The sequence below is a fragment of the Medicago sativa genome, chromosome 4 (assembly GCF_051527215.1).
Source record: "Medicago sativa cultivar Bolivia chromosome 4, Bolivia_mono, whole genome shotgun sequence".
NCBI classification, from domain to species: Eukaryota; Viridiplantae; Streptophyta; class Magnoliopsida; order Fabales; family Fabaceae; genus Medicago; species Medicago sativa.
Window position 1 is genome coordinate 51166307 of NC_140752.1, and position 72089 is coordinate 51238395.

General features: G+C 35.4%; 4 protein-coding genes and 1 long non-coding RNA gene across 5 annotated transcripts; 3 read left to right on the top strand and 2 right to left on the bottom strand.

Annotated features, from left to right (window-relative positions):
* The first annotated feature begins 16400 nt into the window (after positions 1–16400).
* Positions 16401–21436, top strand: LOC146929666 (putative fatty acyl-CoA reductase 4). Its single transcript, XM_085701463.1, has 7 exons — positions 16401–16519; positions 16612–16715; positions 17071–17273; positions 17383–17483; positions 20049–20250; positions 20356–20517; positions 21151–21436. Exons 1-7 carry the CDS (start codon positions 16453–16455, stop codon positions 21305–21307), a joined length of 996 nt encoding a protein of 331 aa, XP_085557589.1. The 5' UTR covers positions 16401–16452; the 3' UTR covers positions 21308–21436.
* A 2407-nt stretch (positions 21437–23843) lies between these two features.
* LOC146929667 (uncharacterized) lies at positions 23844–25971 on the bottom strand. Its single transcript, XM_085701468.1, has 2 exons — positions 25129–25971; positions 23844–25040 (listed from the first exon to the last, which is right to left on the bottom strand). Exons 1-2 carry the CDS (start codon positions 25871–25873, stop codon positions 24211–24213), a joined length of 1575 nt encoding a protein of 524 aa, XP_085557594.1. The 5' UTR covers positions 25874–25971; the 3' UTR covers positions 23844–24210.
* Positions 25972–27333: 1362 nt separating this feature from the next.
* Positions 27334–29427, top strand: LOC146929668 (serine/threonine-protein phosphatase 7 long form homolog). The gene is made up of 3 exons (XM_085701469.1): positions 27334–27984; positions 28071–28161; positions 28232–29427. The coding sequence occupies exons 1-3, from the start codon at positions 27488–27490 to the stop codon at positions 29348–29350; spliced, it is 1707 nt and encodes a 568-aa protein (XP_085557595.1). The 5' UTR covers positions 27334–27487; the 3' UTR covers positions 29351–29427.
* Positions 29428–43088: 13661 nt separating this feature from the next.
* LOC146929669 (uncharacterized) lies at positions 43089–44966 on the bottom strand. Its single transcript, XR_015006100.1, has 2 exons — positions 44909–44966; positions 43089–43342 (listed from the first exon to the last, which is right to left on the bottom strand). It is a non-coding gene; the product is annotated as an uncharacterized LOC146929669 (long non-coding RNA).
* An 8023-nt stretch (positions 44967–52989) lies between these two features.
* LOC146929670 (xyloglucan endotransglucosylase protein 6-like) lies at positions 52990–56089 on the top strand. The gene is made up of 4 exons (XM_085701465.1): positions 52990–53201; positions 53375–53475; positions 54077–54270; positions 55550–56089. The coding sequence occupies exons 1-4, from the start codon at positions 53036–53038 to the stop codon at positions 55971–55973; spliced, it is 885 nt and encodes a 294-aa protein (XP_085557591.1). The 5' UTR covers positions 52990–53035; the 3' UTR covers positions 55974–56089.
* Positions 56090–72089: the final 16000 nt, after the last annotated feature.

Genomic DNA, 72089 nt, shown 5'->3' on the forward strand with positions numbered 1-72089 from the left:
CTCTTCAGAATCCTGATCTTTGAAGTTTTAGAATCAAAATTTATCTTACCCTTTGGCTTAGAGTTCATTGGCTTTGAGGTAATCTTAGCCTTAGAGCTGGAAGCTTCAGGTTCTGATTGAACCACAGTTTCAAACTTAGCACCTTCAGGTACAAAGAAGGTTTTCAATCCTTCCTTGATGCATTCACAACATGTTTTGAGACTGATTTCATTAGGTTTCCCTCCTGAAAATCCAATCCCTTTGCCATTGTTTCTGTAAATGTTGTAAATCATTGAAGCAACTTTGCTTTTGTCAATACCAGATATAATGAAATCCTCAAGAGCAATTTCATGTTTACTTAAAGACTTTCAATTACACTTTTCTTGTAGCTTCTGACAAAGATACTTGAGCTTCTCTTCATAAGTTTTACAATTGAAGTCAAAGCCTCTAAGTCCTTCTTCAGAAGCTTTCAGATCCAATAGAGTTGATTCTTGTTGTTTCATTAAGACAACATACTTCTCTTTTAAATCTTTCAACTCATTGGTTCTCAGTTCAAAATGTGTAAGGAGTTATTTAAGTGACTCAATAAGTTCTTCTCTGGGAATTTTAGAATATACATCATTTTTATCTTCAGAGTCTGAGTTAGGATCTGCTTCTGAAGTCTCAATAGCCATTAACCCCATAGCTACTTCAGCATCTTCTTTAGCTTCTTCATTTTCAGACCCAGATTCACTATCCAAATCTTCCCAGGTTGCCATTAAACTCTTCTTAATCTGCTTTCTGAATTTCCTTGTGTTGAAACTTGATTTCTTTGACTTATCCTTTGATTTCTCCTGAAGATCAAGGCAATCAGCAATGAAGTGTCCAACTTCTTACAGTTGAAGCATCCCTTCTGATCTTCTTTCTTGGAGCTCTTGTATCCACCTCTCTTACTCAGAAACTTCATGTTCTTCCTTGCCAGATACTCAAGCTTGTTGGAAAGCATAGCCATTGTAACACCCTATTTCTATTAAGCGGTAAAACGCGCGAATACATCAGAAATATTCTAGAAATAGATGCTACGTCTCAAAATAAAACCAATTAATGGCATGCATATATATAATATTTCAACGGTCACAGCGGAATTCAAATCATAAACTTCAACATATACATGCCATGGTCAAAATATATCCTCATATGAAAATACTCCAAGTCCGACAAGTGGACAACAACAACAACATAGCAACATAATCCAAAACACCAAATAGACGCTAAGCCTAATCAGAGCCTAGATACTACGACACTGACACGACAACGGAGAAAGCTCCCGTCGTCCAAACATCCAACAAGCAAACTCACCAAGCGTCTAGTCCTGCACAACGTCTACCCATCCATACAGACAGGTAGGCGGTCGAAACCACTGGGGGTAAGGATTACATTAATCATAATCCACATATAAAAACATGGTATTCAAGAATTTATACATATCACATATACATAACCACCCCTCCTAGAATACTAGCATCACATGATCATTATTATCCCCCATCACTTAAATTTCAAGCTATCACATTAATATCATAGCATAGCATGCATATTCAACCTCTAATCAAGTTATCAACAAAAGCTCATCATTTATCAACATCAATCAATGAAAACATTACTCACTTCATTACTCATATAGCATGCTTATCTTAACAAGTACGATTCATCATATCAAAGTTATAAGCAATCAATCATCATCATCAAAGAAATCACCACATCTTATGTATATACATATACAATTCTCACCTCATCATTATCATCCAATCAATTATCATCAAATAGATTCACCAAGTGTATAAGCACAAACAAGTAAGACATGTATTTAGAGCATTTATTTCACAACCATCAACAAAATCCACCAATATACATATACACCAATCCACATCATCACAACATTCACCAAATTTCACCAATACACAAATTCACCAAGTCATATATTCAATTATGACACAACTCATCAATTATTCAAATGCATGCAATGTTCTAGATTCTTCTCTAGATGCATGTGGTACCAAAACACCTCAAGGTCGTCACCTTCGATGCAACAAAAGCATCGTATGTAAGAGTACACCTCCTCTTACTATGTAAAAGTACACCTCCTTTTACATTTCAACAACAACAACAACATGGTATTATGCATGGACATATAGCAATGACTCGATAATGCACAACCTCAACATAACAACTATCAAAAACAATGTAAAAGTACACCTCCTTTTACATTTCAACAACTCAACAACATTGAATTATCAAGAATCATGCCCATACATTCAACAATCACATCTCACATAAGATTCATCAACATTCATCAACATCGATTTACAATTCATTTCCATTTACATCACATAATTCAAGTAAAATGGAATAACACAACAATTTATGACAAACATCATTCTCAACCTTGCACAATCATTCAAACGCAATCATTTAGTCATATGAGACCATTCACAAAAGATTCATAAGACTTTAGTTCATCAAGGTTCATTTCTACTAAGTTCGTCTCCAAAAGTCACCATTTAAAAATAATAGAAGTTATGAACCAAAACCAACTCTACAAGCTCAATTGCCTATGCCATGTATTCTCACAAGTCACTTATAGGTGCAGTAGAGGATGCATAAGCATTTCATCGGCCAAAGACGACGAATTCAAGAAAAATTCAAAGTTCGTCTCACTTTTCCACTCTTTACAAAATTTTCCATTTTCAAAGCAAAACAAGTTAGATCCATCACCTCATAGATTAGATAGTATTAAACACCTTAATTGAACTCATAAAACCCAAGTTTGAAGTTTGGAAACAATCCATAAGGTTTGGGTCGACTTAGAAATAGTTATGCCGTAAATTTTCTCTAAGACCTCTTTGGAGTATTTTCCTCATAACTCAAAAACCAAAAATCATTTTCAAGTCAAACTAAAGCCATTGGAAATCTGACAAAATTATCTACAACTTTCATGTTTACACCGAAAACCAATTCAAAACAGAAACATGCGAAAAAGACACAAGAACGCGAAACAGGGAGTTCTGTCCTGTGCAACTCGCAACTGCTAGTGATTTACTTGCAACTGCGAGTTATGACAGTCCAGTCTCGGGAAAAACCTCATTTTCACCCCAAAACTCCAATTTTGACTTCCCAAAGCTCAAATTTGATCCCAAAGTTTGTTTAAACATTTCTAAACATGAAAAGACACTCAATTCCATATAAAATTTGCCCCAAAACATCCTCTTGACAAAAATCATCATTTGACCCATTTTCCATCAAACATTCAAAAACAACACAAAGTCATAACAAACTCCCCAATTATGATTACCCAATGTTTTAATCATCAACAACAACATCTCTCAACAACAACAGCAACTAAACATCATGAATTCATCAACAATTCATCACAACAACACTTCATATCATCAATTTTTGGGTAAAACACAAAGCATACATATGTACATGATTTAAGCTTGCAAATTCATCATCAACAACTCAATTAACATTCAATTTGCATACCCAAACATTGCATCACAACATAAGCACGAATTTCACACTTAATTTCACAAATAATCAATTATTCAAATAAGCACTTATGTAAGAAGTTAGGGTAGAAGCTACAACTAAGTGATTATGAGTAAAGACTAACCCCCTTACTTCTAACACCAAGAATCTCTAATTCAAGCTTCAATTTAGCTCCTAGATGGTGAATCTCCCTCTTGCCTCTAACCCTTGTTCTCGCTCTTCTCTCTAGCTTCTATCTCTTCTCTTCTCTAAATGAAATGAAATGAAATGTGAAATGTTGTGAAACCTAATTTTCACCAACAACTAGAGTTTATATATGTGCTCTATTCAATTGGGCTTATCTCTCAAACCTTAATGGGCCTAACCCATTTCTATTCTAACACCCAAAATGTCACTACTCACTTAATGGTAAATTATAACACTAACGGTCACTTAATGGTAAATAAAATAATTACTACACCCTCTCTAGTAACTTGGTAAAAAAAACATTCTTACTAACACTCAAAATAATAATCCTCAACCAAAATTACAAAATTACCCCTACTATCAAAATGACCAAAATACCCTTCTAAATCGAATTCTACAATTCCGGACCAAAAATACACACAAATGCAAATAATCACATAATAGCACACACAAACACACATAAATAAATAATAAAATAAATCTAGCGAAAATCGGGCTGTTACAGCCATCTTCTCAGTAGGATCTTCATCAGAGTCTCCATCAGGTGACTCATCTTCAGATTCAATAACTTTAAGAGCTTTTGGTGACTTCTCTTTAGATGGTAGAGCAATAGATTTACTCTTCTTAGCAGGCTCATGTTCATTAAAACTTATCTCATGAACTTTGAGAGAGCTGACAAGATCTTCAACACTTAAAGTGTTTAAATCTTTAACTTCCTCAATAGCAGTAACCTTTGGTCTCCATCTAGCAGGCAAGCTTTTTAGTATCTTACTAACATGATCAGAAGCAACATAACTGTTCTTCAGTATTTGTAGTCCAGAGACTAGGGATTGATACCTTGAGTACATCTCCTCAATAGTTTCAACATCTTTCATCTTGAACAACTCATACTGACGAACAAGCATAAGAGCTTTTGCTTCTTTGACCTTCTTGCTTCCTTCATAGTTAGAACAAAGAGAAGCAAACATTGCTTTAGCAATGGATTCTGTCAACAGCAGCTCCTTCTTCATACAGGACCAAGTCATTGATGACACTAGGTCATATAGCATATTTTGTTATTGATTTCTATGTAATTTTAGTAGAGTTTAGGTGATTATGCCTGAGTTTTTGAGCTACAGAAAGTGTATTTCACATGTACAAGCAAAGGAGATATTGTACTACGATTTCTGGGCATCATACTACGATTTAGGATGTTTTGGAGTCATTTTGTTACTGGAAAAATCGTAATATGATGCTTTCCATCGTACTACGATGTAAAAAGTCAATGAGCCATCGTATTACGACGCTTTCCATCGTACTGCGATGTAAAAAGTCACTGAGCCATCGTACTACGACGCTTTCCATCGTACTACGATGTAAAAAGTCACAGCATTATTTACATAAAAGCCCAGCTGCACACCAGAGAGAGGGGTCAAGATTTTGGGGAAAGAAACTGACTTTTGGAGCAGGAGATCTGGAGAGAGGGTTGGAGACCATCAAAACTCATATCCGGTTACCAATTTCATGTAATGAATCCTTATTTCATATTAGTTATTTATGCTTTAGCCATGAGTAGTTAGATCCTTTGTGATTAGGTCAAGAGATGATTCTGTTCTAGCTCATGTTTATGTAACCTGTAACTCTTAATCTTTATGAATGCCATTCTAGCTTATTCAGTATAAATTGTTCTTAATGCTTTTATGATTCTGACCCAATATAACTGATTTTAGAGTATATATGACTACTGACACTAGCGTGTAACTCTAACATATTTATACTGTTCGATCTAACGGACGATCTAGGGATGGAACGTTGTTAGGTTGTGATAATTGAATTAACGGACTTAAAACCTTTGATGATTATAGGTTCACCTAAGGGATTAGGGAATTATAATCAGAAAAGAGGGCTTAGGATCAAGGGATTGACCTAAGCTATTTTGTTAATTTGTCGTTAACTTTATTGCGTTCGTAGACTTAAGAAACAGGTTGCTAATATGAGCGATGAGCAGATGAATCGAATGACCTAGTCACCTCTCCATATCATTTCTCAAACCAATTTTACTTAAACCATTTTATTTTAACTTGCAAATCAAACCAATTGCCTCAGTGCACCCCCCCATTTTACAAACATCCTTAATAATAAGATTAATACCGAGTAGAAGTTGAAACAGTCCCTGTGGATACGAATCTTATAAATTTTATTACTTCGATATAAGTCAGTACACTTGCTAATTTACTATCAGTCACCAACACCATCTTCAAGTATGTCCCATAGTTCTTCATCTAAACCCATGACATAGTTGTAGAAGTTGGTTTTCCACCAAGAAAATTCTTCAGGATCTCCATTGAACTTAGAAATCTTTCCAAAGTTAGATTTCTTGTTGACACCATAATCAAATGTAACAACATTGTTGTACGGAGGTCCAGCATTAGAGGATTCACCAGACATGTTTTTCTTAGATCTTTTTCTATTACACTGTTAAGTGTTAAGGCAACAGACCAAACCTCTAGATACCAATTGAAGGTGAGAAAAACACAAGAAGGGGGTGGAATTGTGTTAGCTTTTCTTCGTTTTCTCCTAAGCTGAAAACACTTGGTCAGAAGGAGATAGAGTATTACTTCTGAAGTAAGTACAGAACTAACTTGCAGCGGATCAAAACAGAGAGAGCGAAAGAAGAAAGACACAAAGCAATTATACAGGTTCCTTCCACAAACCAGAAGTAGTCATGTCCCCCTTGCACTTCCAAGCAGAGTTCACTATAATGTAATATCTGATTACAACTGCTCACTGCTAAACTTAGCAAGAGACTTCAAACTGCTCAAGCACAACTGCAAGACACTTCCTATGCTCCTGAACATAATCAAGAGACTTCTAATGCTCAAGCACAACTGCAAGAGACTTCGAATCAAACAGAATTACAAAGAAAAATGTTTGAGGTTGAACACTTGATATACAATCAGTAGTGTTCACAATACAAATCAGATACAGACTCTTAAGACTCTAGAATTTCTAAGATATGAAAGTTGATAAGAAATTCTAAGTGAACTTTTGAATGCAGAACAATCTCAGCAGAGTTTTGACACTTGTAAATTGTTGTTAAGTCCTTGTCAATCTCTAAGTCTTCACTCCTTTATATAGAGGTGTGAAAGAGATGTTGTGAATTGCCAGCACATCAAAAATAGTCGTTTGAAGCTTTGATCAATCACCAATGATTTTTGCCTGATATGGTTGTTGTCCTATGATGGATCAATTTCAAATCCATTCCCATTGTGAAGGAACGTCATTGCAGGCAGAGCTGTTTTTCTTGTCTTATAGCAGAGACAAAAACAGAGTAGTGGAGGTAGTGGTTGTACACTTCGTACAATTGTACTTTGTCAACGCTTTTGAAGAATAAGCATCCAATGCCTTTAAATCCTCTCAAAATGACCGTTGCTTCACTCTTCCAGTCTTCTGCAATGCTTGGACGAGTTTAAATCCATTGAACATCCCTTGAAGCTTTAAGTTTTGCATCTCCTGATGAACTTCAGCTTATGGTGATGAACTTGCTTCTGATGAGGTGCTTCTGATGAACTTGCTTCTGATGACGTCATCAATTCCGGAGCACTTTGTCTTCAGGAGCACTTTGACTTCAGGAGCACTGCTCTTCAGACGCTTTAAGCTTCCTTTTTGTTGATTCCTTAGCTCTCTTTTGTTCTTCCAGAACCTATTTAAGATGTCAAATTTTGTCTATGGTCCTATACACTTGAACAAATATTAGCTTATCCAATTGACAATTTTTAATACCTTGTTATCATCAAAACTCTCAACGGTTTATTGTTAAACACATTTTGTTCCAACATATATAAATTCTGGTGATGTTAATGGAGAGTAAAATATATAAATTATGGTGATGTTAATGGCGAGTAAAATATATAAATTTTTGCGTTGTTAATGATGAGTCAAATATATAAATTTTGGTGATGTTAATGATGAGCAAAACATATAAATTCTGGTGACGTTATTGGTGAGTAATTATATAAATTCTGGTGACGTTGTTGGTGAGTAATTATATAAATTCCGATGACATTATTGATGAGTAAATATATGTAAATTCTATGGTGTTGTAGTTGGTGAGTTTCTTCATGCATCATATAATGATTAGGATTCTGGTAACGATTCTGGTGACGTGTATTGCTCAGAAACATAACTCTGGCATACAATTTTGGTGAGTAGAGATCGGTACCGGCATGCATATAGGTGATAGGAAGAAGTTGCATAGTTGCATATAAATGATGATGTTTGAACAGGATGCATGTTGTGAATGATGCGTAATTGTCGATACTTGAATTAGTGATTGTCGTGAATGATGTTGATTATCTGGTGAGGTTATGTTCTTGATTGTCTTGAATGTCATTTGTGGCTATTTTTACCGTTGTTTGAGTTGTGACTATTGTGTTTGAGAAGATTTTGGTTCTTATGTTGTAATTATATTTTTTTTTTTTTACTAATGTGGATTGAGTTGATGTAGCATATTCCTCAATGCTTTGAATATTATGTTTGTGATGTTATATAATTTTGACTTAATTGCTTACGTGTTTTGCTCATTTATTTTATGTTATTACATGTTCTCGAAACCCCCCCCCCCCCAACATACACACACACACACGCATGCCATGCTGGAGAAAAACATTCATTCGGAAGCAAGATATGTTTAAAACATATCATAATTAAAGGTTACATAACCAAAAATTGTTCAAAATAAATGACAAGTGCAAAAATGAAAGAGGGAATAAAAAAGTCCTATGGTTTGCTCTTTAAGAAATCTAGGGTGGTCTTGAAGACATTCTTCATATAAGTTTGACCTTCTATAACATTGTCCATCTTAACTTGCATACCTCTCTAAGTAGCATGCAGTTCCCTCTTAGTAGCCACAATGTCATCAAGTTGAGTTTCCAGAGCCTCTTGTTTTTCTTGTTGAGCATCCAACCTTTCCTTAATCTAAAGCAAGCTTCTTCTGATAAACAGAGGTTTAGGTTAGAGGTTAGATCTTGTGAGAAATGTCTGAGATAGAAGAGGAATAACTGATGTCTCTCCTAAGTCATCAACAACTAACTGTCTTGGAGCTTCTATCTGCCTTGCAGAGTTCCTTCTGAGATCCACCAAGTCCAATTAATGTAAGACTTTAGTAAACCACGCACGCAACGCAGTTCTATTAGCTTCCACAGACTTAGAGCTGAAAGCCTTAAGATTCTCCAGAGCTTGTTCCACAGTATCTCTTAGATCATCCAACGCAGAAGCACATTATTTAATCTTATATGTTGTGATTCTCTCCAAATAATTCCTTCACCCTGTTATAGATAATTGTACAAATTTCTTCAAGCTCAGGGTGGTGAGGAGGTGGGTTTTGAGTGGGGGTTTGTCTGTTTGGTGAAGTGTAATGGGTATATGCTTCAGAAAATCACAAGACTACTGTATTATAGTGAGATTCTCAAACAACATCTTGTTATCTGATTGTCTCAAAAGCAGGTTTAGTTGAGGGTATAGCCTGCTTGTTTTCAGATTTTTTTTTATGTTGTGGTTCAATAAAGTATGTTCAAAATAAAATATTTGAACCTCAATCACCACCTCTTTTTTATATATTATAACTGGTTGACTTTGAACCAAATATTCATTCCACTATTGAACTATTGTCATTCTAATGAAAAACCTAGTTGATTCATCCACCCTATTTTAAAAATCCATTGGATCACCTCTTTGAAGAAGAAAAAAATCCGATGGATAATTTGAAATAATATTAATCTTTTTTATTTAAATAACTATATATTTGATAAAATTAAAACAAAATTATAAAATTAATTTAATAAAAAACCTGTCAGGAAAAAAAAAGAAAAAAATAATTTTATAATATTTAAGTAATATTAAATTAATATATTATTAAAATATTATTTTATTATAGGTGGTGGTCAACACCGGAGCTCCTCTGTCGACCACCATGGACCGCCGCGCGAACCACCGTCACTCGCCGGAATTTTGGCCGGACCACCATTGTGCGCCGTCGTGGGGTTGCCGAATAGTCACCATGGTCAACACCGGAGGTGGCCGGTTGACCACCGGTGGCCACCACTGACCACCATATTATTTTAAATTTTTTACTTAATAATATTTAATATTTCTTTAAATTATTTGGGCTTATATCAATTTTACTGGGCTTGAAAAAAAACAGTTTTGAGCATGTTACATAAAATTTCTTATGATTGAATTCACTAAAAAAAGCACTTTAATAACTAATACACCTCTTAAAAAAAATCATACATTGATTTATGGATCAGTGGATAATCCATCCATTAAAATCTAATAATGGATGAACATAATCTTCAATGGATGGATTGGATGGTTTTTTTCAACAAAAAAATAGTGGATTTTAATGGATTAATGAATTTTTTTTTATCCATCCATTAGGATCTAAATCCATATCGATCCAATCCATCCATTTTACCACCCCTAATTATGGCCAACATAAATTGAAAATCAAGGAAGCGTAAATGAAGAGATCGACCTGAAGTTGGTCAAATGGATATGATATGGTTTATAATTTTCAAGCATTTCATTGGACACAACATTACAGATAAAACTAAGCATGACATTTGATAGTATGTATATTCAACTTCTTCCATCACATAATGTTTATAATACATGATATCCATTATACTTTTAATTTATGCAACTTCTTCCTTTAAGAATGTCTGAGAGTTTTCTGAACATTTGTATTCTTATCAATTCTCTTATACTCTATTTTTCCTTTTACTCCTTCAATTTGTTTACTTTAACGGTCATGCAACTTCAATCTCTAACCTTGACTAGTATTAATCTTTTAAGAATTTTACTTACAACTCTTTAAAAAAAAAAAAAATTACTTACAACTAAGAGTCACTTTTTATCCGCCGCTTAATGACAAAGAGATACAGAAGAGCTGTAAATAATGGGGCGAGCTAATGTGCCGGTCCATTAGGCCCTATCTTGGGTCGGGCCGGGCCTAAAAAACTAGCCCAAAAATGTACTCGGGGCCTTTTTGGTCCAAGCCCATTTGTCCCATACGAAAGTGGGACCGGGTTGGGCCGGGCCGGCCCATCGGTTTTCGGGCCGGCCCATTATTGATATTTCATTTGATTTTTGTTAAAAAACAGTATATTTTTTTTAAAAATTATCAACTAATTTAAAATTTATTAATAAAAAATTATTTAAATAAATAAACTTAATAAATATGAATGAATTTAGCTTAAAATTTTAAAGTTTACAAATTATTAATTTGATTTAATTGAAGGAATAATCTAGAGTTTAATTATTATTCAATAAATGTAAAAATCATTTACATTTTTATGTTCATCCAATCATATTTTATTAAAAAAATAGTGGTGAGTAAGTAATACATAAAAAAGATTGAATAATTTTAAAAAAATAAAGCATAAGTGGGCCGGAACGAGCTGACCTATGGCCCACATGGGGCCGGGCCGGACTCTAACTGCCCAATTATAAATAGGTTGGACCGGGATGACCTATTTATATAGTCGGATCTCTCGGGACCGGTCGGGCTAGGGCAAACCAACCCATTTGACACCTCTAGAGACACTACTAACTTAGTAAAAGTTTTTAACTTACATAACATTTTCAATTTAGATTCAATGTATTTTATTTTTATTACATTTCAATAATTTAGACATCTATTTACTTGCACTTAAATTTATTCAACTTATTTGTGGTTCACCTCATATTATTGTCTATATCATAAACGATATAAACGATACTTATTTAGACATCTATTTACATTTCAACAATATAAATTTATTCAAGTTATTTAGACATCTATTTACATTTCAACAATATAAAAATCTATATCATAAACGATACTTAAATAAGTCATCCACAACCCTGCGCACCGCACATGACTCATTCTAGTTTTACATCAATATTATCTCTTCTCTTCTATGTTGGTCGTCCTTCTGTTTCGATGAATGGATTGACCATATGAGGTTACGGTGCCTTGTAGAAGGAATAGTCTGGCCCCATTGCATTCTGATATTTTGAATGTTATACCAAATCAATCCACCGTATCTCATCATAGTTGTCTCTCATCATTTTAATGATATCACTAATCAAATCTCCTATATTGTATCGAGTAAATAGGCAATTACCTTTTCAAAATTGTAAGTTTCGTCAATTACCTCTTTGACATTAACAAAATTTCAATTACTCCCTGAAATTGCACAACATTAATCAATTTACCCCCTCCGTCAAATTCTTATGTTAGTCAACATGATGTTTTGCAAATACTCCCTGAAGTTTTGCATTTATGTGCAAAATGCCCCACAAACTTGAAAATTTATATATTTTTTTCTTATCCTTGACTCAAAAGATATTAAAGGCAAACAATTAACAGTTAACTTTAATACTTTAAACTCTACAATATTACAATCCAATATTGCAATTAACATTTGGATCATTTATTACAATCCAATATTTTAGATAACAAAATGCAAAACAATATACTAGTCCATAACCACTTTGTAATACTTTATTAGATATGCAAATCCAAACTTAATAATACTTTGTTTGTGAGTACAATGAGCACGTGACAATCAACATAAGCATTGCCCTATGGACAGTGGCGGAGCCAGGATTTTTCTAGAGCCTGGGCGAAATTTGTATCCCGAATTCATATATGACATAATATATATATATATAGTCATAAATAGAAATAAAAGAGGTTCATTATTTTTTAACAAAAGTACAATTTGAAATAAGAGAGAAGAAATATAACATGACAATAACGTGTTAAATAAAATTAGGAGGTAAATGCCCTTGTACTTCAACAAAACGGTCTTCGCGGTGTGAATTAATCAAAACGTTTCACAAAACGTATTAAAACTATATATATTATCATATAATGTATAATAACTTAGATTAATACTTTTTTTCATAATTATAACATGTTTAAAGTAAATATAATAATAAAAATAGACTACATTTAGTAAAGATAGAATGTTTGACAGATTGAAAAGAAATTAACTAATAAATAACTATTCATAGCATATCTTTAAACAAAGTTCATGATCAATTAACTACATTTAGTTCACATCATAAATTTTTACGAATAAAAAAGAGGCATTAAAGTGCCAAAAATGGTGTAAAAAATAATAAAAATGGTGAAGAAATAAATAAAATTAAAGTTGGCTCAGCTGGATTAAATATGGACCAATTGATGTATCAAGGGGTCCAAATTTAATCACTAAAGGGTTCATCACAGCCACAAGATCTAAATCAAAGAGTTAAAAAAACAAGGGTGCAGATATGAAAAAGGGGTGCAAAAGCAACAGCATATAGGACAAAACTGCAGGTGGGACCCGCGGTCAACAAGGAAGGAAGGAGGTCAACTCCTTCTTCTTCCTTTCTTCACGTTGAACAACAACATGAAAACACCATCATGCTTCAAAAATTAAAATCTCAATTCTTCACCAAATCTCACAAACTAAAATACCATTTTGCTTGGATTTTCACGCTGACCATGAATCTAAGCTTATATTTCACAGTAAATGTTTGTATAGAGAGAAAAGCAGAGCCTGGGCAAAAGCAAGTAAAGCAGAAGCAGAAGCATGGAGTCGCGACTAATGGGTTGGGCTTGTTGCAAGTAAAGCAGAAGCAGAGCCTGGGCACTAGCCCAGCCTAGCTGGGGGGTGAAACCGCCCCTGCCTATGGAGCCTAACACTATTTGGCAATATTGATGTGTTTGACACCTATGTTGGGAGTCATAAGCTAGAATTCCAAAAAGAATTTCAATTCAACATTGTTTTGATAGAAAAAGAAGCGGTTCAAAAACTCATTAGGTAGAATTGCATACATGGATACAAAATGGTATTAGCCAGCTATATTATGACTCTACTTTGTAATGTTCTTATGATGTGTTAGACATCTAAGTATTATGTTATTAGGCTGAAATTATTATGTTATTAGGCAGCAGTTACTATTAAGAAGTTATAAATTAAATAGAGAAATCAAATGAAAAATCACTAGGCATTTTATTTGAGAGAGACCAAACTCTCGAATTCTTGGAGGGAGAGACCCAAGACTCTCAATTTTTTAGGGAACCCATTGTATCCACTACAAACCTACGGTTTTTTGCTGTCACTAAATGTCAAGTTTCTTGTATTGATCCTATATTCTTATTCTATCATCAATAAAATTAAGTTATTTATGTTATATTTTTATGTTTGGTACCAGTTTCTATCATGGTAATTCAAAGAATGCGTCTTAAATAACTTAAATATTAAAGCTAACTGTTAATTGTTTGCCTTTAATATCTTTTGAGTCAAGTATAAGAAAAGAAATATATAAATTTTCAAGTTCAAGGGGCATTTTGCACATAAGTGCAAAACTTCAGGGGGGTGTTTGCAAAATGTCATGTTGACTAATAAAAGAATTTGACGGAGAGGGTAAATTGATTAACGTTGTGCAATTTCAAGGAGGGTAATTGAAGTTTTGTTAATGTCATGAGTTAATTGACGAAACTTACAATTTCAAGGAGTAATTACCTATTTACTCCTACAGTATCTCTAACAAATCCTCCAACACTTCCCATTCAACAAATTTTTTCCACAATTTACAATAATTTTCCATTCTACTCTACAGATTAGAGAACAAAAATGGACCTTTCAAAGGGTAAACGTCCTTATAAAAAAAATACACGATGCGGGTTATCTTTAAAAAGAGAAGTCCACAAATGTGACAATATATCTTAATCATGTAAGCATACGTTTAAGGTCCACAATTGGAACTGATTTTATAAAACATCAATTAAGTTGGGATCGTAACTTTAGAGAACAAAAAATTGACAATAGTCTGAATTGGGGGACCAATACAAAGGTTTAGGCTAGTAAATATAGAAAAAGAAAGATGGAACAGACCAAGGGAGCAGTTTTGTTAGGGAACCGGAAAAAATCATACACGAAAACAGACATATATATTTAAGAAAGGAGGAGGTGCAATATTAACAACATGTTAGGTTCATTAATGATCTCACCCAACATCAAAAGATTAGGAGGCCGAATTAATTTATTAATCATCATGTTAGAATTGTACTAGGGTAACGCAAGAGCATTTCCTTGAGATAGTAGGGAATCTCTTTCAACTTAACCAGAGGTTCTGAATTCTGAGTTTAAATCGAACCATAAAGATGCAACAATATTATCTTGATTGATAGCTTTATCATCCACATAGGACATATCCGGTTTGAGTGATTATTCTCTACAGTTCCGCACAGAGAATATCTGGTTCAAATAAAAAAAATTGTACGAGGTAGTTTTGTTGTGCATAGAAATGTCTCATGACAAAATGCTATCCTCCCATCCATGGCAGTCCATAACAAATTGGAGGTCCTGCTCTAATATTAAAAGTGGATCCCTAATAAAAAAATTGTGGTAATTTTTTGTTACAGCTCGTGGTAATTTGAACAATTAACAATAAATGTTATTTCAATTTCAATTTGTTTTGTTGGTGGATGTGTGTGGGATGAGCCTAATTTGTCTATTTTCTCTTTTTTTCTTATCAAATAATAAGTGTTCGGTTTATACCTACCTACCATTTTAACAAAAGAAAATTTTACCTATACCCCAACAATTATACTCATATTTGAAGCCTCCCATAAATTACAGGTCCAACTCCATAGAGCTCATTGCACTTACCTAAGGACGGACCTGCTCCATCTAAAATAAAAATTTGAAAAAGACAATCAATATGAACGAGAAATGTAACCCATTAATTGATGTGAATACATGTCTGTCCAATGATATATCAATGATATATTAATTATTGGGTGCGGCTCTGAAAGATTGTCGAATCGTAACCCATTAACTAGTAACTTTATTTTTTTAGTTACCCTATTATTGTTATGAAGTTTCCAGCGTAGTCGGAACCAATCTCCATCAAGGAATATGTGGGCATAACAAGAGGGGTTATCCTTTTTCATCCAAACTCTCTCCATACATAATAATAAAAAATCGAACATCTGATCACTTGCTTAAAGGAGTACTTCTTGTATTCATTTATTTTTATCTGATTGTACTTTTGTAGAGATTTCTCATATATATTTGTCATTAAAAAAAAACTCTATTTCTCTTCCTAATTTCTTCTCTCAACCAAACAAATGGAAAAGGCTTGAACTATTCGTTGTAGTGGACAAAAGGCTTATATATTATAAAAATACTAATAACAAAAGAATACAAATATAGACCTATTTGATTTTTAGAGAAAAAAATAAGAATACTTTAAAATCTTAAAATTTGTCAAATAAAAAAAAAATAGATTTATGTATATTTTTGTTCCCTATTAAATATTTTGACAGTTATTTGATCTTTTAGCTGATTTTTATTTTCTTAGTAGTCAAATATATATATATATATATATATATATATATATATATATATATATATATATATATATATGGTGTCTAAAACTAATTTTAAAATTATTCTAATTTTTATTTGATCTTTATATTTTTTTTATGAAAACATTTGTCTACGTTTGCCACATTGAATTTATGTTAATTTTTTTTTTTAAAATGTGAATTATTTTTTAAAATTATGGTCCATTACAATAAAGGAAACTAACTTTCTAATAAATTTTTCAATTAAAAAAAAATTATGATATATATGAACTAACTTTCTAAGAGTATAAATAAGGTGACTGGTGTGCTATTACAAAATCAAAACCCTTTGCATAATTCTGATTAGCATTTTTTTTCCTTAGTGTGTTATGATGCAAGACTTCCTAAAGGGAAAGACTATTTTAGTGACCGGCGCAACTGGTTTCTTAGCAAAAGGTTCTACATGATAAAGTTTGTAATATATTGATAAATTATTCAAAAAAATCAATGTATATATTATTTATCTTTGAATTTATCTTTATGTGCAGTTTTTATTGAAAAGATACTAAGGATCCAACCAGAGATACAAAAACTGTATCTACTCGTAAGAGCTTCAAGCACTGATTTGGCTGAACATCGCTTGCAAAAAGAGGTGCATCATCCATCTTCATCTATTTCTATTGATATCGTGAATGTTCGACTCATAAAAGAATGTTAACACTTAACAGTACACTTTATTTATATTTTTTGTCAAACAACATTATTATTATTTATTATAGACATGTTAGCAATATTAGTAGTTATATCAGTTTCCGAAGATCAAACCCTGAACCTCCTCCTTCTTATGTCATCAACCGAACTATCTACGTGGGAGGTTAAACAAAGAATATACTTTCACTTACATTTAACTCTTTCATTAGAAGAACATAAATTCTTAGTCCTTATATTCATTTTTTAAGTTTCGTTTTTTTAAATGTTTTTTTACTTAAATTTCTTGGATTGTTTAGGTTTTTGAAGTTGATTTATTTCGTGTATTACGGGACGAGTGGGCTGAAAAATTTAGTTATTTCATATCAAAGAAGGTAGTGGCAATTGCAGGAGATGTTGCTACTGAAAATTTGGGAATAAAAGATGAAAGGCTTAAAAATGAGATATTTGAAGAGATAGACGTTCTTGTTCATTTTGCTGCATCTACCAAATTCGATGAAAGGTGAAATCTAATCTAATTTTTATAAAAAGACCAAAATAAAATAAAAGCTAAATATTTTGTCAAGTATATTTAATAATATTTGACATTTAATAACTCATTTCTTTTATAGATTTGACGTATCGATGGGTGTTAATACAAAAGGTGCTTTGCATGTCTTGAACATTGCAAAGAATTGTAAAAGAATAAAGGCTTTTGTGTACATATCAACAGGTAAATATTTAACAAAATTCCAGAAAGCACAAATCTACTGTAGGAAAAATTTAATTAATTTTGTTAGACGAATCAAGAGATAGGTAAAGCATTGAGGTACAAATGGAACAATCCAATTAGGTTGACATCTTTCAGAAACCCCCTCCTATATTGCATACTCATAAATATTATTAAAAAGGAGGAAAATATATACAAGAGGGGGGTCGAATCAAACCCCAAATAAACCAATAAAGGGAAAACAAAGAAAAACTGCAGCCTAAGAAAAGCGAAAATTAGGCAAACCAAACCTATCTCTAAGGAAGTCTTCGTTAATAAACAATGACATACTATCTAACCAAACAACACGGCCATGATTAGCAAGTTTGTCTGCACAACAATTGTCTTCACATAAAATATGACAAGAAACCGTCTGCACATCCAAATGGAAGCAATTGTGCCACCGATTACGCAAACGATAAGGAATAATATCATATTTTTCGAAAGCTTGAACGACTCTAATAGAATCACTTTCCAACCATAGATTGTTCCAACCATGCTCTGCTACAATCTCCATAGCCAAAATCAAATTGTAACTCTGCCTCGAAAACCGAGTAGTTGCCTAAATTACAAACGAAACCCCGAAGGAAGGTACCATGATGATCACGGAAAATACCACCACATGAAGCATTCAAACCCAATAACGAGCCATCCGTATTTACCTTGTACCAAGGGATAGTAGGATATTTCAAGAAAACCAAAACTATTTCTCTGAAACGCCTATAAAGGTAAGGGAAACCTTAAAGTTAACCAATAAGTTGACGTCGGAAACACTAGACAAAAAACAACCGGTGGAAGTATTACTACTCAAAGAAACATAAGAAACAATATTCCGCGCCACATGCAAAGAAATTTTGTCTGAACTAAACCGTAAAATATTCTGCGCCATTCAAATGGTATGCACCGTATGAATAATAGATGAAATGAAAAATGTCACGCACCTGTGAGCTACAAGAAGATGGGACGCAAGCCAATAAGCTCACAAAGGATGAAGTATCAATCAAACATTGTAATTTGTTTCCCAACCATGACCAACAATGCATGGCAAAAGGACAAAACAAAATCAAATGAGTGGAAGTTTCCTCTGAGGACATGAAAAACACACAAATAGATACCAAAATACAACCATGGAATCTTAAATTTTCATCAGTAGGAAGTTTATTATGCATGAGGCGCCACATAACAAAAGAACAAATATGGACGAATACAAGTTCGCCAAAGAGTAGAGGCCTAAGGAATAGGCAAAAGAACATTATTCAAGTAACGAAACGCTTGTTTGGTTGTAAGCTTACCATCCGGAGAATGAATCGAAACCCTTTTATATGAAAGTGGGGGAGACTAAAAGTGTTATCTGATGGATACTAGCCTCCACAGTTGGGTGGTTCAATATAGAAAAAGGCATGTCCCAATGACCATCAGTCAACACAGACAAAAAAATGAACATCCAAGTAAACGATACAAATGTGGGGGGATGTCAAAAATCTTCACCAAAGGCATGCCAACCCAATTGTCTAGCGAAATACCAATTTTCTCGCCATTACCAATTAACCAGAGAGAATTGTCAAGCACAGTAGCAATATGATCCTTAATGCCCAGCCAAACTGAAGATTTGAAATGATAGTTTAAAGGGTAACCGTAATGAAAAAGCTTATGCTAGAATAGAATTGAGCACTGAGTGTCTTCATTAATCAAATTCCAACTCAATTGCAAAAGGAGATAGTAATTGATTGCACATGTATGCTTAAGATCTAATTCACCTTAGTCCCAAGGAAGAGACATTGTTTTCCACGCAACTGTGCAAACATTCTTGTAGAAAATATCACCACTCCAAATTAAAATTTTAATCCACCTATCCAACATATTCGACAATTTAACAGGTCAGCGGTAAATGCGGAAAGAGTAAACCAGTATACCATCGATGATGTATTTAATTAACTGAACCCGTCCCATAATCGATAGTAACACTCAATTCCGGGTGGCAAGCTTGGTTTTAATTTTATACACAATCAACTAAAAATGAATGCAACAAGGTTTCCCTTTGAAAATGGGACAGCCTAAATACTGAAAAGGAATTGCACCAATAGAAAAACCAAACAAATTTGCAATCATGCGTTCACGAGTAGAAGTCATGGCGCCCGTGTAAATTTTGCTCTTGGAATAGTTTATCAATTGTGATGAAGCCTCAGAATACAAATTAAAAATCTTCTGAAAGCAACGAACGTTGCGCTTGGAGCTTGTACAACAAATTATAATATCGTCAGCATATAAAATATGAGGGTAGAGTCGTTCCCCGACAATAGGACATAGGAATAAGCCTACCCAAATCATGTGCTAAAGCAATAGCTACTTCCCACTTCTTCATATTTAAAATGTGTAAACTCCACCCACTAGACTATTTGATAAAAAAATATATATATAAAAATTGAAATTCAGTTTCATTTTTATGTCTTTAATTAATTTTTTTTGATGATTAAACTTTTTATAATAATTAATTATAACATTAAACATTGCAACTTCTTTTGGATGTAGCATATGTGCACGGAGATGCAAAGGATGGACATGCAATTTTACGAGAGAAACCATTAGAGATGGGTCAATCCCTAAATGGGACCTCAAAATTAGACATACTCACAGAAATAAATTTGTTGGAGAGAAAATTAGTTGAACTTCAAGCAACGAATGGAGATGAAAATACAACAAAATATGCAATGAAAGATTATGGAATGGAAAGGTTCATCAAATTCTTATTGAGTTATTTCTTTTTATTCTATAGGGTTATGTATCTAATATATTATTTATTGTGGTCCGATTTAAACTAAATAAAATGCATAATCAGAGCAAAGTTGCATGGTTGGCAAAATACATATTCATTCACCAAAGCAATGGCAGAGATGCTTTTAGTGCATCATAAAGATCGTGTACCATTGATTATTATACGCCCCACAATGGTAACTAGCACAAGCAAGGATCCCTTTCCTGGTTGGATTGAAGGTTTAAGGTATCTATCTTATTCACACCACTCACAAATTAAAAAGGCAATAATATTTACTACTCAAGTGTAATTTTTTTTATACATATGTTCAATAAAATTAACCTACATGTCATTTTATTATGGTGGTTCTTAAAATATTTGTGCAAACCAACGTGGGTTTGTCTGGTAGTGTTGGCTTGGACTTTTGGAGTTTCCTCCTTCTAAAGGTGTCACGTTCCAGGTTGCAATCATAAAAATTCATAAATCTAAATATAGAATCTTATTATGGTCAAGATTTCTAGAAAAATTGTCGTCCTTAAATTGTAACAAAAAAAAATTTCCTGCTTAATTGCAATTTTTCGTACCTTTATTTTCACCATTCAAAAGATTTGGTCTTTTTATTTTAAAACCTTTGCTTCCTTCATTATATTTTTGAACTAAAAATTGGTGATGTGATATGTTTTAAATGATTTGAAATGTGATATGATCATATTTTTAAACTATCATATTTTCTTCTTTACTATGATGCAGTCCTTATTCTTTTACTATCTCAACTCTTACAACTCCTCAGCAGAGCTCAAACAAATTGAACTACTAAACAGCCCAACATTCTTATTAGATGCTTATTTCTTGATATATGTTTTTAATATGTTTCTACAGAACTATTGACAGCGTGATATATAGCTACGGTCAAGGGAAATTGAAATTCTTTCTTGGTAATCCAAAGACAATTATAGATGCTGTAAGTGTATGCATGGTATTTTGGATCTTTTTTACCAACATCGATTTAGAAGAATTGTTAAAAGAAAAACGCTAACAAATGTGAGACGCTTGTTATAAAATTAAAAATAGTAAACTTATATTGAAACTTGTATAATCAAATTTTTAAAAGTGTAAAAAAAACCTTTTTATCACAATTTTTTTCCTTAACAAATACTCAAAAGTTAGAGCTCAGAGGTACTAGTTAGCGTTATCCTTGTTAAAATTGATTTAATATACAAGTTTGATTAGTGTCTACTCAATTATTAGTTTCACAACTTCCTTTTTTTTATGACCGGGGAAACCAAAATTCTAAAAAAAAAAAAAGAGCAAGTAAAGAAAAAGGCAAAAGCAAAGAAGAAAAAAGGTGCTCCTTAACCAATCTTAGAGCTAGTATTTATAGGATTACATTCATGTTTTATCAATCACATCGACAATATAACAAATATAACATAAATTTTTATCTTTTTGAATGACACCAACAATATACTCTGTATTTTTCACTTTCATTTCAAAATCATGTATTTCTTTTATATATAGTATAGATTTACAAATATGGTTTGATTTGCATAAACATAACTTGACAAGTAACTTTTAGAAATATTTCTCTCTTAAAAGAAACTTGGCAAATGTTAAGGGCACATGTTAAGGAACTCATTATAGAAATATAAGTATTAAAAGTCGTGCATTCAACTTCTTAAAAGTTGATATATTATGTTTTCCAATGCAAAGTAACTTTTTTTAAGTTGTTTAACATGTGCCCTAAGAGCACAAGTTAACATGACCCAAGAAAATTTTAGAAATATTTTAAATACAACCTTTTCAATTCATAATATTTATTTATTTTTTTGAATCGGCAAAATATTATTAACCAACAAGCCCGTGCAAGAAGCACTAATAAGCTCGGGTGGAAAAAAAATACATACAAGGGTGTCTTACTGATGTATGAGGGTTTCTATAGTATTTTAATAGTATTTTATTATTTCGGGTCATTTTTGTTATTTATCTGTTTTATTTTGAGTTTGTTATTTTCGACCCATTATGGTTTTGTTATTTCCATATTTAAGCTTATCATTTGTAGCCTATGAGGTAACTTTTATTCATTCAATAACATTTTAGAGAGTTTTCTCAATATCTGTTAGATTTCAGAACCATATTCTCACAAGTTTGTCGCTTGCAAACTTGTTTCTTTTTAACCTAGGTTTAGCGCTTGCTAGCCTACGCTTCCGACTGTGTCACTTACAATGCTAACTAAGATATAATTAAACAAAAACATTATCTAGTAAAATCAAGGAGAAAACATCATCAAAACTATTATTTGACCCAATGAGCAAACTACAATTTTGGTTTTGTTGCACCATTTGAAGGTAGTCAAGATAATTATCCATCATATTATCAACAACTTTCTTATATGTTATATGTTACATGGGTATTGTCGATATATTCCAAACCCAAATGCCCTATTTTATAACCAACCTCCTATGAACTACTAATGACTCGTCAACAAATTCTTCTTATGACTACCATCAAATAGAACCACCAAAAAGCTTTGGATTGTTTGATTATGTCATTGAAGGAAGTGGAAATAACAATCATGAAGGTAACAACGGAAGTTATAATCCTACATGTCTCTCTACCATGTGGTGATTAGTGATGTAATCAATACTTTTTCATTAGACTTTTTAAAATGTATTAGTAGTTTTTTATGTTGTGAATTGGATGCAGCTAATTTATCATGAATTTTGTTTAAATATATGATATGAATAGCTATTAGTTAATTTCTTCCCGATCAGTTAAACATACGATCTATGCTAAATCTATGATATATATTAAAGAGTAATGCTAGCAACACTCTCTTTTGAACACCCTCTCTAATATTCACTCTCTTAATGGTTTAAATCATTGTGGGTCTACACTTTGAAAATTGAACCCACACAATGTGGCGAGACATACATTGATTTCATCCAATAAACAAGTGAGTGCTAGAGAGAGTGTTCAAAAGAGAGTGTTGCTAGCATTTCTCTATATTAAATACTCGATCAATAAAAAAAAAAAGTTATCACAAAAATTGTCTCAAATAATTTTTCAAATATCATTGCTCAAAAAATAATATAAAAAGATCTTACCAACCAGTATCCTTTGGCTTAAAAATCATGCATAACATTAACACATGATCCTTCTTCCCTAACTAGTAAATCATATATAGCAAGCTAATGTACGATAGCCTCTAGCCATTGCCTCAGTGTCTGATAATTTTCTGCACAAGAAACCAAACGAAATTATGCAAAGCTGGCGTAATAGGAAGCTACTGATAACTAGGTGTAAGATTGCAGTAAATGCTGCAAAAGGAAAAAACCTATTACCACCAGTAAAAAAAACTACCCTTTCTCATGCATTTGTCGAAATTTTTTTTTTTGCGACCCTGTTTGCCAAAAAAATTCCAAAGTTGACCCCCTTTTGAAAAAAAATACAGAAATGACCCACTTTCAATTTTTGGGGGTTTTTTTTTGTCGTTTTGTGCAGTCCCGCCGTTTCAAATGGCGGGAATGAGCCGTCCTCCTGCCACTAGTCACTTCATGACAGGCTACAGCAGGTTTTTGTCTTTTTTTTTTATTTTTTTTTTCCAGTACCGCCATTTCAAATGGCGGGAATGAAATCTTAATTTTTTTTTCGTTTTTCTATTTTTTTGGATATTGTTTGTTTATTTAAAACACAAATAATAATAATAATAATAAATAAAAACATATTAATTTATTTGAACGCATAATACATAACGTTATTAACTATCGGTTATTTATACTCGGACAATTTCTCATAATATAACCGTTTATTTTTTAGTTTTTTGGCCATTATTTGTTTATTTATTTGTTTAACAATAAATAAAAACATATTAATTTATTTGTTTAATAATAAATAAAAACATATTAATTTATTTGAATGCATAATACATAACGTTATTAACTATCGGTTATTTAAACTCGGACAATTTCTCCTAATATGACCAGTATGCCGACACAACCCACACTGTCTCGGTGTCGGAGTCTTCTTTACCACCTCCTCGTCCATTTCAGTCCTTATGCGGGTACTATTGGGTCGACCTTTCTTTAGTCTTTGCATGTTTGGATTATGGCAAAGCACGGGACCGTCGTATGGGGGCCAATAACTCTTATCCTGTACTACTTTGAAAGCTGTGTTGTAGATGGAGTAAACACTCTCGTTTTTGAACACAGCTGGAATAAGGGTTGTGTAGTCATGGCGAAATGAAGAACACGCGGCTATGACATGGGAACAAGGCAAATGTAAAGCTTGAAATTTCCCACAATCACACCACCCCGCTTGTAGGTCCACCTTGAAAGTTCCCATTCGCCTTCCCTCCCTGTAGTTGACGGTCTCACGGACTGAGAAGGTATACCTTTCTCGGTCAAACTGTTCGACATGATGGGTGTTGGACTTAACAATTTCATCCTTAATCACATTCTGGCAATATTCACTGAACAAATCTCCGGAACCTACCCTTGCAAACGCTTTTTGAGCCCTATCAGCAAAGAGACATGCCAGCCTATAGTAGGTTGATTGAACTATAGGCGTAACAGGTAGGTTGCGTGTTCCCTTAAACACAGAGTTCCACGACTCAACGATGTTGCTTGTCATGTGACCCCATCGTCGACCCTCGTCATATGCTTGAGTCCATTTTTCTTTCGGAATATTGTCCACCCAATCTAATGCACGCTGATTTGCATTTTGGATTACACCCCGATAGTAATCGAACAAGGGTATGTTTAGGGCATGTCATGCACGTTAAGAAAAAACAATTAGTTAGATAGTGAACCTATTTAATAATAACACGATATAAAAAAAACCGTAAGATAATATGCTTACCCATATTATTTACAACATCCTTAAGATCTCCATCCTTGATTGTCCTCATGAAATTTTGCTTAATGTGTCGAATGCAGTACACATGAGTTGAACCAGTTTCTTGCCAACCATTCCTTGGGTCATTGAATGCGCTTTTAATTGATTCATGTCTGTCGGAGATCATGCAGACAGATATTCCTTTTGTGACGTGCCTTCTTAGATTTTTCAAAAAAAAACTCCAGCCCTCCTTTGTCTCACCTTCGACAAGCGCAAAGGCGATTGGAATCGTTTTGTTGTTTCCATCTTGTGCTACCACAAGCAACAATGTCCCTTTGTACTTGCCATACAACCACGTCCCGTCGACATGGACAACTGGTTTGCAATACTTAAACCCATTGATGCATGGATAGAAGGCCCAAAATAGACGATGAAATTGTGTCTCTCCATTCTCGCCAATTTGCGTTTTTAAATCAAAGACGGTCCCTGGCATTGTCTCCTTCATCACATTCAACCATTGCGGAAGATCATTATAAGATTCCTCCCATTTCCCGTAAATAGATTCGATGGCCGCGTTCTTTGCTAACCACGCCTTTCGATATGTGGTTGTGTAGTTAAACTTTTCTTTAATGTGCGCAATGATCAAGTTTGGAGTTACCGAGGCATCTGCATGCACAAGTGTTTTGATGCTTTGGCTTATAAGTTTGTAGTTGAGCTTGCGATGATCCTGTGACAATAGAGTCGATGTGCAACTGTGTGGACCCATCATGGTCCCAATCTTCCATTTGCCACTCCTTTTTCTAAAGGACGCTCTCAACTTAAATTGACAAGTCTCGAGGGTACATTGAATGACATATCTTCTTGGATCTGAGTGTATAACATCGTAATCCAACGATTGTCGGATGTGGAAAGACTTGATTGCATGCAAACAATCTTCTTTGCTGTGAAATGTCATTCCTTGCTCAATAACCCCATCGACAGGAACATTAGTATTCCAGTGATTGTCTGTAGGTAGAGCATCATATGCATCAACGTCAACGTTACGCATATGCAGCAGTGGACAGTAAGCGGCTCTGATCGGCACTGCCTGTTGCGGTGGTTGTGGTTGTGTGCCAGACATAATGTTCCTCCAAATATCTTCTTCTTCATTTCTGTTTTGGTGTTCGTCTTCTTCATCTGCATCATGCTGAAGTGCCTCGTCTTCGTCACTTTCACTACTAGCTTCTTCTTCTTGTTCTTGAATGTTGTCTGGGATGTCTTCAAACTGACAAGTGAAAATATCTTCTAGGCGGGTTTGTGTTTGTGGTTGCGTTTGCGGTGGTGGTTGTGAAGATGAGGGTTGAAATTCATATTGTGTTTGTGAGAACGGTTGGGTGTACGGTAATTGTTGTGATGAATATGGGGGTTCAAATTCATATTGTGTTTGTGAGAACGGTTGGTTGTACGGTTGGTTGGGTGAACGGTTCGTAAGTGTTAAGAAGAGACTAATATAGGCGAATGCATGGGTTCCAAATAAGGTAACATTGCCACGTGTCAAACAGTGAGTGGCTACCCCATTCCCGCCATTTGGAATGGCGGTAATGAACAAAAGTCAAGCACGCGCTACAGTGTGCTGTCAGCTTTGCAGGCGCGTGACTGTTTGCATGCTATGGTCTGCACGCGCTACAGTGGCGGTCAACAGGTTTTTTAGTACTAACAGGGACACGTGTATAAACGTCATTCGCTGCATGGTGTGAAAACTGATCATTCCCGCCGTTTGGAATGGCGGTAATGGAAGGCAGTCTGATTCCTTCTGTGAAAAATCCAAGATTCTTGAAACTGTGTATGCATGCTTGAAAAGACCACACTGAATTATTGAAGCTAGCTGTTGTGGAAGTATTCGGAAGACTTAAATTTTCCTTCTATAAAATCAGTGTTGTAGGTGAACACTATACATCAGTTATAAATTGCTCTCAATCAATCCTATATTTCCTTGTGAAAAATAACATACCGCAAAGCTTTTCTTTCTTTCTAATTTACAAGATGGGAGACATCCTTTATTTAGGCAACAAACATAGATCCTGTCATATTTCAGAAACTATTAATGTAAGTTAATATTATTTTATTCCATTGAAACTCAATTATATTACTATTAATTGTATTTATTTATTTGTAGAACGAAGACCAACATTACCTTCGAGTTCGCTGTCATCGTAAGATTTCCCCGGCGCCCCCAACCATTGAAGATAGCTTAAGGACAGCCGGATTGTGGGACTTTACTAAGTTAAACAAATACAACGTTGATAATCGTTTAATTGCCGCGTTGTGTGAAAGATGGAGGCCGGAGACACACACGTTTCTTTTTCCATCAGGCGAGTGTACAATAACGTTGGAAGACGTTCATATGCTCCTTGGTTTAAAGATTAACGGTGAACCGGTTACCGGGAAAACGGAAGTTGGGTGGGAGATTGTTGAACCAATTTTAGGAAGTAAGCCAATGAATACTCGACATGACGGGAAGAGTATAAAATTATCATGGCTTGAAGATTATGTCAATGGTGTTGGTATGGCAGGTCCCCCCACGACTCTAAATATGTTTAGAGCCTATGTCTTATACTTGATAGGCTCTCGAATAATGCCTAATATTAGTGGTAACCTTGTACATTTATCATTTTTGCAATTGTTGGATAAATCACCTGAGGAGGTTGGACAATACAGCTGGGGTTCAGCTTGTTTGGTCACGCTATATAGATCCTTGTGTGACGCCGCAATATATGGCACTAGCGACATGCCTGGGTGCACAATTCTCTTACAAGCATGGGCGTGGTCAAGAATGTCATGCTTAGCTCCCGTGCCCAGACAAACACCACAAGCTGATACACAACTTCCGTTGGCAAATATGTAAGTAAAATAAATGTTATTTTTTATTAGTTTTTAAATACATTTATCCAGCCTATGTTAACTATAACATTTTAAAAATTAATTAGATGGCTAGCACATGGTAATAAATTCGTGGAACATCCTCGGCATAATCTCGTATCTATACGTTCAAAAATTGACACCATGACATATGATCAGGTATTACATTTTTTTGTGTGATTGCTTTTTAGTCAACAATTGAAGACTAATATTCATTATATTTAAACAGTTCTCCTGGAGGCCTTATCTCAAATTCCATTACAACAACGAAGAAGAAAGCCAGATATGGTCTGCCAACACATATCTCATCAATTTTCAGATAGTCGAGAGGCATCAAACGGACAGAGTTCGGCTTCAATTTGGCTTACCACAATATCCACCTGCCTTACCAGATAATTTGAAAGCTTTCCACAAAATTAATTTGACAAAAGATAAAATTAAAGGCTCGTGGAGAGATAAGCATCATCGTCAAGTCCAAAACTGGAACCAACGACATCAATTAGCACTTCAGGGCATTCGGTATAACCATGAGGTTTATCCAAATCGTCAATATTTTGCATGGTATTGGGAATTTTTCGGAAATCATCTGTGGCTTTCTAGAGATGTATTATTGACAAACCCAAGGCAAGCATGTGCAAGAATTTTACCACAATTGTCGTGTGACTATCCTGCAGTGCCAGAAACCTATACGGTGCCAGATGAAAATATGTGGTCAAATACACCTCCAACATACAACCAATTCATGACACCTCCACCCACTAACTTTGACCAAAGCTTTAACCCATCCACCAACTACAACTACAACCAAACTTACCAATCACCTCCACAACCCACAAACGAAATCTTATATAACACCCCAATCCCATATCCAACCTATTCTCAACAAAGTCATCATGGAGAAAGCTCCCGAACATCAAACTATTCATTTGATGACTACAATCCAACTCAGTACACCACACAAACCAGTTATCCAGACCAATCACAGTACTCCTCGTTCAACCTACCAACCCCCCCACACATTGTAAACTATCCCCAAACAAACTACGCACCTCATTGGACAAATTCACAAACTAATACTATAGAAAGTCTGGCAGCAGGGTTTAATGACGATGACTTCGTTAACGAAATCTGGACCAACTCAGCTCCACAAGTGCAAAATGAAGTCGCTATGGAAACTAATGATGATGCTGAAATTCCTGATGAGGATGTGGAACAGGAAGAAGATGAGGAAGAGGAAGAGGAAGAGGAAGAGCAAAATCAACGACCCGTACGAACTAAAAAAGATAAATTATGTGCTACGGGAGGTCATAGTTTACATTGGCGTAAATGGTTGCCGAGGAGAAAGTAGTTTTTGTTTTTATTTCGTATGAATAAAATAATTAGTGTTTTAAAATTAATAAATTAATATTTATTATCATTAATTTTCATTTATTATTATTTGTGTTTTAAATAAACAAATAATGGCAAAAAAAAACGGTTATATTAGGAGAAATTGTCCGAGTATAAATAACCGATAGTTAATAACGTTATGTATTATGCGTTCAAATAAATTAATATGTTTTTATTTATTATTAAACAAATAAATTAATATTTATTTATAAAAAATAAAAAAACGAAAAAAAAAAAGATATATTCATTCCCGCCATTTCAAATGGCGGTACTGAAAAAAAAAAATAAAAAAAAAAGACAAAACCTGCAGCGACGTGACGGCCGTCAGAAAGACGGCTCATTCCCGCCATTTGAAACGGCGGGACTGCACAAAACGACAAAAAAAAAACCCCCAAAAATTGAAAGTGGGTCATTTCTGTATTTTTTTTTAATAGGGGGTCAACTTTGGAATTTTTTTGGCAAACAGGGTCGGAAAAAAAAAAATTCGCATTTGTCACAAAAAAATTGCAAATTTGGTTTGATTGTACATTGCTTCAGAAGGCCCCATACGCCACTACCCTTGTAGCATTACATCATGGTCATTATTTGATTTCAATTTCCCTCTCCCCACACTATCAGAAATTCAATATACTGTAGCTACAGAAAACATCAATGCTATTGAATTGTATTCATGGTGATGCTGAAATTTTTAGTGTATTTGGAACTCTGAATTCTGGAATTTAAGTAGTGTATCCTACTCAAATCTTTCAAAAAAGGAAAATAGTGAGCTGGAAATTGTTCTAATTTTTATTTTTTTTATATATGTAATCTATAACATAAAACTAAATATTGTAAGAAAAAAAAGATGCAAATGCTAACTTGTTTATTCAATGTTGTAAAAAGTTTAATAATTTATATATATATATATATATTTTAGTTCCTTAACTTGTGACCCAAGACACAAGTTAGGACAAACAATTATATTAAATAGGGTTAAATATGTTTTTGATCCCTGTAAAATTAGGACCTTTTAAGTTTAGTCCCTACTTAATTTTGATGGTTCTTTTAGTCCTTAAATTTTTTTTCTGCACTCAGTATTAGTCCTTCCTCAATTCAAATTTGTTTAATTTATGCTTAAACTTTTGAGCTTTTGAACAATTTTTTGCATACGTGTTAAGAACATTACTAAAAGCTCATCTGCAAAAAATTGTCACAAAATTTGATTTCTACGTCTAGATTTTGTTAATTTTATCTTTAACTTTTGCCGTTTTAAAAAATTCATATTTAATTCGTTTCATGTTAAAAAATTCTGAATTTTAGTAGATGAACCTTTCATAGTGTTCTAAACTTGTCTCAAAAAAACCGTTCAAAAATTTAAGAGTTTAAGGATAATTAAACAAACTTTGTTGTAACAGGGACGGAAATTAGAAGTAATTTTTTTTGTAGGGACTAAAAGATCTATTAAAATTAAATAAGAACTAAACTTAAATGTTCCAAATTTTATAGGGATAAAAACATATTTAACCCTATTAAATATATTGTTCAATCACTTGAATTATTTTGAAGGTTAGAATATATTTTGCAAAACTATTTGCCGATTTGGAATCTTGTCAATTTAGAAAATGGAAACGTGCAATGTACTATGATAATGATAAATATCTTGCATCAGTTTGCAGATTTTTACAACTGGATAGAATTTTACAACTGGATTGAAGGATTAAATTTACCATATTTGTGGATTTGCGTGACTCCCGGCTTTCTCTACGTCATCATGAAAAGGGCCTCAACTACGAACCGTGCAATCATTGTACAGTACGGGAGATGATTTATCTTCGAAATTTTTTATACATCATACATTTTTTTTTGAAGGATTTATACATCATACATTTTTATACATCATACATAAATTTTGAAATACATTAAAAAAAATGTGTTATTTGGATAACTTTTGACACAAATACAAGACATTGTATTTGTCGGACTTCAGTCATGTGATTGTACCTTGCCTTGAGATTGAAATAATTCTAAACGAACATTCAAAGTCTATACTACCACACACATATAGAAGTCTATTCAATTTTATAACGTGATTTGAATCAAGGTGAGATATATTTAAGAAAATATACTAACAAACAAATTTAGAGTTAGTTCATAAGGATTACTTATATGAATTTCTTTCTTCCAATATGCAATTTAAGTCACAATGTCATAGCCAATATGATGAGGTACTAGCTTGTTAACCGTTGATAGGGCCAAACCGCAAGTGCACGGCCTATCGAAGTAATAGTAGTAAGAAGAGTATCGTTCCGCTATGGAGTTGTGAATTCAATTAACTTTTAGAGAATGATTAGAAGGGAGAAAAGTTTATAAAAAGGGGGTTTAATTGCTGAAAGTAAATAACAATAATATAAAAGTGTCTTGGGATTATCGGTTCATCATAATAACAAATCTTTCACTAGACAAGACTTTAACTTCTAATTCCATGGTTTATACCTTAATTTCTAAAGACCGGTTTCCCTTTAGCCCCTCACTTTTCCGATGAAAGTCCGGTGAGAGTTTACCTGTAGTAACCAAGCCTATTTCGCTGACTTGATTACTAGAAGATGCTTATAAGGATTGAAACTACTTGTGTCTCAATAATTGCAAAGACTATTTCGCTGCCTTGCAATTATTGTCTAGATTCACTTGTTCCAACTTCAAAGCTCCGCTCTCGCTTTATGAATTGATGTTTGGGATGATGGATTAACGATTATCAAACCCTCCGCTTTCGCTTCCACAGTTTGATAATTGTTAATCAACGTTAAAACGGTGAATCAAAATTAGAAATTAGGGTTACATAGAAATTAGGGTTTAAGCTTGGTTCGTTAGGATTATGTCATTAGACTTTTCCAACAATCCCAAGACAAAGAAGAGTCTACTCACTAACGTTCATTGTAGACATGGGGGAAGAAGAGAGAAAGCAATAAAGTAAAAGAACAATAATATAAAAGTGAACTTTTATTCCAACAACAAAAGATGAATGTTTATGATGGAGTGCTACTCTATTTATAGCTTTACAATTGACGTAGAAACTAAGAAACTAAAAGGGCAAAATAGTAAAGCTGCAACAGGGTAACTTGGGCTTGAAGAAAAAGCAGCAAAAGTGGCCTCTGGAGGTGGCACGGCCGTGCCACATGTTGGCACTGGCCGTGCCAAGCTTCTGACTTGGTGGGAACATATTTTTGTTCCGTATCTTCGTATTTTCGCACTGTATTTGCTCCAATCCTCTTTCTTTTGCTCCAAGACACCTTCCACCATATATTCGTTCCTAAAATATAATAAAAAGCAATTTAAAGTAAAATATTCAAAAAGGAAATAAAATGCAATAAAATAAAATCAAATTTTAAATAAAACTAAACTAAATAATGCAATAAAATAGACTAATTAATGACTCATCAAACCCCCCCACACTTGAATCTTTGCTTGTCCTCAAGCAAAAGGCAATAGACATAGCAGCAACAAAAGATTAATCTTGGCAATATTAAGAACATATGTCTCAAAAGAAAGGTTTTGCTTCAAGTACACTAATTACAATTTCAAACATTCCTCATGAACCTATTCTACCCAACATCAAGTCTCAAGTGAGTGTGTGTGTGTGCAGTCCAACCCTTTTCTTGCTCCTGTATAAGACAGATATTATGAGGAACAGATTATATCCCTAATGCTAAAGTAACCGAGAAAAGTCCTTTCTTCATTTCATATAAGAGTGATGGGAATTTAAGTTAAAATTAGATTATATTAACAATTAAGCACAAGGGGCTGCAGATGCTTAGGGGCTATCTATCCTCGTAGGAAGTCTTCTCGGATGTAATTGTCCTTTCCCCCTAGATTCAAAATCACCCTAAGCAGTGCTGCAAAATTTTCTTTTATTTCATCTCCGCGTAGGAAGTCTTTTTGGATGTAGTTGTCCTTTCCCCTTAGCATTGATGAATTTGTTTTAATTTAAGTTCAAATTAGGGAGTCACCACCACAATTAGGAAGTTAGGGATTGTCCTTTCCCCCACATGTTGGTGCCATTCTCCCGCCCCATTTAACTTTAACAATTAAGAGAATATAACAATATAGCACAATTGATTAATTTCCCACACAAACTTATACTACTTTTACTCTGAAGACTTGAAAGGGTCTAAGTTAACATTAAAGATAGAACATGCTCCTTAAAATACCTATTCATACACTTGCTCAAAGATTGCAACCGGGTGCTTTTCTCATTGGAGAATTTTCACAATAAAACAAGATATGGGTATAGCAAGAACAAAAGAAACACAAGAAACTACTTTCATGTACAAGAAACAACCTTTAATGAAGAGACAAAACAAAAAATTTTATGCCATATTTTACATTAAAAACAAGCTACTAATTATGCCTTTCACTTTAAAAACAAAACTAAAGAATAAAGTTCAAGGGAGTTTGGACACCTCGACTCTAGACACTTTAAGAGAGAAGGGAAGAGAGGAAGAGGAAAGCTCACAGTTTATAGAGCTTCATAAGGAAGACCTTGGAGTTGTAGGTGTTGCAACATCCGGCGGAGCATCTCATTATTTTCTTGAGTTAAGCGGTTGCCCCTTTGAACATCGTTCCTTAGTCCAGCGATTTCAACACCTTGCCTTTGTTGCTCGGTGCTCACTCTTTCAACTTCATTGTGAATCCATGCCCATCTTTGATCTTCATTGAGCTCACCGGCTTCATGGTCATGGTACTCTCTCTCATGGTGCAAGTTAGCACCTTCTTCTTCCTCTTGGTGCAATGTAGCACCTTCTCCCGCATCATGAGCTTGCTCACCAAGAACCTGTACATCATCAACATACAACCAATTCTCTTCCACCTCGGTGGTAGTCCGAGATGGATTAGGAAGTAAAAACATAATAGGCACATTTAGCTTGAGTTGGTAATGGAGAGGTGGACGACGTTTAATGAAATTCATAGCAATGAGGGTTTCCCTATTGAGCCTATTGTTTCCCTCAATTGGTTTGATCCCCTAATCCTCACTCACCCCAAAACACCTAGCTATGTATGTAATGATGCCACCCACCACTATGTCGCCCTTGCCGGCTGGTCTAGTACCTACAAAGTCTAGGTAATCAATCAAATAGAAGCAAGTGTTGACGGGGTGGTTATAGAGCATTGCCCATAACATGAACACCTCATCGGTTCTAGTGTTTCCTAGCTCGGTTCGACCCCAAATAGTGCAACCCATTACCCGTTGAAGGTACCTAAGGACCGGGTTGTGAATGTTGCTAGCTTTGTTGGACCTAGAGACAAAAGATGTAAGGCCGGTGATACGCTCCCAAAAGGCAGCTGGGTCGTAGTTATCTGGTTTTAAACTATCATCCCAATGATCATGGATATATCCCTCATTAGCAAAACCTAAGGCATCACAAAAGTGCTGAAGAGACATATTATAATCAACATTCATTAACCGGAAAACAACTCTATGATTGGGGTTATCAAAATTCAGCTTATCTTTGGTAAAAACAATTGAGCTTAAAAATTCATAAGTGAAATTCTCATAACCCCTCATAGGTGTGAGCATATCAGTCCAACCTAGCCTTCCTATTAACCTAAAAACATCATCTCTAAGCCCTAGCACATTCAAATCATATGAATCAGGATATCTAGAGGGATGTAATGTTTTAGAAGTAAGAATTTTGTAACTGTCCCTTTGCTTGTTGTCCTTGAACTGGATTCCATGATTCTTGACTTGTGCTTGCTTCTTTGAGGGAGGACCGGAAGAGCTTGCTGGTTCCTTACCACTTCTTCTTGAAGCCATTTGACCCTTGTTTGAATTGGTTTGAAGGTTTAGGGTTTGGGAAGATTTGCTGGAAAGGATTGGTTTAGGGTTGGTGTGTAAGTAAGGTTTATGAGTTTAGTTATGGAGATTTGTTGAGAATTTGTGGTGTTTGGGTTAGGTTTTGAAAGATTAGGGTTTTGGTGAATTATGAGTTTGGGTGGATGAAAGTTGTTTTTGATTGGTGGTTTGTGGTTTGGGTGAAGTTTGTGATTGATTGGAAGAATTGAATTGGTTTGATGGAGTTTTGATGAAGATATGAAGGTTTGAAGATGGATGGTTATGGAGGTTTTAGAGAGAAGTTTGAAGGTAGAGAGAGGTTTGTGTTTGAGAATGAATGGAGAAGAAGAGAAAAAAAATGGGGTTATACTACACTAGAGATCGGGCACGGCCGTGCCAACATTCTGACTTCATCACCAAATTTTTGGTTGAAAACCTGGCACGGCCGTGCCAGCCTTAGCACGGGCCGTGCCATCTCTCTGGTCAAGGGGACTTCAAAATTTTTCAATTTCTTCGAATTACACTCGGACAATTACCTACTTAAAACAAAGAAAAACAAACAAAACAAAGCAATTAAATGTGTGGGTTGCCTCCCACGAAGTGCTCTTTTATTGTCATTAGCTTGACGGTCAATAGGTTTCTCTATCCTATACCCAATCTTTCACAAAGGGACAATGGCAGCAAACTGACACTATCTCCCAAGTCACACATGGCTCTTTCTATTTTCTCTGATCCTATGACACATGGTATGGAATAACGCTCTGGATCCTTAAGTTTAGATGGCAACTTATTTTGAATTATTTCAATTAGTTTCCTAAACTGCTCATCTAACTTAGACTCATCAAACCCTTGTGGTAAAGGAGTGTTTGGATTATATGGTGGTGGAATGTTAAGCTTTTCACTCTCTACTACAACTTTATCACTGTTTGGTTTTTCACTCTCTACCCCAACCTCAATTGTCTTGGTTTCTACAACAGGGTCCTCTAATTTCTTATCATCCCTAAGTGTAATAGAATTTATCGGGCCTTTGTGGTTGGTTTCAGTTTGACTCGGGAAGACTCCGGAGGGTTGTGGGGAAGAGGTTACTTGTTGGGCTACTTGAGGGATTTGAGCCTCAAGCATTTTGTTGTGAGTAAAAAGAGAATCCACTCTATTGAGAGAGTCATTCAAAATTCCAGCTTTGACTTTAAACTCTTGGTTATGCCTGATGTTATCTAATTCAAAATTTTCTATCAAAAGTTCCAAGTCGGATTTTTGAGGGACTCCTTGGTTGATAAAAACAGGTGGTGTTGTTTGTTGTCCAAAATTTTTTTGACGGTTTTGAAAATAAATTTGACTATTCCTAAACCCTTGGTTAAATTGAGCAACTTGCTCAGGATTTCTAACAACACTACCTAGTTGACATTCAACACCGGTATGACCAAATATTCCATAAACTCTTGAAGGAGGCAAAACAGGGGGTAGAAGTCCATTAATAGTAGTTTTGAGCCATGCCTGAAATCAAAACAGTTAAAAGATAGAAGAGGAATAAATAAATAAATAAATTAAGACAGAGAGAGAGAGAGAGAGAGAGAGAAAGAAAGATATTTTTTTATTTTTTATAAATATATATATATATATATATATATATATATATATTTGAAACAAATATAAAACGAAAATAAAATAAAATAGAATAAAATAAAGATTTTTTTTTTGGTCTAACCACTATTAAAAAGTTAATCAAATTACAACAACTCCCCGGCAACGGCGCCAAAAACTTGATAGGGCCAAACCGCAAGTGCACGGCCTATCGAAGTAATAGTAGTAAGAAGAGTATCGTTCCGCTAGGGAGTTGTGAATTCAATTAACTTTTAGAGAATGATTAGAAGGGAGAAAAGTTTATAAAAAGGGGGTTTAATTGCTGAAAGTAAATAACAATAATATAAAAGTGCCTTGGGATTATCGGTTCATCATAATAACAAATCTTTCACTAGACAAGACTTTAACTTCTAATTCCATGGTTTATACCTTAATTTCTAAAGACCGGTTTCCCTTTAGCCCCTCACCTTTCCGATGAAAGTCCGGTGAGAGTTTACCTCTAGTAACCAAGCCTATTTCGCTGACTTGATTACTAGAAGATGCTTATAAGGATTGAAACTACTTGTGTCTCAATAATTGCAAAGACTATTTCGCTGCCCTTGCAATTATTGTCTAGATTCACTTGTTCCAACATCAAAGCTCCACTCTCGCTTTATGAATTGATGTTTGGGATGATGGATTAACGATTATCAAACCCTCCGCTTTCGCTTCCACAGTTTGATAATTGTTAATCCACGTTAAAACGGTGAATCTAAATTAGAAATTAGGGTTACATAGAAATTAGGGTTTAAGCTTGGTTCGTTAGGATTATGTCATTAGACTTTTCCAACAATCCTAAGACAAAGAAGAGTCTACTCACTAACGTTCATTGTAGACATGGGGAAGAAGAGAGAAAGCAATAAAGTAAAAGAACAATAATATAAAAGTGAACTTTTATTCCAAGAACAAAAGATGAATGTTTATGATGGAGTGCTACTCTATTTATAGCTTTACAATTGACTTAGAAACTAAGAAACTAAAAGGGCAAAACAGTAAAGCTGCAACATGGTAACTTGAGCTTGAAGAAAAAGCAGCAAAAGTGGCCTCTGGAGGTGGCACGGCCGTGCCACATGTTGGCACTGGCCGTGCCAAGCTTCTGACTTGGTGGGAACATATTTTTGTTCCGTATTTTCGTATTTTCGCACTGTATTTGCTCCAGTCCTCTTTCTTTTGCTCCAAGACACCTTCCACCATATATTCGTTCCTAAAATATAATAAAAAGCGATTTAAAGTAAAATATCAAAAAAGGAAATAAAATGCAATAAAATCAAATCAAATCTTAAATAAAACTAAACTAAATAATGCAATAAAATAGACTAATTAATGACTCATCAACCGTTTATTCTATTATTTTTTTAAGAGACAAAACTTTTGTTTTTGGCTCTTGTTTTTCTAATTTTTTTTGTAGACCTTTTTTTTATGTTTTATCTACATTTTTCTTTTGATAACCAAGTTCTACTAGTACCCCACCCCCAAAATTAAAATGTTAATTACAAATAGAAACCCCAAACTAAAAAATGATATTAGTATTTGGCGGCTTGAGAGGCCACAAATCTTTGTAACCAGGGTAGATGGGTAGAGTAACTTGGGGTAGCCAAGGCTACCCCTTTTTCTGAAAATTATTTTAATAATTTATTGTATTTTTATATTTGCCTACTCTGATAATATAGATTTAACTAATTGAAATAAGTCTATTCGTAAATAATCAGTAGAATTTAGAAAGAAATAAAATTATCATTTGACATATTCAATCCTTATAGTAACTATAATCAAAGCTTTGTCACAGGAAAAATTGCCAAGTAAAGATTTATAAAACTATATTTTAATTTTTCTTTAAATTTACGCCCTCACGTAGAGTTCCTGCTAACTTCGCCACAATTTGTAACTAGGTCATATCTAACTGTTTGGAGGCATGCATATGGTTACTAGAAATCCCTGATTTATGGCTGCTTTTGGACACTAGAAATAACTGAAATTCTTCTAGTGTACTTATTTCCTTAGAAAAATTACACCATCAAGTTTGAGTGAATCAAACTTTGGAAAACAAAATGATTTGCCCATTGAGGAACTGATGGAGGCAACAATATGGTGGAAGGTGCTCTGGTACGGTGGCGACAAGTCTTCACGGTGGGACGAAAGGTGCCTGCAGGCACGTTAGTACTTCGATTTCACCGTCCTTGCAGATTCTCTTAAGGGCTGGGGCAGATTAATTCCCACCTCTTTGAACTATGTGTTTAAACACTCGTGGAGAATCGTTTCTCGTGATGAATTTAGGGGAGTATAGTCATCGAAACGGGCCCGTAGGCTCTTCTTTTTATCGACGTCTCCATGTCATTTGTCTTCATTCCCATTGTCGGATTGCTTGTTTTTAAGCGCCACTTAAGCTAGTCTCTTTTCTTCGTAGTTAATGTATGGTTGAAAACGGGTTAGTAGATCGCTCATGTCCCTTGCTGCCTTGAGGCCCAACTCTTCTTTGAACTTACAGTCATCGTGAAGGTTGTTTTTTAAGATAAAGCATTTCAAACTGTCTTGCACACCATGAACCTCCACTCCTTCGCGAGTAAATATTTCAACGTACTCCCTTAGGGTTTCTTTCTTCTCTTGGACAATAGCGTTCAGTGTAAAGCCCTCCTTGATTATTTAATTAGTTTTACTGAGTTTTAGCATTTAATTATATGTGGTTTATGTGATTTATGAGATTTACATGATTTATATGATTTTTACATGATTTATAAGATGTACGTGATTTATGTGATTTTTAGAGATGTTATGAGCGTTGTGACCTATTTTATTATTAAATAAAATAAGATTTGAAAATAAAATAATTATTGAGATGTGGGGCTGTTTTATAAATTTAGAGAGTTTAGTGGTTAAGAGGAAATAGAAAGAATAGAAGAGGTGTTATAAATAGAGAAGTTAGGTTTAGAGAAAGACATAACGTACGATCAGTTTTTGGTGAAAAAGGGAGAAAAGTCAAGAGAAGAAGAGAGAACCCTAGAGGCTGCCGATTTCATCTGTTATAAGGTAAGGGTGAGACTATCTTTCACTAATATTAAATCTGTAAATCATTAGGTTGCATCTAACATGCTTTAGGATGAGTTTGTGTGATTATGAGGAATTAGGTTTTGAGTGAGAATTGATGATTATATGATGGAGAACCAATGAATTGATGTAAGAATCATGTACAGACCTTAGATAATCCATAAGGTGATGTTTAGAAGTTGTTTTGAGGTTAGAACCATGTGATTAGGTGAAAATTCGAGAAAAACTGAATTCTGCCCGAGCCTGACATTCATCGCTCGCAACCGCGAGCAGCATAGCTCGCATCGCGAGCAAGAACATCATCGCTCGCCTCGCAAGCAATATCGCTCGCCACTGCAAGCAGAACCAACTTACTCGCCACTGCGAGCAAATTAACTCACCTCACGAGCAACCCATTTTGAGAGTCCAGTGAGCATGCTTCGTTCACCACCGCGAGCAATTCCACTCGCCACTGCGAGCAACTGGTGCATTTTGCCTAAAATATTTTCTTGCAATTTTTCGCACACGTAGCCTTGAGGTGACCTTTAGTAGGAAATGTAAGTTATTAAGAGGTTGTGAACTGTCCAAGAAGTCCAAAATACAATGACTAAGATTATCAATGATGTAATATTGTTATTTATGCACTATATGTGTTATTTATGATGCTTATGTTGGTGCGATGTTTAAGATGTTGTTAATTATCATTTGAGGCTGTTATGTGATGATGTTGTTATGATATGAATTTACAAGTGCTGCATATGTTGTTGATGATCTTTATTAAGATTTAAATGTCGGTCTAAGTCAAGAAGTTATAAGATGTTCATGAAGTTTCTAAGACATAAGATGTTGAGTCCATGCATACTCATTTAAAGATGAGGGCTCATGCCCTGAAGCTTTTGCTCAACCAGAGACGAGGGCTTATGCCCTAGGAGCTTTTGCTCAATAGCGACGAGGGCTTATGCCCTAGGAGTATATTTATGCTCATAAGCGATGAGGGCTTATGCCCTAGATTGGTACCACATGTATTGCATTTTCATGATGATTTAAGATGATTTAAGACGATAAAAGTTGCATAGACGAGTCTAGATGCATTGTCGAGTCGAGTTGTAAGTTGTGATGTTTAAACGGAGTAACTAATGATGAAATATTTGGATGATGTTATGTGACGATGATTATGACTGTTATGTGATGATATATTGTTAAGATGAATTGATGTTAACTATGTGTTTGAAAATACTTGTTGAATTATAAGATGTTTATGTTGTTAAATGTAATTCATGTTGTTTGAGAAATCTCACCCCTTCTACTTGAAAATGTTGCTCTTCGTATGGGTAACTTGCAGGTAATCAAGATTAGGCGTGGTCGTGAGTAGACTCCTCACAAGTGTGCCCTTAGGTGCTCTGATACGTAACGGGATAGGAGTCTTGACATGTCTTCTATTCCTTACGTATTGTTTTATGAAACTTTTAATGAAGTCGTTAGATTGAACTGATTATGATGTTTTATACTATTTATGAGACTTTTATGATGAGGCCATATGTGCCAAAGACTATTTTTAGATGTTGAATAATTCCGCTGTAAGATATTGAGTACTTTGTTGATCGAATTTTTGGAAGGATAAATTATTATTTATTCATTTTTGATTTTTATGAAATGTGACATTCCGTTTAAGATGAAATTACTCTGATTTTATTACGAAATTTTTATGTTGGGGAAACGGGGTGTTACAATTGGTATCAGAGCAGGTCGGTCCTTCCGGCCAAGTAGTTGAGTTGAGTAGTGTCAATTAACAGTTGGAATACCATTATTATGTTGTTCTGATTGTTGTGTGTTGTGTAGAGAACTAAGATGGCTGGAAGAAATGATGCTGCTATTGTTGCTGCGTTGGAAGCTGTAGCTCAAGCTGTGGGGCAACATCCTAATGCTAATGCTGGTGCTGGTGCTAATGCTGAAGTAAGAATGTTGGAGACTTTCCTAAGGAATCATCCCCCTACTTTTAAAGGAAGGTACGACCCTGATGGAGCTCAGACGTGGCTCAAAGAGATTGAGAGAATCTTCCATGTTATGCAATGTACGGACGATCAGAAGGTGCGTTTTGGTACGCACATGCTGGCTGAGGAAGCTTCTACCTGTTTTAGAGCTAGATGGTGCAGTTGTTACTTAGGCTGTGTTTAGGAGAGAGTTCCTAGACAGGTACTTTCTAGAGGATGTTCGCGGGAAGAAAGAGATCGAGTTCCTTGAGCTAAAACAAGGAAACATGTCAGTGATTGATTACGCTGCTAAGTTTGTGGAGTTAGCTACATTTTATCCGCACTACACCCCTGAGAATGCTGAGTTTTCCAAGTGCATCAAGTTTGAGAATGGTTTGCGTGCTGACATCAAGCGAGCCATTGGTTACCGAAAGATCCGTGACTTTTCTGAGCTGGTGAGCAATTGCAGGATTTATGAAGAGGATACTAGAGCTCATTACAAGATTGTGAATGAGAGGAAAGGCAAGGGTCAGCAGAGTCGTCCTAAAACTTATAGTGCCCCAGCTGATAAGGGCAAATAAAGAGTTAATGATGAGAGGAGACCTAAGAAGAAAGAAGTTCCTGTTGTGATTGTCTGCTATAATTGTGGTGAGAAAGGCCACAAGAGTAATGCTTGTACTAGAGAGGTGAAACGGTGTTTCCGTTGTGGTAAGAAGGGGCATACTAGTATTGAATGCAAGTTTGATGATGTTGTGTGTTTTAACTGCAATGAAGAAGGACATATTGGTTCGCAATGCAAGAAGCCTAAGAAGGCTCAGACTACTGGAAGTGTTTTTGCTTTGGCTGGTACTCAAACAGAGAACGAGGATCGCTTGATCAGAGGTACTTGTTATATTGATAGTAAACCTTATGTTGCTATTATTGACACTGGTGCTATGCATTATTTTATTGCTAAAGATTGTGCTTCTAAGTTGGGTCTTGTTATGTCAAATATGAATGGAGAGATGATTGTCGAAACTCCAGCTAAGGGTTCGGTGACTACTTCTCTTGTTTGTTCAAGATGTCCTTTGTTTATGTTTGGTAGAGACTTTGAAATTGATTTGGTTTGTTTACCTTTGACTGGAATGGATGTAATCCTTGGTATGTGTGACACCCTAAATCCCAATTAATAATTATTGCTATTATTTAATTAAAAATAGAGTTTGATTCGCAGCGGAAAGTGTCAAATAAAAACTTCTCTAATGATATAGGAATTCTTCCACAAAATTTAGGATATCACATTGACTCATAACAAACATAATTCATATTTCACTTCATTAAAAATTATAGTAATAATAACATCGAATCTTTTTCTTTTGAAAATATTTCATTTTACATCATAGACAATGGTTTTCTTGCACAAAATTAAATAAGTAAGCATATCCCTTTTCCCGTGTCACTATCAGAGCGGTGCTTTTCCCCAAGATAACCGACGACACAAGACAAGTCCTCACGAAAGGCATGCACTTGACTCCAAGACTCATAACCTATATAACTACGGTTTCGCAACCGCAGGGCCAAGCCAGCAAACACAAACAGCGAAGGGGTGAGTTTCGAGAACATGTAATAGTATAAAAAAATGAGAAGAACACGTAAGCAATTAAGTCAAAGTCGTTTCACATCACAACATAATATTCATAACCTTGAAGAATATACTATATCATCTCAATCTATATTAGTAGAAAATATCATTACAACTTAAGAACCAAAAAAAAACTTCACAAACACAATGTCACAATTCAATTCCAACTAGTCACAACACATGTAGTCACCAATAACCATCTTCATAAGAACATCAACAAATAATCACCTTCATCGTCTCACACAATTACATTAATAGACATCACAAAGTAATTCGTTAAAACATCACAACTTAACAACTTGACTCGACAACACGACTCAACTTGACAATGCACTCTTAACAACTTAACAACTTAAATCATCGTGAAACTTCTTGATATGCAAATGCATGTGGTACCATTCAACAACATATATGAGCGTAATTAGGCTCTTCAACAAGTGAGCATAAAGCTGCCGGGCTTAAAGCCCCCAACGTATTTGAGCACAAGGCTGCCGGGCCTAAAGCCCCCAACTTTAATGAGTATGCAAGGGACTCAACTCCTACAACTTAGACATCTTGAACTTCTTAAACAACTTATATGATTCCAATAAATTGGACGACTTCTTACGACTTCACAACTTAGACCGACACTTACAACTTTATGACATAAATGGTCAACAGCATCAAACGACAAACATCAACATCTTAAACATCGCGTCAATATAAGCATCATAAATAACACATATTTAAATCACACATCTTCCAAATAGCACTTCATTATATAACACATCTTTAAATAGCATCATTATCAAATACACATCATTAAATAGCACTTGAGTTATACATCATCAATTAACACATCATTTTCACATCATCAAATAATTCACAAATTACACTTAGTCAAATAATACATCAACTATACTTCTTAAATATCACATCTTTAAATCATATACATCTTCAAATATCACATAGTCAAATAATATATTTCATTTACACATCTTAAAATAATACATTTAGCACTATGGTATCCAAGACAAATCTATAAGGAGAATAAATCTTATTTCAAACACATTCAGAGATAGTAAGAATAATTTCAATTATTATCTCTATAAAATCACTTAAAAAAAATAAACTATTATTTATACTAGGCATACGGCACCACTACAATTCCAACTTCTAATACATAACATCACATCTATATCAATCATTAAATAAGTCATCAATCTAAATAGTTGCAGCAAATCAAGCATAAACACTCACAAATTTATCCATGGCTTCAAATACCACATATTCACATAATTTAAATCAAGCAACACCTTAATAATGTTTCTAATTCTTCTTTTAACCTCCCACATCTAAATTTGCACATTAATTAATTATTCTCTCAAAGGGCTACAACCGTCGCGGTGAGCCCCGAATGAACTTTGGGAAATACGGCTTTCCCGTTCATCCCAATTAATTTACACTCATGATCTCGAACTCTTCTCTCTCACCCCATACCTGGTTTGACGATCCCTTGTGTCACAAGGAAAATAATTAGAACTCAGCAACCGCGAAAAAACTCAGCAACCACCGAAAGTAGCAGTGCACAACCAATAATTTAAATAGCTTGTGGACAGGATCATATAGTCAACGAAATACGGCGTCGTGGGGAAATCTGAACTAGGGAGAAAATATATGTCGACTTGCAAATTGTCTCTCGTAATTTAAGGACAATAGGTAGGCAATTGTACTGGAATTTGGGTATTGACTATGTTGATAATTGAGTGAAAAGAAGCGACGGTACAAGAAGAAAAGGAATTAGGTTTTCATATGCTAGGGATCCATATATGTATATATATACACGAAGGAATATAGAATTTGGGTGAAGCGTGACAACCACTTCACTCCTTTGGCTCACGTTTTATTTTATTTTTTTCTATTTTTTTTATTGGCAGCATAAATCATCAATATTTATATATAATAAAACCATTGATAACCATCGTATTATTATACTAATGATTATATTGGTTCAAAAACTTATATTCTAAAGAAATTTATTTATAGAAAATTAGTTTTGTATCATAATCTAATTAATTAGTAAGGAAACGCATATAAAATGTTCACACCAAACATACACACATATAAAGAAAGTTAATCACACAAATATTATGTTATTCATATATACTCATACTTATAAATATTAATAACAATTTTGGGGTGTTACAGTATGAACTGGTTGGAGTACAACCATGTTCATATTAATTGTTTTAGTAAGTCGGTGTAATCCTTGATGTTTTCATTGATGGCGTCTTTGTCCATTGAGAATCAAGCAGTGATTGATAGGTTGCAAGTGGTGTGCGATTTCCCTGAAGTCTTTCCTGATGAAATTCCTGATGTGCCGCCAGAGAGGGAAGTCGAATTTACAATTGATCTTATTCCGGGAACGAAGCATATGTCTATGACAACTTACCGTATGTCAGTGTCTGAGTTGGTTGAGTTGAAGAAACAGTTGGAGGATTTGCTAGATAAGAAGTTTATAAGACCGAGTGTTTCACCTTGGGGAGCGCCGGTGTTGCTGGTGAAGAAGAAAGACGGTAGTATGAGGTTGTGCATTGATTATCGACAGTTAAATAAAGTGACGATAAAGAACGGGTATCCACTTCCGGGAATTGACGATTTGATGGATCAGTTAGTGGGTGCACGTGTGTTTAGCAAGATTCACTTGAGATCAGGTTATCACCAGATTAAAGTGAAAGATGAAGATATGCAGAAGACAACTTTTGGAAAGCGATATGGACACTATGAATATAAGGTGATGCCTTTCGGTGTTAGTAATGCACCTGGTGTGTTTATGGAGTATATGAATCGCATTTTTCACGCGTTTTTGGATCGTTTTGTGGTAGTATTCATCGATGATATTTTGATATACTCAAAGTCTGAAGAAGAGCATGCTAAGCATCTGAAGATTGTTTTGCAAGTGCTGAAAGAGAAGAAGCTTTATGCTAAGTTGTCTAAGTGTGAATTCTGGTTGAAGGAGGTAAGTTTTCTTGGCCATGTTATTTCTGGTAGTGGTGTTGCAGTTGATCCGTCTAAAGTTGATGCAGTATCACAATGGGAGACTCCTAAGTCGGTTACCGAGAATAGAAGCTTTTTGGGATTAGCCGGTTAATACAGAAGATTTATAGAAGGGTTTTCTAAGTTTGCACTTCCGTTAACGCAGTTGACTTGTAAAGGAAAAGCCTTTGTGTGGGATGTTCAGTGTGAGAACAGTTTCAATGAATTGAAGAAGCGTTTGATGACGGCTCCAGTTTTGATTTTGCCAAGGTCGGATGAACCTTTTGTGGTGTATTGTGATGCGTCCAAGTTGGGCTTAGGCGGTGTGCTTATGCAAGATGGTAAAGTGGTTGCTCATGCATCAAGACAATTGAGAATTCATGAATGAAATTATCCTACTCACGATCTCGAATTAGCTGCAGTTGTATTTGTGCTTAAGATTTGGAGACATTACTTATATGGTTCGAGATTTGAGGTGTTTAGTGATCACAAGAGCTTGAAGTATTTGTTTGATCAGAAGGAATTGAATATGAGCCAGCGAAGGTGGCTTGAATTGTTGAAAGATTATAACTTTGGTTTGAATTATCATCCGGGTAAAGCTAACGTTGTTGCAGATGCCTTAAGTAGGAAGACCTTACATATGTCTGCTATGAAGGTTAAAGAGTTTGAATTGCTTGAACAGTTTAGAGATTTGAGCCTAGTCTGTGAAATGTCACCTCAGAGTGTTAAGTTGGGAATGTTGAAAATTGATAATGATTTCTTGAAAAGTATTAAAGAGGCGCAGAAGGTTGATGTTAATTTTGTGGACTTGTTGGTTGCTGATAATCGGACTGAAAATAGTGACTTTAAGGTCGATGATCAAGGCGTGTTAAGGTTTCGAGGTAGGATTTGTATTCCAGACAATGATGAGATGAAGAAGATGATTCTTGAAGAGAGTCATATGAGTAGCTTTAGTATCCATCCGGGAGCTACAAAGATGTATCATGATTTGAAGAAGTTGTTTTGGTGGTCTGGACTGAAACGTGATGTGGCACAGTTTGTGTATTCCTGTTTGATTTGTCAGAAGTCGAAAGTTGAGCATCAGAAACCGGCTGGATTGATGACACCTTTAGATGTGCCAGAGTGGAAATGGGATAGTATATCCATAGATTTTGTGACGAGCTTGCCCAACACTTCTAAAGGGAATGATGCTATTTGGGTGATTGTTGATAGATTGACGAAGTCGGCTCACTTTATTCCGATTAACATTAGTTTTTCTGTAGCTCAGTTGGCTGAGATTTATATTTGAGATATAGTGAAGATGCATGGTGTTCCTTCGAGCATTGTGTCAGATAGAGATCCAAGATTTACTTCTAGATTTTGGAAGAGTTTACAAGAGGCTTTAGGTTCTAAGTTGAGGTTGAGTTCAGCGTATCATCCACAGACAGATGGTCAGTCGAAAAGAACGATTCAGTCGTTGGAAGACTTGTTGAGAGTTTGTGAACTTAAGCAAGGTGGAACTTGGGATAGTCATCTACCGTTGATAGAATTCACGTATAATAACAGTTACCATTCTAGTATTAGAATGGCACCCTTCGAGGCTTTGTATGGTCAGAGGTGTAGGACTCTGTTGTGTTGGTTTGAGTCAGGTGAGGATGTGGTTTTAGGACCAGAAATTGTTCAACAAACTACTGAGAAGGTAAAGATGATCCAAGAGAAGATGAAAGCATCGCAGAGTCAACAAAAGAGTTATCATGATAAGCCTAGAAAGGACCTTGAGTTTCAAGAGGGAGATCATGTGTTCTTAAGAGTTACTCCCATGACCGGTGTGGGTCGTGCATTGAAGTCAAAGAAGTTGACTCCGAGGTTTATTGGTCCGTATCAGATATCGGAGAGGATTGGAACAGTGGCTTACCGGGTGGGTTTACCACCACATCTTTCGAATTTGCATGATGTGTTTCATGTGTCGCAACTTCGGAAGTATGTTTCGGATCCATCTCATGTGATCCAAAGTGATGATGTGCAAGTTAGGGATAACCTTACGGTTGAGACCTTACCAGTGACGATTGAAGGCCGTGAAGTGAAGAAGTTGAGAGGCAAGGAGATACCCCTTGTGAAAGTCGTTTGGGACGGAGCGACTGGTGAAATCTTGACGTGGGAGCTTGAGAGTAAGATGCTGGAGTCTTATCCAGAGTTGTTTGCTTGAGTTATATTTTTGAGGACGAAAATTCTTTAAGTGGGGGAGAGTTGTAACGCCCTCCTTGATTATTTAATTATTTTTAATGAGTTTTAGCATATAGTTATATGTGGTTTATGTGATTTATGAGATTTACGTGATTTATATGATTTTTATATGATTTATAAGATGTAGGTGATTTATGTGATTTTTAGAGATGTTATGAGACGTTGTGACCTATTTTATTTTTAAATAAAATAAGATTTGAAAATAAAATAATTATTGAGATGTGGGGCTGTTTTATAAATTTAGAGAGTTTAGTGGTTAAGAGGAAATAGAAAGAATAGAAGAGGTGTTATAAATAGAGAAGTTAGGTTTAGAGAAAGACATAACGTACGATCAGTTTTTGGTGAAAAAGGAAGAAAAGTCAAGAGAAGAAGAGGGAACCCTGGAGGCTGCTGATTTCATCTGTTATAAGGTAAGGGTGAAACTATCTTTCACTAATATTAAGTCTGTAAATCATTAGGTTGCATCTAACATGCATTAGGATGAGTTTGTGAGATTATGAGGAATTAGGTTTTGAGTGAGAATTGATGATTATATGATGGAGAACCAATGAATTGATGTAAGAATCATGAACAGACCTTAGATAATCCATAAGGTGATGTTTAGAAGTTGTTTTGAGGTTAGAACCATGTGATTAGGTGAAAATTCGAGAAAAACTGAATTCTGCCCGAGCCTGACATTCATCGCTCGCAACCGTGAGCAGCGTAGCTCGCATCGCGAGCAAGAACATCTTCGTTCGTCTCGCAAGCAATATCGCTCGCCACTGCGAGCAGAACCAACTTACTCGCCACTGCGAGTAAGTTAACTCGCCTCGCGAGCAACCCATTTTGAGAGTCCAGTGAGCATGCTTCACTCGCCACCGCGAGCAATTCCACTCGCCACTTCGAGCAACTGGTGCATTCTGCCTAAAACATTTTCTTGATATTTTTCGTGCACGTAGCCTTGAGGTGACCTTTGGTAGGAAATGTAAGTTGTAAAAGGTTGTGAACTGTCCAGGAAGTCCAAAAGTACAATGACTAAGATTATCAATGATGTAATATTGTTATTTATGCACTATATGTGTTATTTATGATGCTTATGTTGGTGCGATGTTTAAGATGTTGTTAATTATCATTTGAGGCTGTTATGTGATGATGCTGTTATGATATGAATTTACAAGTGCTGCATATGTTGTTGATGATCTTTATTAAGATTTAAATGTCGGTATAAGTCAAGAAGTTATTAGATGTTCATGAAGTTTCTAAGACATAAGATGTTGAGTCCATGCATACTCATTTAAAGATGAGGGCTCATACCCTGGAGCTTTTGCTCAACCAGAGACGAGGGCTTATGCCCTAGGAGCTTTTGCTCAATAGCGACGAGGGATTATGCCCTAGGAGTATATTTATGCTCATAAGCGACGAGGGCTTATGCCCTAGATTGGTACCACAGGCATTGCATTTTCATGATGATTCGAGATAATTTAAGACGATAAAAGTTGCATAGACGAGTCTAGATGCACTGTCGAGTCGAGTTGTAAGCTGTGATGTTTAAACGAAGTACCTAATGATGAAATATTTGGATGATGTTATGTGACGATGATTATGACTGTTATGTGATGATATATTGCTAAGATGAATTGATGTTAACTATGTGTTTGAAAATAATTGTTGAATTATAAGATGTTTAGGTTGTTAAATGTAATTTATGATTTATATATTTAATATTATTGTTTGAGAAATCTCACCTCTTCTGCTTGAAAATGTTGCTCTTCGTATGGGTAACTTGCAGGTAATCAAGATTAGGCGTGGTCGTGAGTAGACTCCTCACAAGTGTGTCCTTAGTTGCTCAAATACATAACGGGATGGGAGTCTTGACATGTCTTCTATTCCTTACGTATTGTTTTATGAGACTTTTAATGAAGTCGTTTGATTGAACTGATTATGATGTTTTAGACTATTTATGAGACTTTTATGATGAGGCCATATGTGCCAAAGACTATTTTTAGATGTTGAATAATTCCGCTGCAAGATATTGAGTACTTTGTTGATCGAATTTTTGGAAGGATAAATTATTATTTATTCATTTATGAAATGTGACATTCCGTTTACGATGAAATTACTCTGATTTTATTAAGAAATTTTTATGTTGGGAAAACTGGGTGTTACATTCAGCGCGACCATGGTTTTCGGTTGCCTCCGCCTCACAGTGAAGTGAGAAACGAACTCTTCACATAGTTCTCCCTAGGAATTGTCTTCTAACCCTTTGAACCATGTCATAGCGGCGCACTTTAGTGCTAGAATGAACAGTTTGCATTTCATCGCTCGTCGAGCCTAGTGGTAATCGGGGACATTATCTATGTGCTCCATGTGTTCGTCAGGATCTAAAGTGTCGTCGTAAGTTTCCAAATTGGGCGACTTTGCAAAAGCATGAGGGATAGGATACTCCACTATTTTTTTTGGTGAGTAGACCATTCCAGTGGCTCTTGCGGTGGCGCTCTAGAGAATAATCATCCTTCTTTCGGTCCGGTGTGGAGGTGAGTCTTTCCCTCCGCGGTGGCCTGGAGACTTTCCGCGGCGAGGACGTCGAGGAGAATGGCTGCTGCTTCCTTTGTCTGAATCATCTGGAGGTTTACCACCGTCTCTGTGGCGGTTTGCAGGAATGGAAACGATATTGTCAACAACCATTGGTGTTTCGTGGCGTTGATTTCGCTGAGCAACTTCGATTTACGTAACAATTTCCTTCTGAATCTTCTCTTGATTCTCTTCAACACATTTGATCCTAATATTTTGTTACTGAAGGAAATTTGCCAGATTCATCAAAAGTTCATTCGTCTCTGACGGTGAAGGATTTGGCAGAGGAAGAGGAACATCCTCCGTACGTGGAGGAGGTTGAGATGGAAGTAGCGTCGTTTCGATCGCTGTGGGAGGACAAACGTTGATCGTTGCATCAAGGACATGAATGTTTGCGTTTCCTTCTTGATTCACTGGTTCAAGAACTGGAATCGCCTGGTCTTGGAGGATTTGGATCGCAGGACGTAATTCATGCATGGTGGAAGAGCGACTCACGGAGGTTCTCCTGCGAGTTCCGCCCATTTCTTCGAAAGATGGAGCAGTCACTATCAACCGTTACGGTGCAGGAATGTGTAACTGAAAACGTTTACGGTGGAGGGGCACGTAACAGAAAACGGTTACGGTGGTGGATGGTTAGACTGTGGTGGTTAGCGAACGATCCCCTCCTTCTAGCGTCAAATGATCTGTCTGGTGATGACCTGATGGAGGCAACGGTGGCGGGAGGTGCTCCGGTACGTTGGCGACGAGTCTTCACGGTGGGATGAAAGGTGCATGTAGGCATGTTTGCACTCCAACGCTGAAGTCAATATGAATCATACATTGCAATAGTAATAGATACTCTAAATTGAAATATTTTTGTGATATGTAACATGTTTAAGTATGTGTTTGGTGTACCGTTCACATTAAGCTACCACATTTACATGTTTCTCAATACATTTTTTCAACACAAAAGCCAGACTCTCCAAATTGGAGCTTCATGTTGCCACACGTTTGAAGATTTTGGCCACATATCCAAAGAAAATTACTCTTTAGGCACACATTGTTTGTTCTTAAACACCCTAAACTAACAAAAATACCTTAAACAACTGTTAACTATCATTCATTGGTGCACAATAGTTAACTGTCATTCTCACCTATAATAGTTAACCACCGTTCAGTGACCCACATATCATTTTATTTGTTTTCTACCGTAGGTTATCGTATGTGAGAGCAACAGTTAACTACCATAGAGGTACATGTGGGTCACTGAACGGTAGTTAACTACCGTAGATAAGAACAACAATTAAATATCATACACATTCGAACAATATTTAGTTTTGTTTTGAGTATTTTCTTCGGCTTATGGTGCTTGGAAGCAAAATATTGGCATCTAAAGAGCAGTTTTCTATCCAAACAAGCAATAAATCCATTTATAACTTCTAATTAACAATCACACGAAGCAAATTTTCCTCAAAAACAATCAAATGAAGCAAATATCATACTCCTCAAGTGGTCACTCATAATCCAATAAAAGTGCAATGGGGTACCTACAATGAGAGAAAGAGAGTGATTGAACAGCTTTGGCCAGCTGTTACTATAGCCATGCGCACCACAATATCTTTCTTAATGTCCTTTTCTTGGTATTTGAATTCCATCCTGGCATCTGATGTGGCACACTCCTCGATGATGTGTCTATTGAATTATGGAATAAGAGCTTGCTTCCCAAGCCACTTAAAAATTTAAATTGAAAATATTTTTCACTATAAAAACCCAACAAGCCAAAGAGGTTCAGTGTCTCAAAGTAACATACTTCACTCTCTACTCTATTCTCATCTAAAAATGTCTTCAAAAATGTGTTGGTTTTTTGGTTTGTTTGTGTGTCTTATGTTAAGTGTGTCTTTGTCTACCTCTTCCAAGTTTGATGAACTTTTTCAACCAAGTTGGGCTTTTGACCATTTTCTCCATGAAGGAGATCTCCTTAAACTCAAACTTGATAACTCTTCTGGTAAACACATCAGTTCTTTGTAAACTTTTTCCTACCACAACCCTAGTTATTTTTCACAACTCTATCAAGGCATTTTTGTTCAACATTTTCTTCACATGGCAATAATTTAATCCATATTTTAAACATATTTTTGTAAAATATTTTGATTAAATAACAATGGCATGGACCTTCAGGTGCTGGTTTTGTATCCAAAAGCAAGTATATGTTTGGGAGAGTATCTATCCAGCTTAAGCTTGTTGAAGGTGACTCAGCTGGAACTGTTACTGCTTTCTATGTAAGTGAATTAATTAAATATAAATTAAAATCTATTATTTTATTACCATTCTTTAGTATATTGAGAAAAAAATTCATCAAGACTATACAAAATACACTCTTATTTTTTATTTTTTTTTAATCTAATGTGAAGGAAGATCAAGAATATATTTGAACTTTGAAGTGATATGAAAAAAAAAATATCAATTCAAAATACATACTATTTGATGTGTCTATCTTTGATTTACTATTCACACTTTAATTTAGTCATCAATAATATACAGTTCATTCAAGTGCAAGAAATTTTTTACATTTATATTTTGGTACTCAATGAAAAGACTACTATAGTACCACAGTTATTATTATTTGACAGCTACCTCTTGTCCAATTAATATTTGCTTTAGTAACTTTTTTTTCTTCCCTACTTTATAATCGTATGAGTCAAAAAACAAAGCACAAATCATCAATACTTTATACTAAATTAATTTTTGGTGATTTTATATTCATTCATAATATTCTGTGGTTGAATTGACATTGTTACTTTAATGTATGTGTATGAATTATTGAGGAATCTAATTGACTATGATCTGACACTTGTGATGATAAATAATTTTGTGATATAGATGTCATCAGAGGGTCCAAACCACAACGAGTTTGATTTTGAATTTTTAGGCAACACAACAGGTGAACCTTATTCTGTGCAAACAAATGTGTATGTGAATGGAATTGGTAACCGTGAGCAAAGACTTAACCTTTGGTTTGACCCTACCAAGGATTTTCACTCTTACTCTATTTTCTGGAATCAACGTCAAGTTGTGTAAGCACCTTATTACACTCTCACTCTAATAATATTATGTGTAACATTATTTATTTTATGCTAAATTTTGTTCTTCACATAGTACTAACATGGTGCATTACTTGCAAATTTTTATATTTCTTAATACATTTATAACATATATTTAGCACATTTATAACATAATTAGCAAACAATTGTTAATAAAGTTAAGTGAAATAACTTTAGTTAACTTATTACATATAGTTAGCATATTTATAACATAGTTAACTTGTAAATTTTTCACACTTTTTATTTTTTTTAAAAAGTATGAAATAACTTTATATGATACTCAATAATAGTAATATTTTTTTTCCTTGTCAAAAAGTAATATTTTTTTTAATGAAAGAAATAAGTAGTAATTATTATGTTTTCTACTTTAGTATTATATATGTAAATTTAGTGAAGTTTAATAACAAAAGTGAAGAGAAAGTGAAGAGAATATTTTTCATAAAAAAAGAAAGGTGAAGAGAATAAAATATAAGAAAGGGAATAATGAGGTTGGATGAATCTGAAAAGGTTGTAAAAGGAAACAAAAAAAAAAAAAATGCATGCTTTATTTTTCTCTAATGGTGGTTGAGCCATCATAGCCTTTGATTGTCATTGTGTTCCCCCGTGGGTCACTCAAATACAAATCAATGGAAAATAAAAGGTGATGGAATCTTGTACAATTTATGTCAATACTCCTAATTGGTTAATTGCAGAATACGTTTGTACAGACACTAAACTATGTCCTTTGTAATTTCTGCAAAATTTTTTGGACATTTTAGCAGCATGCCATGCGCAACATTTTTTAACCTTTATCATAGGGGACCACTCAATCAACAGTAAAAAAATTAAAAGAAAATATGTTCATTAGTAAAAATATTTTTTGAGTGTTTCTAACATGTGTGCTTGGACTTAGACATTTATTAAGAAATAACTAGAATAATTTTGTTCTTGAAAGCAATAATTTTTAAAATTTTCAAGAATGTGAATACCCAATGTCCTAAAGGAACATGTTAGTTTGCCATATTTTCTTGCCCCAATATTTTAATATATTCAATGATTGGTCATTTTTAATTTAGTCTATTCTTAAATTGTAATAATTTTTTTTTTCATTTTAACCTTAGCAATTTAATTTAGGCTTTCTAAAATTTAGGATGCCCATAAGTTGGGTACATAATTCACACTATGTTCATTGATCAATAATATAGTTTTTTTTTTTTTATAATTATTGATGCAAATTCTAACTTTTTATTTTTTTTTATTTTTGAACAATCAGATTTTTAGTGGATGAAACACCAATAAGGGTACACACAAACATGGAACATAAGGGTATACCATATCCAAAGGACCAACCAATGGGAGTATATAGTTCAATATGGAATGCAGATGATTGGGCAACACAAGGAGGAAGAGTGAAAACAGATTGGTCTCATGCACCCTTTATTGCAACCTATAAAGCCTTTGAAATCAATGCTTGTGAGTGTCCAGTTTCAGTGGCTGCAATGGATAATACAAAGAGATGTAGTAGCAATGAAGATAAGAAATATTGGTGGGATGAACCTAATTTTTCAGTGCTTAATTTGCATCAAAGTCATCAACTTATGTGGGTTAAGAATCATCATATGGTTTATGATTATTGTAGTGATGGTTCTAGGTTTCCTATTACTCCTGTTGAGTGTGTCCATCATCGTCATACATAGCTAGTGATATTGATGAAGTGTTTATTGTTTAATTATGTGATGTGAAAGTTTGGTTATGGTAGAAAATGGGGAATGAATGTAAAAAGAAAGAAATGGAATATGTTCCTTGTGTTTTATATTATTGTAAGATATTATTGATAAATAAATATATAATGTGAATAACTTTGTCTTTTCCTAACAACCTTATCTCAATACACAATTCTCTATTGATTGAGATTTATGTGTCTTAGTAAATATTTTAAGCTAAAGGCTAAGCCCTATACGAATTTGTGGGATCCATAAGAATTTGAAATATAATGTGGGTTTAAAAGAGTGTTTTTAACATAATTTATAAATTAATTAAATGTTATGTAATATAAATGAAATCCAATTGTATAAAAATAGTCATAAATTACCACCAAGGTGCTTTTAACATATTCTGAGTGGAACGGCTATATGAGTAATCATTATCCAAAAGGCTCATTCAACTTAATAATACAAATCAATTCAATCCATTTTATATTTGAACTCGTTTAAGTTGAAATTCAACCTTATTTTTTTTTTTTTTATGAAAAGTAGAATGGCATTACTCTGGTCTTAAGTATAAACAAAAAAAAAAAAAAATCAAATAAAGTTGATGTATTTTATTCAAAGAGAATGTGAAAGGACATATCTAAAAAGGTGAGAGGTTTAAGTCATTTATTGTGTTGTATGGATAAATTAGTAAGTTTTTTTAACAAGCCAAAATGGTATATTAAAACAAAAGCAAAATTTTCTATCCATCACAAGATATGGCAGTATAGAGATCAATTCAAAAGCAATCTCGACAAACTTAAAACAAGGCAACAAAGGGAAAATAAGCTACAAAACTATGTGACTACTTGCAAGGGTAAAAAGGGATGAAGCCACCAAAAATAATAGTCAAAAACAAAAATTGAATTCTTCGCTTTCGACCACCAATAAGATAGTTGCTTTACTTTTTCGACTAGAGATTGTAAAGATGCTTCCTTCTGGTGAAAGATTCGAGAGTTTCTTTTGTTCCAAATCACTCAATCACATGAGACGCACTCAAGATATAACGGCGTTCTCACACTTTTTGGAAAATTGCCTAACTGTCCAAATTGAATTAAATGATCTGAGAGACACAATAGATTGACAGAAACAAAGCCTAACCAATGCGATGCTATGTACCAAATCATACGAAAAAAATCACAACCCAATAAAAGATCATACAAACATTCAATAGTTCCACATCCTTTAGCATATAATTGATAATCAATCGAAATTATGCGGAGATGAAATAAGTTATCTTTCCCAGGAAGACGATTACAGAACAAACACCACGCAAACATAGTCACTTTCAAAGGTATAGCTTTATGCCAAATATTATTAGTAACTTCCGAACAACCTCATGGTTCCCAAGAAAACAAAAGATGGTAAAATCCACTTACTATATAGCCTTACGTTGGTTCCAACAACCAAAACCCCCTATCATCCACTCTACCTTACAAAACAATTGAATTAAACTGCTCACAACCCTCCCATACCTGCTCATATTCCATAGCTAACTAATAACCTTTTCCTCCATTGCCACGCCTCCCCAACCTCCCACCTGAAATGTCGCATCTCATCAACAATCCTCCCTCAACCCAAGGGTTCCACTAGAACAGAGTAGAAGACCCACCACCTAGCCCGAACAATCATCAAACCAACTTCCTACGCCTAAATCAACACTCACCCTAATTTTCACTACTTCCTTCCACAAAGGTGAACTACGACCATCACAATCCTTTATGCGCCCTTCCTCCTCACCATAACACGCATTTAACATCTCATACCACAAACATCCCTTATCCACAAGCAACCTCCACTCGTTTTCATACTACAAATGCCTCTAACAACCAGGATTCAACCACATTAACTCCAACTAGCATACTCTTATGGAAATTTACCTTTAATTCTGAAATCACCTCAAAAAGAATAAGTAATGCTTTCAAAGCCTTAACATTCACCCAACTTTTTTCACAAACCAACGAAGTATCGTCCGCAAACTGTAAATGCCAAGTAGAAATTTTACCAGACGGACCAACTATATAACCAAAAAAAATTCCCGTCTCGTCAGTTGCTTCCATCATTACATTCAAACCCTCTCCCGCTAACAAAAAGGGAAAATGAGAAAGGGGATTCCCTTGTCGCAACCCTCATTTCAAAACAAATTTCTCAGTTGGGCTGTCATTTACCAACATCGACGTTGTAGTTGTAGTTACATATTCCATTATCTATTTTTGCCAAAAAGTTAGAAATTCAACTTTCCCATAACTGCATCAAGGTACTGCAAATCGACATAATCATATGTCTTCACAAGGTCGACTTTGAATAAACATAAATCCCTTTTAAGCTTACGCACATCATTAACTAGTTCATTAGCAATAAGGATTCCATCAACATTTAGTCTCCCTGTAATAAACGATGACTCGAGTGGTTAAATTACAATCTCAATAACATTTATGAGTCAATAGCTAGCCCTTTAGCCAAAATCTTATACAAACATCCAACCAATGATATAGGCCTAAAGTTTGACAACCTTAGCAGATTCTCCACCTTACAAATAAGGCAAATAAATGTACAATTTATTCCTTAAACTAATTTTCCATTCATATAAAATTCCGAAATAAAATGCATGCACGAAATTATCTTAAGATCGACCCAAAAATCTTTAATAAAGGAAAAATTAACTTCATCCGACCCCAGACTTTTGAAACTGTCACAATCTCAAAGAGCTTGTTTAACCTCCTAAATTGTGAAAGGTTTGACCAACTCGCCACATTTCCGACCATCTAATGATTTAAAAGCCAAATTATTCACACCTGGGCGGTCAAGATTACTTGCCTGAAAATGATTAACAAAGTGATTGAAAACACACAACTCCTCTTACGTTATCCACACCTTTAACCTGAACATTGTTGGCTAAAATCATAAAGATAGAATTATCCTGTCGTCTGCTAGAAATAATTCCATGAAAAAATTCACTAATCATTTTCATTCTTGAATATGTGATACACTATATTTGTAGTCCATAATCTATCAAAAATTAAAAGTTGGTCTTAATTGAGCATAACACGATCAATTTCTTGTATTGCTAAAATAATGATTTATTTCTTATAAAAGGGAAATATTAACTTGTGCTCTATAAGAAATCAAAATTAGAAATAAACTTTAGAAAAATGTGTATTTTTAATTTTAGACAAACAAATAAAGTGAGAATTTATCATTTTAGAAGCTTATAAAATATGTGAGAAAAACTAATGATTTTAATGTATTTTTTTTGACAAAAAAAAAATACATTATCTACAACAGTGTTTTTTTTTTTTTTGACAATATCTAAAACACAATGTCAAGTTCCCAAAAATCAATTAATTATTGGTGCAACAGATTTATCCACTAATGAAGCGTCTTGCATACTTCAATGACTCTGCATTTGGCATAGAAAGACATGGCAATTAGTACCACAAGCCTCACGGGTTGGAAGGAAATTGCCATTGGTTTGTGGGGGACCAAAATAAATATCATTTGATTGGGGGAACAGAGAATTGAGATAGAACTTGTACTGTTTTGGAGGCAATGAAAATAATTAATTAATTAGATGAAATAGAAAGTTGTGGGCCTAAATATTTAAGAATCAAGGACTTAGCTTTGTTGGGTAATGTTTTTTTCGTGTCTTGTGTAACAAATACTATTGCTTAATCTTATTGAAATTTATCTATGCAATTTGCTTCATAAAATGCCAAACAAGAGTGAAAATCAAGGAATGGTTAATTGTTTTATTGCTTTTCTGGAGATTTGTCTAAGATAATGTGAGAAAGAACCAGATTCATTAAGAGGAAATCTGATTCATAAACAAATCAAAAGCAATGTATTAGAATTTTTAATAGTACCCTTTGGGAAAGGGTTTTTATCAATCCGAGGATCATTTTTCAATGTATAGAATATGATATGATTCGATATGATTGTCTCGCTTTTCCTACAACTTTATGAATAGGGAAAAATAGGTTTATTATTGTTTGATTAAACATCACATTATATTGTGCAAATCTTTTCTTTTCAACATACTCCTTCCATTGCAAAATACCAAGTAAATCCTTTAGATTGATCTGGTGGTGTTGACTTAGAATCTTGAAGTGTACTTCTACTCAAAGTCTTAGATTTGATTTTTGCCAACAACAATTTGGATAAGCTAGTTTAACTTCTTCAAAAGACAAAATACCAAGTAAAAGTGAGTCAAACAAAACTGATGATACTTTTACTTATATTTTGTAACGGGAAGTGTAATTAGGCGGTTTTGAAACTATGAGAGAATGGACGGGGCTTTGATCTGAATTTATTTAAAGTGGAATCCCGATTGTTCTCAAAAGTTGGTTTTTTGGGGGAAGGAATCCCTTATCGTCAAATTTCACATTGAAAGATTAGGGTTAGTGTAGTTCCACCTATGCAGAACACTTTTACATATAAATCTAGATGACTTTCTCCGAACTTCCATATCGGAGTTCGAACCTTACCTTTACATATTACAATGTATTATGTTTACCAATTGATATATTATCACGAAGACAATAATTTAAAGGTAATGACTTGATGAGAGTTGAACCCATGTCATATTTAAGAGTTACTACACTTGTGGTTTAACAAATTAAAGAGTTTAATCTTCATCCACTATTAGTTTCTTTTACAAGTTATATCTACACACACGAGTCTAAATGGTACAGTCTCACCAAAGATACAAAAATTGACCTACGTGGATCCAAAATAATCAATAGAGTATTGCCACTAGACAACAAACATGTGAAACATGTGTTGCAATTGATGCAGTTATCCTAATAATTAGAGCCATTTGTTTATTTACCCTCTTGTGTCAATAAGGTTGGATCATTGGCTTATCTCAACAATTTAAGTTTGTCTTTCAGAGGATATAGAGGCTAGAAATGCTAGGATGGTTTCATTCATTTGAAAGGGATAGTTATGGGCCATCTTCCATGAAGTGTGACAAAAAAATATGATTGATCTTTTTTTCAACGTAAATTATTAAATGGAGGGCCCTATTTGGTTAAATGTTATGATGAGTTTTGAGGGTAAAATGTTGAGTTGGATATGTATCGTAGTCATATTTAATTGTTTTGTATGATGAACACGTGAAAAAGGAAAATTTCTAGCAATGACTAAGTGTATTCAAAGCACATATCCAATCGTATACTTGTGGAATGGCTATAATACGATCATATTGCAGCCAAGCAATGTAGCATCATTTTGTTTTAAATGATTTTAAAAAAAATAAATAAATCTACTATCGTAAATTATATGAGAAATTGCACTAACCTCCCCAGAGGTTTCACAAAATAACGTAAAGATCCCCTATAGTTTTAAACAAAGCAATTACCTCCCTTGGGTTAACACCGATTTATGCTGGAATTTGGGAGCCTTGGCCTCGTAAAAAATCGGGCTCCGATGTGTCGAAATCGGGCTCCGATTTAGAGGAGCGTCTGACCTGGAGTTAAATTTAATTAAAAATCGGGCTCCGATTTAAAGCATCGGGCTCCAATTTTAGCGAACTCAGAACTGATCTTATAAAAGCCAAATTGTTTTCTGTGAGAGGGGTTCGAAATTTTGGAGAGAAAATCATACTTTTGGAGCTGGATCACTGAGCAAACGGTGGAATACCACCAAAACTCATAGCCGGTCATCAATTTTCATGTAATGAATTCTCTTTTGTATTTGGTTATTTATGTTTTGACCATGAGTAACTAGATCCATTGTGATTAGGTCAGGAGATGAGTCTGTATTAGCTTACATCATTGTAACCTGAAACTCTTATCGTTTATTGAATATTAATCTTGTTTATTCAGTATATCTTGTGCTTAATGCTTTTATGATATTGACACTATATAATCGATCTTAGGGTTTAATTGACTACTGACAATAGCTTGTAACTCAGACATAGTTATGTTGTTCAATCTAACGGACAATTTAGGGATAGAGAGTTGTTAGGTTGTGACAATTGGATTAACGAACTTTATAGCCTTTGATGATTATAGGTTCACCTAAGGAATTAGGGAATTATGATTAGATAAGTGGACTTAGGATCAAGGGATTGACCTAAGTTAATTTGTTAGTTCGTCGTTGACTTTGTAATATTCATAAACATAAGAATCAGGTTGCTAGTAAGTGAAATGCAGATGAATCGAATGACCTAGTCATCTCTCTAAATTGATTTTAAACCAAAGTTATTTTCTTTGTTATTTCAAATTATCATTGCAATCAAACCAACTGCCTAGGGCAACCCCCATATTTACACACATCTTAACAATAACATTCTTGTTTAGTCGAAATCATAACAGTCCCTGAGGATACGAATTATTTTATTACTTCGATATTAATTAGTACACTTGCTAATTTTCTATCAAGTTTTTGCGCCGTTGCCGGGGACTGTTGATTAATTTCAACAAGGCAACAACATTAATTGTTAAGATTTCTGTCATTTAAATTTTTGTCTGTATTTAAAAATATCTATTGATTGTTTGTGGTGCAGTGCTACTAAGGTATTGTTTTGCTGTGTATGCGACGTAGAGTCCAACCTGAGGACTTGCAGTTCAATTCGGAGATCGAAAAGGCCGCAAGAGCTAATCGAAGAGCAGTTCGGTTAGCCAGACTAGCTGAGGATACAAGCCAAGGTTCTTCATCAATAGAAATTCAGGCCATTGAACCTGAACCGGAAGTTTTAATCATGGAAGGACCACCACCACCACCATAAAGACCAATGATGGGGGATTATGGATTGGATGCCAACCGTGGCCATCTAACTCATGTCTTCCAACCAGCCAACCCGGTAGCTTTTGACATTAAGAGTTCTGTCCAACAAAACCTTAAGGAAAACCAATATGATGGGCACGATGACAGAAGCCCTCATGAGCACCTGAGCCATTTCCATGAAACTTGTCAGTTCTGTGTGCCTCCCGCTCATGTCACCGAGAGCCAAAAGAAGCTTAGACTATTCCCTTTCACTCTAACCGGTAGAGCCAAAGATTGGTTGTTATCCATACCTAGTGGAACCATTCAAACTTGGGATGAACTCGAGCTTAAATTCCTTAAGAGATTTTTCCCTATGTCAAAATACTGGGAGAAGAAACATGAGATCACCAACTTTAAACATGGGGAGGGTGAGACATTGTATGATGCTTGGGAGCGTTTTAACCTTTTGCTTAAGAGATGTCCTTCACATGGTCTAGATGAAAAATCTTATCTCCAAGTCTTTACCGAGGGGTTGACTGCTAACCATAGAATGTTCTTAGATGCATCGTCAGGTGGAAGTATGAGAATCAAAACTGACCACGAAGTCCGAGACCTTATAGAGAACATGACCCAAAATGAGCATCGAACTGATGCTGAGAAAAAGAAGAGGGGAATGTTTGAGGTGAGTGACAACACTGCTATCTTGGCCAATCAAGCTACCATGAACAAACACCTTGAAACTTTGACTAAACAAGTCCAAGCCATAGCCATGGGACAAACACAAGCCCAACCTGCCCAAGTACAACAAGTGCAACAAAGGTGTGATTTTTGCCAAGGAGACCATCCAAATGGTGAGTGTACCTTAGAGGGATCCAGTGAGGAAGCCAATTACATGGGCAATTATCAGAAAAACAATCCCTACTCTAACACTTACAATCCTGGATATGCTAAACACCCTAACTTGAGTTACTCCAACACAAACACCCTTAACCCTCTTCTTCCTAACCCGCCACGCCAACAACCACAGCAACAACAAAAACCACCAGCAGCTTGGGAAGAGGCCATGACCAAATTCATGCAAATGACTCAAGCCAATTTGGAGGAGATGAAAGCAAGTCAGGAAGCTGAGAGAAAGAATAATGAAGCAGCCCGAAAAATGTTTGAAACTCAAATTGGGCAGATGGCGAAACAGATGGCTGAGCACACAAAGGGAGGATTCTCAGGCAACACTCAAGACATTCCAAAAAGTAATGAGAGTTGCAAGGCTATTGAGTTAAGAAGTAAGAAGGTGTTGACACCTTTACCTCCAAAGGTGACTAAAAAGAATGAAGCAGTTGCGGTGGAGGAGGAGGAACAAGAAGTAGTTGAAAATAATAAAGGTGTAGTTGAAAATGAACATGAAGAGAAAAATTCAGAGGGAGAAAAAAATAAAGAGGGAGAAAAAAGTAGAGAAGGTGAGAAATTGATTGATGAAGAGTCCATATTGAGGAAGACCAAAAGTCAACTTCTTGAAGAAGGGGGGAAGAGACAAGTTGTTCCGTCTTATGTGAAATTGCCCTATCCGCATTTGGCGAAGAAGAAAGAGAAGGAGGCTGGTCAATTCAAAAAGTTTATGGAGCTATTGTCTCAACTACAAGTGAACATTCCTTTTAGTGAGGCCATTGAACATATGCCGTTGTATGCAAAGTTTATGAAGGACTTGCTAACCGGAAGAAGGAAACCTAGAGATGGTGAAAACATTGCCTTGTCAGAAAATTACAGTGCCATCCTTCAGAAGAAGCTACCTCCTAAATTGAAAGACCCAGACGCTTTCACCATCCCTTGCACTATTGGGAAGGTGAATGTTGGAAGAGCATTATGTGACTTGAGGGCTAGCATTAATCTGATGCCGCTCTCTATGATGAAAAAGTTAGGATGCGGGGAGCCCAAACCAACAAAGATAACTCTCACACTTGCCGATCGTTCTATTTCTCATCCTTATGGAGTGTTGGAAGATGTATTGGTAAAGGTAAATGATCTGATGTTTCCTGCTGATTTTGTAATATTAGACATGGAGGAAGATGAGGAGACACCCTTGCTGTTGGGAAGACCTTTCTTAGCAACGGGAAGAGATTTGATTGATGTTGAGATGGGTGAATTGATACTTAGGTTTCAGAATGGACAGGTTGTATTTAATATCCTTGAGGCCATGAAGCATAGGAACGACCATCCTCAGTGCTATAGGGTTGATGTTATTGATAATCTAGTTGACGAAACAAATCAAGAAGAGACTCCTATGCAACCCTTAGAAAGAGTGATGGCAAATTCAATTGAAGTTGGTGAGAAGGACACTAATGATGAGGTTAATGAGTGTGTGCAGCAATTGAAGGCATTGAAAGTTGAATCCTCAAGCAGAAAATTTGAAGTTTTAGAAGCAAAAAGTGAGGAGAAATCAACTGCACCAGAATTGAAAGAACTCTCATCCCATTTGAAGTATGTGTTTTTAAGTGAAGATGCCAGCCATCCAGCTATCTTGAGTAGCACCTTATCCTCTCTTGAAGAAGAAAAACTGATGAGAGTTCTTAAAGAAAACAAGGCAGCTCTTGGGTGGCACATATCAGATTTAAAGGGAATCAGTCCAGCCTATTGTATGCATAAAATCCATTTGGAGGCTGAATACAAACCGGTGGTCCAACCCCAAAGGCGCCTTAACCCCACGATGAAAGAAGTTGTCAAGAAGGAGGTTCTTAAGTTGTTGGATGCTGGAATGATTTACCCAATTTCAGATAGTGCTTGGGTGAGTCCCGTGCATGTGGTACCAAAGAAAGAATGGATGACCGTGGTGGCTAATGAAAAGAATGAGTTGATTCCTACTAGGACGGTGACTGGTTGGAGGATGTGTATCGACTACAGAAGGCTAAATCAGGCCACTAGGAAGGACCATTTTCCTTTACCCTTCATGGACCAGATGTTGGAAAGGTTGGCTGGACAGACGTTCTATTGCTTCTTGGATGGGTATTCGGGGTACAACCAAATTGCGGTGTCTCCGGAAGATCAGGAGAAGACATCATTCACATGCCCGTTCGGTGTGTTTTCCTACCGAAGAATGCCCTTTGGATTGTGCAATGCACCAACCACTTTCCAAAGGTGCATGCTTGCTATCTTCGCAGACTTGCTGGAGAAGAACATAGAGGTATTTATGGATGACTTTTCTGTTTTCGGTAAGTCATTTGATGATTGTTTACATCACTTGGATGTTGTTCTTAAGAGATGCATTGAAACTAACCTTGTTTTAAACTGGGAAAAATGTCACTTTATGGTGACCGAAGGTATAGTTTTAGGGCATAAGATCTCTGGGAAAGGCATCCAAGTTGATCAGGCAAAAATTGAGGTTATAGAAAAACTTCCTCCTCCCATCAATGTGAAGGGGGTGAGGAGTTTTTTGGGGCACGCCGGTTTTTATAGGCGATTTATAAAAGATTTTTCTAAAATTGCTAAGCCCCTCTGTAACCTTCTGGTTAAAGAAAATGATTTTGTTTTTGATGTTGAATGTTTATAATTGTTTTCTATAATTAAGAAAAAGTTGGTCACTGCACCGGTAATCATTGCACCAAATTGGGACCCTCCATTTGAATTAATGTGTGATGCAAGCGATTACGCGGTTGGAGCAGTGCTTGGCCAACGCCATGAGAAATTTTTCCATGCCATCTATTATGCAAGCAAGGTTTTAAACGAGAACCAAGTCAATTATGCAACTACTGAGAAAGAGTTGCTTGCTATAATATTTGCTTTGGAAAAATTTCGATCATATCTCATTGGATCCAAAGTTGTTATTTTCACAGATCATGCAGCCCTGAAATTTTTGCTTACAAAGGGGGACTCTAAACCCCGGTTGCTGAGATGGATACTCTTACTACAAGAGTTTGATTTGGAAATCCGAGATAAGAAGGGAGTAGAGAATGTGGTGGCTGACCACCTCTCCCGGTTGGAGAATGAAGAAGTTACAAAGAAGGAGAAGGCTATAGAGGCAGAATTCCCAGATGAGAAGTTGTTTGTGATAGCTGAAAGGCCATGGTTTGCAGACATGGCAAATTTCAAAGCAGGGAATTTGATTCCCGAAGATTTCACGTATCAGCAGAAGAAGAAATTCTTCAAGGAGGCTAATTTTTATGTGTGGGATGACCCATACTTATTTAGAACTAACGCTGATGGTTTGTTGCGTAGATGTGTTGCAGGTGATGAGGTGAAAAGTATTATTTGGCACTGCCATAGCTCAGCTTATGGAGGCCACCACAGCGGTGAGAGAACCGCGGCCAAGATCTTACAAAGCGGTTTTTGGTGGCCAACCTTGTTTAAGGATGCCACGAGTTTGTCAAACAATGCGATAAGTGTCAGAGAACAGGTTATATTTCTAGGAGGAATGAGATGCCCCTCAAGGGAATCCTTGAGATTGAACCATTTGACTGTTGGGGCATCGATTTCATGGGCCCATTTCCAGCCTCCTACTCTAATCTCTATATCCTTGTTTGTGTGGATTATGTGACCAAGTGGGTAGAAGCTGTGGCTTGCATAGCTAATGATGCCCATACAGTCGTTAATTTTCTGAAGAAAAACATTTTTCCTAGGTTTGGAACCCCTAGAGTTTTGATCAGTGATGGGGGGAAGCACTTTTGTAACAAATACTTAGAAAGTGTTCTTGCAAAATATAATGTGAAGCATAAAGTTGCTACTCCCTATCATCCTTAAACTAGTGGGCAGGTAGAAGTGTCTAACAGACAACTGAAACAAATCTTAGAAAAAACAGTAGCATCATCTAGGAAAGATTGGTCCAAGAAACTCGATGATGCACTGTGGGCTTACAGAACTGCCTTTAAAACTTCCATTGGATTTTCACCATTTCAGTTAGTTTATGGGAAATCTTGTCATTTACCAGTTGAGTTGGAACATAAGGCCTATTGGGTGATTAAATTTTTGAATTTTGATCACACATTAGCTGGTAAGGAAAGACTTCTTAAACTAAATGAATTGGAAGAAATGAGGTTGCAGGCGTATGAGAATGCGCTGATTTATAATGAAAGAACGAAAAAATATCATGATCGCAACCTTGTTTCTAGGGAGTTTTATGCTGGGCAACCAGTTTTATTGTTCAATTCCAGGTTAAAGTTATTTCCAGGGAAGTTGAAATCCAAGTGGTCCGGACCGTTTATTGTGAAGAATGTGTCCCAAAACGGAGCTGTGGAGGTGATGACACCGGATGGTGAGAGAAGCTTTAAGGTGAATGGGCAAAGGTTGAAGCCCTATCACGGAGGTGATATGCCCAAAGAAAGACTGGGCCTGGTACTTACTGACCTTTAAGAGGTCATCATAAGTCAAGCTAATGACGGAAAACGAGCGCTGAGTGGGAGGCAACCCACTGAATTCATGATTGCAGGTAGATTTTATGTTTTTATGCATATAAAAAAAAAATATGAGTGGAAACAAATGAGAAATCGTAGTACGATGGACTATATCGGACTACGATTTGCTGTCTCAAAAGAAGAATTGGTTTCGAAAAAAATCGGACTCCGATTTTCCTCAATCGGGCTCCGATGTTTCCACCCTATAAAAAAAAACAAAATCAGACTAGGATATTCTAATCGGAGTACGATTTTCATCTGCTGGAAAAACAATTTGTCACGTAAAAAATCATAGGCCGATAAGGGGAAATCGGACTATGATTGTTGAAAACGTTTTCAATTTTTGACCGTTACAAAGGCATCGGGCTCCGATTATCACCGTCGGGCTCCGATTTTGCTAGATCTATAAATACCTGTGTCATTGTCACAACCGTACAGCCCATTTCTTGTAGCGAAGCTCTGCCCAATTTTTCCCTTGTGACCGAAATTCTTCTTCCCCTACACATAAAACCACTCCAACTTCATCTTCCCAACACCAACTCTTCACTTAATACACTCACTTACCATAAACAGCCATCAACTCATATCCTTACCTCAAGATTCATAAGCTTTTCTCATACCCATTTCAACAAACACCTTCCATACAAACCAAATCCTTCAACCAAACCGCATAAATGGCTAGAACTTCCGACAACACCGAAGTGCAACCACGAAAACGTACCCGGAACCAAAACAAAGCATCCTCATCAAACCCTACACCACCAAATCAACCCCCAACTCAAACACCACAAAACCAACCGCCCCCTTTCAAGAGATTCACTGATGAACGGGCTGAGGAACGGTTCAAGGCCATCCAGACTGTAGAGTTCACTGGTGAGAGAGCGTTTGATCTCACGAAACTCACTGCATACAACACATTTGATAGAACTCTGAGAGAGAAAGGCTGGGAAGGTCTGAACGCTATGGTAAGCAAGACAAGTAACAAGTCTATTGCGATGGAGTTCTTTGCGAATGATATCTGTGAGAAAGCGGGCAGTTACGTGTCTAAGGTTCGGGGAAAGGAAAATGACTTTAGTCCCCGCAGAATTAACCAGGTCTTGGGGCTACCAGTACCAGCGGTTTGTGATGTTGAGAGAGGAAGGCTATCGAGAAATTGGCCTCGTGGCCAAGAAGCGTGGGATGAATTACTCTTGAGACTGATGAAAGAAGGAAAAGGATGGATAAGGAAACACCCGACGAACAATCCTCAAAGGCTTGACACTGTTGATTTGCTTCCGATACCGAGAGCGTGGGCATCGTTCATTTTATCCACCATTGTGAGCACGTCCGCTGCTGCTGAGATGATATTGTCTCGTGCCTTTATTTTATTGGTGCTGTTTTCTGAGCAGGAGCAGATGGATGTAGGGAAGCTGATAGCCTACAACATTCATGAGATGGTCCATAAGAATACTGCTTTGGGTCATTCTTGCTTGATCAACCTGTTGTGTGAGAAAGCGGGTGTGTTACCAGAACCGGGAGATGTGATTCTTAAGTCCCAAGTGCCCATCACCGAGTCTACAATGGCAAGGTTAGAGAAGAAAGTCGCAAGGGAGCCCCACCAGCAGCACCAAGCACCTCCAGAGGCGCCCCACCAACAGCACCAAGCGCCACCAGAAGCTGAGTATCCTCCGATGCATCCGGCGTTGGCTGAATATATCTATACCTCGGCAAATTGGATGGATGAAGCCTCCTCACAGCTGCTGATTGAGCCTCCACGTTTCTCCCAACAGTTCGCTAATATGCAAATTCAGTACAAGAGGAAGCCGGGCTACTCTTTTGAGAGATTTGGTTCTCGTACGAACATGCAAAATTTCTTTCAGGCAACTAGGGAGAGAGTTGCACAGAGAGAGAATGACATTGAGGAGGACTACGATTTTGGTGAAAATATGGACATTCAGATTGACTTAACGGATGTCCCTTCACAGTCAGACTTCTTCCCTCAGGATGGACAGCCAGGGCAGCATGATGAGTGATTCTCACTTGTCATTGCAGTAGTGTAGTGTTTACTTTTGTTTATAATTTGGTACTTTGTATAATAAAAACTCATGTGTGGCTGCTGCTAGTGTCTTGATAGTTTAAATCCCCCTTGTTTTGTAATTGCATCGGCGTTTGTTTATTAATGAATTTTCTTTGATTCTGAAATTTACCAGTTTTGTAGCATATGGTTCATCAATGGTGTGTCAAAAGTTCAAAGGAGGTAGAGCTTGCACAAAGATCAACGGTGAAGTGTACGGCAGTGTAATTGTCACAACTTCCATAAATCTAAACTTGTAAGTTCATAAGCCAAATCTTTATTTTTCAATTTCCACAAATATGAGTGTTCCATGCTGTGCTATTTCTAGGATTTGCGAATTTTCTTTATGTCGTACAAATATCATTCCTCTTAGTAAATTACTTCAATAGGTTCAATGAAAGGTGTATTTTTGAAAACATTAGACAACTTGCAATTTTTTATTAATTTAATGTCCTTCTGTGAATATATGTTTGATTCTTGCCATTGGTGTAAACAAAACTCAAAGAACAAACCTTTTTATTCTCCTTCATTCTCCTTTCTGTTGTTTTTCTTACTTGAAAAGAGTCTCTTAATTTTTTCATTATGCATTTGTTTCAGACTGTTATAGGAAGTAGCAGCTGCAGCCTGCAAGAACAATAAAGAGCATGATATGTCTAGGCAGTTGTTAATAAACCTTTACTCCATCCATATACAATAACGAGCTCTCGAATATACGGCTAGAAAAAAAAATATGTTTCCAATCATTGCGATGCATGATCAACAATCTTGGATTCCCTTGAAGAAGATTACTACACAATCCATAAGTTTATATCACAGTTGCAGTGTTTTTTATTTTTATTTTTTATCATTGCATGGTTTTCTAGCCACATATTTCCGTAGGTAGACATTTCCCGTTCATTCAGGTACTTGTCGCTGCGACATCATCAGCCTAGGTTTAAATCGTGCTAGACGTTTAGAAGCCTGAAAAAGAATCTGACACTCTTTCTTTGTTTGAGCTTAGTTCAATTTCTCGCAAACCAATTTATTCACCCCCCTACCAATTTCTTGGTGTGAAATTTATTCTATAAAACAGAAGTTTCAGAGGGCCTTTTCATGACTGCTACAAGTAGTCTTTGTTGCAAACCTTGTGAAGAAGAGTTATTTTCTTTCGACCTATTGTCTTCAACGATCTTTTGAAAGCTCGTCACTTTTGCTTATTAGGATCTTTAGTTGAATTTTACCTTAATATGATACAGTCCAAATACATCAACTTTTGTTGACCCAAATTTCTCTTATAAATAGGACCGGAGGGAGTATTTTTTTTCTTTCTTCCTGGTCGATCATTTATGTTACATTTGTATTGAAAACATTTTTAACAAGTTCTTTTTAAAAATTTCATTTGTGATATTTAATATTTTGAGATAACTATGTAGACATGTCATATTTCTCTTTTTCCTTTCTCCTTTCAATTCTACTTTAAATCTAAATTTCAAAATTAAAAAATCCTTAAACGTACCAATTTTTTTGCAACAATGTCTTCATTTAGGAGCAATATTTCAAAACCAGAAATCTAAAATAGTCAGTAATCATCTCTAGTGTGACTTGAAATGAATGGACACATATACGGCATTCATGTCTTATAGTGGAACAATAATTGTGACAAACACAGTAACAAAATACTCCCTCCGTTTCAAAATGAGTGTCGTTTTAGGTGTTTACACACATATTAAGAAATGCAATGATTAAGAGAAAGAGAATGGTTATTTTACCAAATTATCCTTATTAACTATTGGTTAGTTTTAAAAGTTATACTTTGGAAGTAGTGTGCAGAGTATTAATTGGAGGGTACAATTGAAAAAAAAAAGTTATTATTGCATTGGAAACTGAAAACGACACTCATTTTGAAACAATTTTTTTTGGCTAAAGCGACACTCATTTTGAAACGGAGGG

Coding starts and splice junctions, on each gene's coding strand:
- LOC146929666 (XM_085701463.1), top strand. CDS start 16,453: ATGATGCAAGACTTCCTAAAGGGAAAGACTATTTTAGTGACCGGCGCA. Junction 16,520..16,611: donor AACTGGTTTCTTAGCAAAAG/GTTCTACATGAT, acceptor CTTTATGTGCAG/TTTTTATTGAAAAGATACTA. Junction 17,274..17,382: donor TCTACCAAATTCGATGAAAG/GTGAAATCTAAT, acceptor TTTCTTTTATAG/ATTTGACGTATCGATGGGTG.
- LOC146929667 (XM_085701468.1), bottom strand. CDS start 25,873: ATGATGGGTCCACACAGTTGCACATCGACTCTATTGTCACAGGATCAT. Junction 25,041..25,128: donor GGATGTTGTAAATAATATGG/GTAAGCATATTA, acceptor CTTAACGTGCAT/GACATGCCCTAAACATACCC.
- LOC146929668 (XM_085701469.1), top strand. CDS start 27,488: ATGCTCCTTGGTTTAAAGATTAACGGTGAACCGGTTACCGGGAAAACG. Junction 27,985..28,070: donor CAACTTCCGTTGGCAAATAT/GTAAGTAAAATA, acceptor AAAATTAATTAG/ATGGCTAGCACATGGTAATA. Junction 28,162..28,231: donor ACACCATGACATATGATCAG/GTATTACATTTT, acceptor ATATTTAAACAG/TTCTCCTGGAGGCCTTATCT.
- LOC146929670 (XM_085701465.1), top strand. CDS start 53,036: ATGTCTTCAAAAATGTGTTGGTTTTTTGGTTTGTTTGTGTGTCTTATG. Junction 53,202..53,374: donor CAAACTTGATAACTCTTCTG/GTAAACACATCA, acceptor ATGGACCTTCAG/GTGCTGGTTTTGTATCCAAA. Junction 53,476..54,076: donor GAACTGTTACTGCTTTCTAT/GTAAGTGAATTA, acceptor TTTGTGATATAG/ATGTCATCAGAGGGTCCAAA.